The 71,868-nt window shown below is 35.9% G+C and overlaps 4 protein-coding genes and 1 pseudogene across 9 annotated transcripts; all 5 read right to left on the bottom strand.

Moving 5' to 3' along the window:
• Positions 1–25,521: 25,521 nt before the first annotated feature.
• On the bottom strand, positions 25,522–32,914 carry LOC148780763 (factor of DNA methylation 1-like). Of its 2 annotated transcripts, XM_088874806.1 has the most exons (6): positions 32,729–32,914; positions 29,974–30,092; positions 27,950–28,019; positions 27,337–27,831; positions 26,907–27,119; positions 25,522–25,907 (listed from the first exon to the last, which is right to left on the bottom strand). In XM_088874806.1, the coding sequence occupies exons 3-6, from the start codon at positions 28,013–28,015 to the stop codon at positions 25,671–25,673; spliced, it is 1,011 nt and encodes a 336-aa protein (XP_088730932.1). In that variant the 5' UTR covers positions 28,016–28,019; positions 29,974–30,092; positions 32,729–32,914; the 3' UTR covers positions 25,522–25,670. The 2 variants fall into 2 exon arrangements, with proteins under 2 accessions (XP_088730932.1, XP_088730930.1); XM_088874804.1 differs by lacking the exons at positions 29,974–30,092; positions 32,729–32,914 and adding an exon at positions 28,735–29,005.
• A 13,110-nt stretch (positions 32,915–46,024) lies between these two features.
• Positions 46,025–50,009, bottom strand: LOC18436129 (factor of DNA methylation 1). Of its 4 annotated transcripts, none has more exons than XM_088874803.1 (4): positions 49,941–50,009; positions 47,839–47,976; positions 47,409–47,621; positions 46,025–46,410 (listed from the first exon to the last, which is right to left on the bottom strand). In XM_088874803.1, the coding sequence occupies exons 2-4, from the start codon at positions 47,929–47,931 to the stop codon at positions 46,351–46,353; spliced, it is 366 nt and encodes a 121-aa protein (XP_088730929.1). In that variant the 5' UTR covers positions 47,932–47,976; positions 49,941–50,009; the 3' UTR covers positions 46,025–46,350. The 4 variants fall into 4 exon arrangements, with proteins under 4 accessions (XP_088730929.1, XP_006846216.1, XP_088730927.1 ...); XM_006846153.4 differs by having other exon boundaries at positions 47,839–48,096; positions 49,941–49,985; XM_088874801.1 differs by lacking the exon at positions 49,941–50,009 and adding an exon at positions 48,730–49,060 and having other exon boundaries at positions 47,839–48,096.
• A 17,120-nt stretch (positions 50,010–67,129) lies between these two features.
• LOC110007425 (cytochrome c biogenesis CcmF C-terminal-like mitochondrial protein) lies at positions 67,130–68,342 on the bottom strand. The gene is given in 2 exon segments (XM_020668433.2): positions 67,130–67,530; positions 67,533–68,342. Coding segments are annotated over 2 exon segments (606 nt in total). The 5' UTR covers positions 68,017–68,342; the 3' UTR covers positions 67,130–67,408.
• Positions 67,407–68,680, bottom strand: LOC148780762 (uncharacterized; annotated as a pseudogene). The gene has a single exon (XR_016061508.1). The product of XR_016061508.1 is annotated as an uncharacterized LOC148780762 (transcript).
• Positions 68,681–69,121: 441 nt separating this feature from the next.
• Positions 69,122–70,021, bottom strand: LOC148780761 (LOW protein: cytochrome C biogenesis ccmF-like protein). The gene is made up of 3 exons (XM_088873842.1): positions 69,967–70,021; positions 69,416–69,681; positions 69,122–69,219 (listed from the first exon to the last, which is right to left on the bottom strand). Exons 1-3 carry the CDS (start codon positions 70,019–70,021, stop codon positions 69,124–69,126), a joined length of 417 nt encoding a protein of 138 aa, XP_088729968.1. The 3' UTR covers positions 69,122–69,123.
• Between the last annotated feature and the right edge of the window lie 1,847 nt (positions 70,022–71,868).

Here is a 71,868-nt window from a genome sequence, read left to right as displayed (position 1 = left end):
AAAGCAAGACCAATTCAAATGCATACTACTTTACTTGAAATGTGTAGAAAAGAAATTGCTGAACTCCAAACTAAAAAGCTTATCAGACCAAGCACATCACCATGGAGTTGTGCAGCCTTTATGTTAATATATATATATATATATATATATATATATATATATATATATATATATATATATATATATAATGGCCCCGATACCAAAATGTGCCAAGATCTACAGTGAATGCTTTTTGACAGTGAATGCTGATATTAGTTTTAAATAAAGTCATTTTCCTAGCAGATACAACTAATCCAGCATGCTGTACTGCATGAATAAAAGTATTAATATGTTTTATTTGTTCATCTATGGATTCGGAAAAGATCAGGACATCTTCAATATAAACTATCATAAATTGATAATAAGCATTGAAAACATCATTCATTATTTTCTGGAATTCAAATGGAGCATTTTTCAATCCAAATGGCATTACATTCCATTCATATTGACCAAATAGAACATTGAATGCTGTTTTATATTTATCTTCTTCTTTAATTTGAATTTGCTAGTATCCTGACTTCATATCAAATTTAGAGAATAGGCAAGCATTTGTTACTCGATCTAATAAATCTTTTTTATTAGGAATTGGATATCTTATCCACTGTAATACTTTATTTAATGGTTTATAGTTGATAACTAGTCTTGGTACTCCTTGTTCTTTTTCAGCATAAAAGGTTGCACAACTCCATGATGATGAGCTTGGTCTGATAAGCTTTTTAGTTTGGAGTTCAGCAATTTCTTTTATACACATTTCAAGTAGAGTAGTATTCATTTGAATTGGTCTTGCTTTCGTTGGAATTTATTTTTCATCAAATCCTGGTTCATATGGGAGACTGATGTTATGTTTTTTCCTTTCCCAGAATGCATTGGGATGTTCACTGCAGATAGAGGTTTCTATCTGTTGTTGGAGTTGTTGAATCTTTTGTAGTATCAAGGGATTTTATAATTGTTCTTCCACATGTTTATATTTAATTTATTGTTTTAAAATACAGAGAAAATTTTCTTTATTTTGTAATTGGCTTTTGACATTATTTATTTCTTTGAGTTTTGGTTTATGAATGAATTCAAAGTGTATGGGTACATCTTGATATATGGATGTGATTCATGTATGGTCTATTGATAATGGATATAATAGTGTTAGAAATGAGACTCCAAGGATAACTGCTTGGCTAAGTCCTTTTACCATGATAAATGGTGTTTGGATACATTGGTGATTATTGCATACCGAAGCATTAGATAATTTATAGTTTATAAAGAGTCTGCTGCCATAGGCTGTATTTAAGATCTGAGTTGTTTTATCAAAATATTTTGTTGGCACTAGTCCTTCATTGATACAATTTAGATAAGCTCCTTAATCAATTAAAGCTGATGTTTGAAATCTATAATCTTTTGCGACTATTATAGTTACTTGAATAAACCATTTTTGTATGATGATTTTATCCAAAAGATTAACTGAAGGCGACTGTTCAGTTATCAGAAGTGGTTTATTTTTTGAGGTTTCTGGAGTATCTCCAAGTGGATCAGGACTGTATGTAGTTACTAGATGATTAAATTCTACTTCATCTGTGTCGGAATTATGATTGGATAGATTTTGTAATTCTAGAATTGTAATTCTATTTTTGAGCTGATGAACTTCTTTCTTGACTTCATTTATCTCTTGTTTTAAGTCTGAGATAGAAGGTTCTTTTTGCTTAGTGAGGTGTTGTTCACTGACTCTTTTCATAATCGAAGCAAAATTATATTCATCAGGTGTTTTATTAATAGGAGGTGTTTTTGCTTTTGTTTTAGCTAAATTTATAAATTTAGTAATAACAGATCTTTTTTCATCTGCATTTGTAATTTTTTCTATGAGATCTAGAATTAAATTATCTTCTTGTGTTAGAGTATGGAGATTGTGTATAGGGATAGGGCAAACACAATTAGATTCTTCCATTGGATCAGATGATTCTGTACCGGTAGAAGAATTGGAAAAATCAAAGGATTCTGTCCATATGAAATCTTCATCTTGAATATTTCTTATGAACGATTTATCAGAATCTGTATTTGAGGAAGATGTATCATAATTGATAATATTATATAATTTTGATTTTACTGACTCATCTAATTGTAATGCTTCTATTTTCTTTTTAAATTTACATTGATGTTTATAGTGACCAAGTTTTCCACATTTATAACAGACTGGTATTTTATTTTTATTTTTACTATTGGGAGAAAACTTTTTTATGAATTTCTGATGTTTAGATTTCTTATATTTTTTGTGTACTTTATCCTTTTTATATTTTTCCTTATATTTTTTCTTTTTCTTATATAGTTTTTCAGGTTTATTTTTCCTATCTATATGATAACCAAACTGTTCAAAAAAATCACCAAGTTCTTTTCGCTTGGTAATTTGTTGTTTATCCAGTTGCCTTTTAAGCTTAAGATCAGTACATAAAGCTAATCCTTTAGCACATATTTCTTCTGATAATTCTCTAAGTGTATATGCAGAATATATGATAACTCCATTTTGTTTCTTTCTAAGTCTGTCTTTGACTTTTTCTGCAAATAAGTAAGGTAGACCAGCAATAAATTTTTATTTCCAATGGTCTAATTGACAATCTTCGCTTATGAGTAATCTTGAAAAGAATACATCCTTATACCACTTATAATGAGATAAAGTAGGACATCTCAAGTTTGACAGCAAATCTTCCGATCTTGCTGCTAATAGAGTTGTACTTCCTACAAAGTGAAGGGTAATGGTATATATAAGAGTGTTTACTGCATAGCTTTCGGTATATATTATTTCTTGATTTTGTTTATTCCTGGCTGTCCAATGTTTAGTATTGGTAAGGATTCTATTTTTTGTTTCCTCATCAACATAGAAATCCCACCATCCTCTTAACCAGCCAGTAAATCCATTTACTATTGCCTTGGCAACCACTTGATCAGAATTGCCAGCCATTCTATTAGCCGAGGCAAACATAGTTATATGTCTCATGACATCTAATATTTTTAGGTCTGATAAACCATCTATTGTCCAATTGACAATTGATCTGCCTGAATAGGAAACAGCCTATTTTATAGCATCTTCTTCCAGTTGTACATCAACAGGTGTAGGTCTCTTATAGTATGGTAAAGCTGTGATTAGTTTCCATGTTTTACCATAGGCTATTCTATTTAAATCATTAGTTGCAATATCCATAAAAGCAGATTCTCTATTTTGTAAAGTATCATTTATCATTGGTTCTTCTTCTTGAAGCATTAGAGTTTCATGCTCAGGAATTTTCATTTTACTTTTATCAGAAGATTCTGGTACACTAGGTAGTGGTATTGAAATACTAGGTATTGGTGTAGGAATACTTAATTTTGGAGAGGAAATTCCTTTGATATCTAATTGGGCTAATTTGGATATTAATTGATCCATAAGTGTTTTATTATCCTCACTTAAATGGAATTTAGTTTTATTGAGTTCAGGAGGAGGTTTGAATAAAACAGCTTTAGGAATAGGAGGAGTTACTACCTTTGGTTGAGGAGTGACTAACCTTTCTATTCGTTCTGCTTGTTTTCCTAATGACTGCATATATAGGTTTGTATAATTGTTTTGTTCCACAATATGCGGATTAATTCATGTTTCTTTGCCATTTCTTTGGGTACAACCTTATAAGGTGTTGCAATAATATCAGTATGGATATCACCATAGAGGATCACTATACCAGTATAGATCCCGCTAAACTTGCTCCCCTATACCTCATAAACCATTTGAATCCGACCAATGGAGTAAAAGCCCGTGAATACTATGAGGTCATTCTTATAAAAAACAGGGTCCATCTCTGTTGTCCTTTACTACCAATAAAATACAAGAGTGTTTGCATACTCCAAAATGGAAATTAAGAAGTTGGTTTCTTATGAGGAGTGGGGTTGCAATCCCACTCAGGGAAAAAAGTTAAACAATAATAATTTTTCTTACAAATATTATAAATATGCTGAATACATAGAAGCTTGGCATAAAATATTTTATTATCAAAACCCAAATTATGCTCATAGTTGGTATATTCAATTTAGGCTACCAATTTTCGAAAGATTCCCAAGTTGGTTTAAAAATTGGTTTTTAATTTGGGGATCAACTACTGAGATTTACCTCCTGAATTACAAAAGGCACATGAGCAGTTTGTTGTCTTTAACAATATTGATCTTAATATAGACCCTCACCTTTACTTTGTTGCATTATATCAAATCCCATGGATCATGAAGTGGGAATATTCGATCTCTGTGAATAATACAGCCGACCATACTTATATTCCTAGACTTGGCAAAACCATTTCCATCAAGTGGTAGGACATCTTCAATATGGACCCCACAACCATAATTCCGAAACGAATTCCTCCACAAAAACCTATATACAGTCCCAATCCAACATGATATAATACTACCAATACCTCCTTTGATTTTCCCACATACTTGCGAAATATGTTACAAACAAATCCTAATGCTTCCAAAGAAACCCTTGAACAACAAATGAGGGAGATTTTTGCAGAAGCTGGAAGAAAGCCAGTCTCATCAGAAGAGACCGTACAATCATCACCAGCTCGTACCAATCGATACTTCCCACTTGAAGAAACTGATCCCGAAGAAGAAGAGGATGATACAGATGAATGCAGCCAAAGACCCTAATACTATGCTGCATGATACCACCAACAAGACTCATACCTGCCGTACAAATCACTATCCTCACCGACGCATAACACGATAAAAAGCCGACAAGATTTACTGTAGCCACTCCATAAGAAGACAAACTCCTGTAGCCACTGACAGACAAGACAAAGAAGTTACTATTCCCACTGCGATATAAGACAAACAAGCAACTGTAGCCACAAGAAACGACAAAGTGACCGACACGTGACGATAAAAGAAATATTATTCCCAAATACTACTTTGTCTTCACCTCCGACCAAAAGAATATGCCTTTTCTTTTTACTTTTGTCTTTTTCCTCTTTCTTTCTTATCATCCTGCTTTAAGTCTATTCCCTTCTTGCTTTACGTCTCTTTACTTTCGCAACGAAGGCACCTCCCTTCGCTTATAAAAGGCCGTCTCCTACTTCCAAAGAGTAAGGTCGTCCAGGAGCTTCTCTTCTCTCATCTTCTTTAAGCAAACTGCTCTGCTCTACTCTGTTCTACTCTGCTCTGCTCTTACTCTCCCAAACTCTGCTCTGCTACTCTGCCTTCTTTTTTACTGATTATCTTTACGCTCCACCTATATCTTTACGCTCCACCTACTGCAACAGCTATCCTGACCTCATAGCTCATGTTCTCCAGGTCTCATATTTTACTCTAAATCCCAGGTTCTATGTTCCCCTTTCTTCTTATATTTCCAGTATGTGTGATTGCAAATTTTCTTCACTTCCTTCATACTGTCCTCTGCTCTGGAAACTCTTTTCCAGTTACTATATATATATATATATATATATATATATGGAAAAAGCTAACAATAGCTGCCCAGCTATAATGAATAGTACTATAGGTGGATTGAGAACCATCAGATCTTCATCATACGGTTCATAATGCATATCACTGTTTTAATTTTAATTGTTTTTTTATAAATCAGATTGTAATAAAATTTTGGACATGTGTGCTAAAAAATAGGGTGCACAAATAAAAAATATTTCTCAGAATAAAAAATGATTGAAATACCCTTGAAAATTAATGGGGGTATTTTGGTCATTGTAAATTATTGAAAATAAATGTTGTATATCTTTATATGGTGCGCAGTAGTGTTAGATATATATACCTAAAATTTCATATTAATCAGATTTATATAGAAAAACTTAAAATTAAAATAGTAATATACATTCTGAACGCATGATGAATATCTGACGGCTCTCATTCTACCTATATACTATTCATTATAGCTAACCAGTTGTTGTAAGGTTTACTATATATATATATATATATATATATATATATATATAGTAATGATCCTATGAGACCCTCCCACACCCATATGAGTAGGACCCCAAATGATCACTATTAAATTTGATACAGATATCTAGAAAAATCAAATCCCTCACTCAAGTGATAACTTTTCTAGAGATATGTGTCAAATTTAATGGTGATCCTTTGAGGTCCGACTCACATAGACGTGGGAATGTCTCATAGTGTTATTACTCACCTCAAGATTTGCTTTGCTTTGCCAACACCATTTTCTCAGTCCAAGCTCTCCCTCTAGATTTCCTTCACTCTCTATCCCTCTCATGACAAAATAACTCCAACCACCAAAAGAATTTGTGTATGAATTCAGATTTTCACTTTTCTCTTTGTCGTGTTTATTTTCTTTGAGTATGAATATTTGGGTCTTTTGGGTTTATAACTCCAACCACCAAAAGAATTTGGGTATGATTCATATTTTTGTTTTCTCTATACTGTGTTTATTTTCTTTGAGTATGAATATTTGGGCTTTTTTTTTAGGCTCTTGAACATTCTCTTCTTTTGCGTTTATAACCATTGCAAATTGCAGAGCATTTGATGAGTCTGAGCTTTTGTAAGTGCTTTTTAACATGCCATAAATTTACAAAATATTTTTCTTATGCAGTTATGCCCAATTTGGTTTCTTTCTTATGTTAAATCTATTTTTAAAAAATGGTTTTTGGAGTCCACAATTGCTGGTGTTTATTTACTCAATAAAAGAACAAACTCAAAATCAGGTATGTGAAAAACAACGTTTTGGGTTTTTCTTTAGGAGTGGTTTAAATATCGATGTTTGTTTTGGAAGAAAATGAGAAAATATGTACATTTGGTTTCAGTGCTACAAAACACTAAACTGTTATGCAAGTAAGTTGTAAATACTGGGCCTTGGGTGTTATTTTTAGAGCAGGCTTTCTATGTTTTCCCTACAACATAGAACTTATGTACTTCCCCTTATCCAACCGTCCATTCTGAATGGAGGGTTAAGATTGACCCAATCACAATGTCACATCTCTACACTATTTTATTTATTTATTTATTTTTTCTATGAACTATTTTGACACCAAATTTTGTACGTTCAATCCACTATTAAACTCGCACTAGCAAAAAATATAAAACAAATATTTTCAATAAAATAAAATGATCAAAATACTCCTGAAAGTTTCAAGGGGTATTTTGATCATTATATTTTATCAAAAAATTAATTTTAATATTTTTTATAGGTGCACCCTAATGAGAAGATGGCACATGCCAAATTTCATATTCATTCAACTTGTATAAAAAAACTAAAAATAAAATACTTTGAAACGTCGGATCTAAGATTAAACGATGAGTGGCGCTCTTGATCAAAATTGGACAGCTGGATGGTAGGGAAAGCATAGATCTTCTATGCTGTAGGAGAAGTATAGAAACCTTTCCCTTCTTTTTAATTTTTTGGATTTTTCTTAAGTATCCCCCATATGCAAGGGGCTCTTGTTAACATTGTAGAGGGTAGAACACCAAAATTTTCTATGTCTTGATCTAGCCCAACGACGGCATGGGCATTGCAGCCCCAATGGATTATCCATGTGTATGGTATACTTTGTGTTGAATTATCTATGTATAATAAATTTTGGTCCATTATCCATGTGTATGATAAATTTTTTTGTTGTTACTATCATAAAGCACATGTTCATCTTTAAATGTTGTTTTTGGATGATATGTTTAGGATAAAAAAGAATGGAAGATTCTTTAGACGAAGCCACACTTTCTTCATTACTGCAAGCTGAGATGTTAGAAATTATTAACGATCTAATACCATTCACTGGGCAAATTTTTACAACTGATTGTGAGGCATTTGAATTTTATAAAAATTTTGCAAAGAATTTGGGTTTTTCCGTTCGAAGACAACGATCAGATAGAAAAAAAAGGCGATATTGTTAAAGGTCTTATGCATGCCATCGTGCTGGCTTCACGACACCTAAGGGATCAAGTCCGTGTTCGCAAAATCAAATCGGAACGGTTAATTAGACATGGGCATGGAAGCGGTTCGACCTGCCTAATCGATAAATCGGCCGATTCAACGCTCTAACCGGACAAGTCCCGGGCGGTCAAAAAAGTGTTGAAAAAAAAAAAAAAATACAAAAAAGAATCTACTAAAATATGAAAAGCATATAAATAATGATTAAAACAAAACACATTCAAATGAAGTTGAAAAGTAATGAAAAAAATGGATTTTAACCCATTTTATATTTTTCCAATGGCTATTTTTAATTTTTTTTTAAAAAGATGGAAAATGTAAAAGTGAGTATTAATGACCAAAATAATTTTTAATCGGCATTATGTAAAGAATATTTAAAAATACATTACAAATCAAATTCTTTATTTTTGAAAATTTATATATATTTTTTTGAACTTTTTTTTTAAAATACTTGTTGATCACTCTAACCACCCAAAACCGAAATTGGCCACTGGCCGGTTTCGATCTAACCGAACGGTTAACGGTTAGATCGAGCGATTTTGTGGACAATAGACCTAGTGAAAAGAAAGGAAAAAAGAATTTCAAGCCAACGAGATGTGGTTGTGGCACCCACATGACATTTAGAATTTCTCATATTGGAGTGGTGTAAAAGTCGTGAATGAACACAATCATGACTTATTGCAACCTATTAGAGAAATATCAGAAATTGACGAGGGTCGTATCTTAAAGCTTGCAAAAGTTGGTATATCTGTAAAGTAATGATTCTATGATACCCTCTCATACTCATGTATATAAGACTTCAAAAGATCACCATTAAATTTTATATAAATATTTAAAAAAGTTATCATATAGGTGTGAGACTTGATTTTTCTAGAGATCTGTACCAAATTTAATGGTGATCTTTTGATGTCCTACACACATGAGTGTGAGAGGGTCTCCCATGATCATTTCCCTTTTATGTATATGTAAAGACATGAAAGACAATGATAATGATTTCCCCGACCAGTTTTCTATTAATAAAGAGAATGTGTTGGAACACAGTATTGGGTCACATGGTACTTCTACCCGTGCATATGAAGTTTTTGGTAATGTGGTTGTTTTTTTATACAACATACGGCAAGAATATGTATGGTATGCCTATAGGAATTTGGGTTGGTACTAACAATCATGGTGGTACCTGTTTATTTGGTTGTGTATTGCTATGGGATGAAAAAATAGAATAGTTCTCTTGGGTAATGAAGGTATGCACAATATCTTACAATTTTTATTTTTATTATATAGATATTCCTTATAATGATGCGCTTTTGTAAATACGTTTCATTTCACTTGGGGACTATTTTATTGTTGTAGGCGTTGATTTAATGAATGGAAAGCAGCCACAAACAATTCTAACAGACAAAGACAAAGCTCTCAAAGAGGCAATATGCCCTGAATTACCAAACACGAGGCGCACAAATTGCATGTGGCATATGTTATTAAAATTTTCCGGATGGTTTAAAGCACTTCTTGGCTCACGTTATAATGAGTGGAACTGCGAATTACACAAATTATATAATTTGGAAATTGGGTGGTTGAAAAGATTGGGTGGCATTAATTTGGAAGCAGTAGAAGATTTTGAAATTATATAATTTGGCTCCAAACCCCTTTTCTTTTTTCTAAAATCCAATATCTCACTACTAACCCACGAAAACGAAGAAAAGCCCAATGGGTTTCAAACCAGAAAAAAATGGACACAACCTCCCCCACCATTCACGTATCCATTGTCCGGTGAATTTGGGAGTAATAGAGAATGCGAGATGAGAGAGAAGCAGTTTCAAATTTCAAATGAACGACGAGGCCTGATCGAAACCCAATAAAACATTTCAATTTTTTGCCTATAAGTTAAAGTTTGTAAAAAGCAAAAAATACCCATATTTAATAAAAAGATTAAGAATAAATTAGGGGTAGTTAATGTAAATTAGGCTGTCAAACACTATTCTACACATCACCGATGGATTTTTATAGGTGTTAACCATAGAATAACCTATATATATATATAAAAAAATTCAAAAACACATTATAAACTAATCTCTTATTTTTTGAGATTCTTTTCTAAAATACCCATTCAGACCCTCTGGCCAAAACTGAATTGGCCAGTGCTCCATTCCGACTTGACCGGCCAAGTTTGCGTACATTGCTCCCAACGTAGGGAGCTTTACTTTGATGGGGAGCGGAAATGAATATGACTCTTGATACTCTGAATCATTTTCATTAGAGAACATATCATTCTCCACCACAGTACAGCCGAGTTTGCCTTGCACTAATATCATTACAGAATATGAAGCTTTGATTCTGGTATTTGAGAATGCCATAAACGCAGGTATCAACCACCTCCATGTCAATGAAGATTCAATTCTGATTGTAAATCAAGGTGTAGACACCCTATTTTGTTTTGGGTGCGTTTTGTATAGAGCTGAGGCTCTAAACATTTAAAGCGCACCTTCAAATAGTGTCTAGAAATACGGTTTCAATATTGGAAATCATTTTAATAGCCTTAAATTATATTTTCATCTCTAATTATAAAATTTCAAGCTTAAAAAAAAATGTGGATCAAGAAGATTTGCAAAAACTTAAAAATTGACAGTCCAAATGTTAAGATTCGTAAAAACATACATGCATAGACATTGAATGGGGAGAGAAGTAGAGAAAACACAACATTTACATTGAATGGAGAGAGAAGAAGAGATAACACAACAATTACATAGTTCAAGCCGAAACCTACAAATCCAAAGCCCCATCGAGCTACATCTTCATCTTCACTGATTTTAGATGAATGTTTACCTCAATAAGTACATCTACATATAGAGGACAATCACACAATTACAGGAAACAAATATGGTATGATTCTTGGAGATAGAGGTAAATACTAGGAGTCCTTATCACCAAACCAACTTGATGACCAAATAATTTTCACTTTGTCTCTTATTATCTTCAGCACTCCCTTCAAGTTGGTGCAAGAAAATATGAAACACTCTCTTCAAGTTGGTGCAAGGAAATCTGAAACGAAGTGCCCAACTTGTCAAACTGAAACTGGAATTGGAGTCTTGAAACCAAAAAAATTGCCAAAAAACTTGCGCTACTCTCACTAGCGTACTTGAATAGTCTGTCAGCAAGAGTAAAGAGTAATCTGTCTGTAAGAGTGAAGAATAGTCTGTCTGCAAGAGTGAAGAATGTGATCCGAGACAAGTGATCATCAAAACTACCCCTCAAGTTGGTGCATGGAGATCTGAAGCGAACTGTCCAACTTGGAAAACTGAAACTGGAATTGGAGATGTGAAACCAAAAAAATTGCCAAAAAACTTGCATTGCTCTCACTTCTAATCTGCAAGAGCAAAGAGATGTGATCCGGGACACGTGATCACCAAACTTGGTCTAAAGACCACTAAAAGTGAAACAAAGGCACCCACTAAAAGAGATGTGATCCGGGACATGTGATCACCAAACTTGGTCTAAAGACTACTAAAAGTGATACAACGACAACTACTAAAAGTGCTACAAAGGCACAACAAAGACGGCTCTGCGACAAATAAAGTGGCAACGAACACTGAAGATTGGTGAAAACTTCTCCTTGAAAAAAAATCAACTAATCATGAATGTGTTCCCCCTAACGATGTCTATGACGAAGTCCTCTGCTACATGGTGAGGTGCTAGGAGCAAAAAGCACACGAGACAACTGAAAAATGCACGAATACAACTAATGTTCTTGTCCATATAGCAGTTACATTAGAGATGTTGACTTCATCTTTACTCATCTCATCTCCATATCTCTTATACTGTCCCTCTCAAATTGGGTGTGGATACAAAGAAACATCAATGATATAAAAAAAAAAATGCCAATGAAATTCGGCTTCCAGACAATAGGCCACATCTTCAAAGAAGTACAACTCATTTTGCTTTTCTTTTCCACTTTTTTTTTTTTTTTGGGACTCGTTATTGCCAAGGGGCTAAAGAAACTTCTAGAGAGAGAAGGGAGGAAGTCGAATGGATGATTCCTCCCGCATAAATAACTTCAATCTTCTAGCTGTAAATAGAGAGAGACCAAGATTTTACAGAGAAGTAACTGCGAGGAAAACTTTTAGATACATTCTCTCTCTTGAGAATCACTGTAAAATCTTTGAAGCCATGACGTCCTTCAAGTTTCAAGCTCGAAAGAATCGAGATTTCTCTAGTTCGGTACATGGAAGAGGAGGAAGAGGTTCGGAGATTTTCGCCATGGCCAAAAGCTCTTGGAAATAAGGGCTCTCAGTTTTCCTTCTCTTCCCGTAATGTCTTTGAACTCAGCCATAAGTTTATTCCACTTCTCTCTTCGCCATAAGTTTATCCCACTTCTCTCTTCACTCTTAGGAAGAGCTTATCTGATAACTCGCTCCACAGAGCTGCTCTTCTACTGCATCGATCGAACCTAAAAGCCATCTCTGATCTCGCTTTTATGAGCTTCAAAACCTCTGCTCTTTTTCAGTTCTTTGATCGCTTCTTGGCTGCTTTTTTGCCTGAAAAGGTCGTAGGGAAATGATTTTTCAGTGATTTTTGCAGCGGTGTGGCCCTACAAGCCTTAGCAACGAGCTTCTTTGTCACAAGGATCATGGCATTATGGAAAGCCACTCTCTGTGCTCGCTCCTCTGCTCTCCATCTCTCTTGTCACTCCAACATCTGTTTCTTTGTCGCCTTTTCTCTCTTATCCATGGCATCAAAGAGCTCCACAAAGAAACGGTGTTTTCTGCATACTAAGCTCACAAGAAAATCCTTCAAAATCTCTCTCTCTGAACTTTTCTTGTGCTTCACCGGAAAACTCGTTGGGAAATCTACGGGATAACTAGTTTTCTCTTCCTCGCCATTGAATCTCACCGTACTCTTATGGATTATGGCGTCCGCTGCCATTAAAGCTTCCATCTGCGCTTTTAGAGAGAGAATCGAGTCTAGGTTTTGGAAAAAGGGAAGCTCTTCTTTGGCTTTTACGCCATCTCTAACTCTTTATAACCGGTAGTGAGCTTCTCCCACTTGTCTCTGCACTGTTGTTAGTCTCTGCAAAAGCTCTCTCTCCTCGTGTCACTGACAATCTCATCCCATAGTTCCGATCCTATAGCTTTGATACCATGTTAAGATTCGTGAGAGCATATAGCTCTGATTATATAGCTTTGATACCATGTTAAGATTCGTGATAGCATATAGCTGATTATATAGCTTTGATATCATGTCAAGATTCGTGAGAGCATACATGTACAGATATTGAATGGGGAGAAAAGAAGAGATAACACAACATTTACGTGGTTCAGGCCGAAGATTATATAGCTTTGATACCATGTTAAGATTAGTGAGAGCATACATGTACAGATATTGAATGGGGAGAGAAGAAGAGAGAACACAACATTTACGTAGTTCAAGCTGAAGTCTTATGTCCACGGATCCAAAGCCCCAACGGGCTACATCTTCACTCATTTTGGATGAATGTTTATATCAATAAGTACGTCTATGTATAGAGGACAATCACACAATTACAAGAGACAAATATGGTATAATTCGTGGAGATAGAGATAAATAGTATGCGGCTTTATCACCAAACTAACTTGATGACCAAGTAACTTTGACTTGATCTCTTTTTATCTTCAACACCAAAATCTTCAACACCAAAAATGAATTAGAAGATGCACTATTTACAAAACTTTGAAATTTTTTTTTTTCTCATGTCCATGCATCTTGATATCGAGATTACTTTAACATTTATTTTTTTCTTATGTCTATGCATCTTGATATCGAGATGGTCAATTTGAGGATATTTGGGCATCACAAGAACCTCTTCTAGTAAAATTTTTGAGGTGCGCTCTAATTTGATTGTTTAGAGCCCCAACTCTATATAAACTTTTCCCTTTTGTTTCTTACTAAAATTTTCAAGGTTACCTTACCAAAAACCTAAAAACCTAGGCTTCAAGAGACAACATTTCTTTGCCTTGATCACAAAACCCGCTTCTTGCCTAAGAAAATTTCATAATTTCAACTAAAACCCTATTGTGGACCACATTAATTAATAGAGTGCATAGCCCCTCTTAATCCCATTTCTCTCCCTGCACCATTGCCACTTCCTGAGAATACCAAAAAAGCCCCATGATTACAAAACTGCTTTTTAATTAACCTAAAACTTCATAATTAGCCCCACCATTAGAAGAATTGTCCAGGACAAGCCACCTTAAAATCTATTTAATCAAGCTAAACCACCCAGGAAGTTTTCATATTTTGGCTTAAACATTGATTGTGAAGCTTCCCAAACCACGTTTAACCTTTAATTCGCCTTTAATCAATGTTATTAACCTAAATAACCCTCTTAACCTATTTTTCAAACCCTTAATAAAAATGGGAGCGAATGAGCATGAGAGCACTTGGAACCGCCTCCCGACGGCTTAGAACCCCCTCAAGGAGTGCCAACTTGAAGAAACTGACACAAGATGGGCCCACCAATGCAATGCTTGTTGATGTTCAACACGTCTTTGTAAGATTGATGGAGCCCAGATTGAGCTGCCACCACATTTTTTGAATGTCGCATTATGACAACTCCATCAAAACCTCAAATTTTATTCGTTTGTCAAAGTTTTTTTTGAGCCTTGAGTCAATCCTTAACCTTTCGACTTTAGATCATTGTTCGCTAAATCACCCGGTCTAACTGCTAATTTCCGTCAGTTGTCGGTTTCAGTTTTGGTTGGCTAGGGTGATCAACTGGTATTTAAAAAATATATATAAATTCTCAAAAATAAAGAATTTGATTTATAATATATTTTTAAATATTCTTTACATTATGGTAAAGATTAAAAATTGATTTGGTCATTAATACTAATTTTTATATTTTCCCATCTTTTTTAAAAAATTTTAAAAATAGCTTTTGAAAAATATAAAATGGGTTAAAATCCATTTTTTTCATTAATTTTCGACTTCATTTGAATGTATTTTGTTTTAATCATTCTTTATATGCTTTTCATATTTTAGTAGATTTTTTTCTATTCTTTTATTTTGTTTCTACACATTTTTTACCTCCCAGTTAGAGCGATTGAATCGGCCGGTTTACCAGTTAGGTTGGTCAAACCGCTTCCATGCCCATGTCCGGTTAATCATTCTGATTCGATTGTGCGAACAATGCCCTAGACTCTCAAAACCCTAAAGGTCTCACCTAACTCCGCTCATAGACTTTGAAGCTAGGAACTTCACCCCCAAAACCCTAATTCAATCTTCCAAGACCCATCCCAAGACCATTATCGGATCCCCTAACCCATGGTGAACCCTATGTTAAAACATAATGTAAGAAACTATAGTTTTCAAATATCCTTAGTTTCAATTACTTTTTTAATCCATTTCTCCAACCCCAAAACTCAATATCAGGCAATGTCTCCTCAAGTAGGAGATTGCGAATTACATAATTCGCCAGTTTGATCCGGCCCCAACTCTAGGTGTTGAGAGAGCTGATCGATCTTGTTATAGGCATTTATGAGTCCCAAATAGGGGTGGCAATGGACCAGAACCCAACCCAGGACCCGTCGAGTATATCTAACACAGGTCTGGGTATAGGTCCAATATTTGGACCCGAACACTATTCGGGTCTGGGTCCGGGTCCGGGTCCCGGTCTATTTGAACCTGACCCGTACTGTAAATTGTTGGAGATAAAATACTTCAAGCCCTATTCGTTTGATGTGTAAAGGATCATATACAATAAGAACTTGTAATCATCTTTAGCTATTAAACGACAAACCAGTCGGCTTGAAATCTAATGGCACGTAATTGTGACCTTGTTGTCAATAAATGAGTATATGATGGTAAAAAAAGGCAAAAAAAATAGAAGTTCATAGTGAGGGTGGCAATAGACCCGACCAGACCCAAGACCCAACAAGAGAGACCCAAGATCTAATAGGTATGCGTATAGGTCTAACTTTTGAACCCAACAGATTCAATCCGGGTCCAAACCTGGACCCGAATACTATTTGGGTCTTGGTCCGGGTCTAGCAAATCCGACCCATTGCCACCCCTAGTTTCAAATGGACGGATGAAAGAAGATGGCTTTGTCCGCCAAATTGGACATGTTCAAATAGGCCTACATTTATAAATGAATAAACAAAGAGATTGATCTCAAATATGTGTGAAGGAGATACAGAAAAATATAGCAATCACACCGACCAAATATATTTGATATACATGATCTACTTACCATACGTGCAAAGTCCACAACTAAACTAAGCATTTACCAATAGAAATAAATAGAAAAAAAAAACAAATAACAACAAGAGGCACTGTATGCAATTTGATCTTTTCGCAAACCCCATGGTTCAACTTGATGTCCTAACCAAAGTTTTTAAAAACACATTGATGACCCAAATCGGTCGTCTGGATTTTCTATCCAGTTTGGAGGATCAACAATCTGAAAAAAATTTAAAATTAAGTGGAGCAAGTTCTAGCCAAATCAGGGATTAAAAAATAAAATAAAAATAAAATAAAATGTGAAGTTAGTTGGTACCAGTTCTTTGACAGAACCAGCCAATTCGGCAAGAGAACCGGTACAGACTGAATGGAACTGGCACTTTAATAAGGGGAACTGGCTGATTATCGATATTTTTTTGGGATCTACATTAGCCCGACTAATTCCTAATATAAATCACCCGATTCTGATCAGAATCACGAATTTTTCAAACCGTTGCCCTAACTTGTAGGTTGCTTGTTGGTAAGAGCTGTTGGGTTTATGTGTCCTTTAAAGGCCTTATGAGTGTGTAATGAAAAATATTTATTATAGTGGAACAAAAACTCAATGGGAGTGTGGTCCATCGAAGACCATACTAAGCAAATGATATTTGCGAATATCAGACTGTGCTTGACAATCTAAGCCAGTCGGTTGGAAACCCAAGGTACCTGGGCGTAAAAAATAAACCGATAAGGGTTTTTGGGTTAGCCCTTGATGAGGTCAGAGCTTATGCCTAGATGAGTGAGCCGAGGGACTATGTGACCCTTGTGTGTGATGGTTGGCCTACAGAGACGGGAGGCAAAACCTCATCCATGTTCAATCACACGATATGCATGTAGATAGATCGTTCGAAAAAGCTAGATATCCACCTTTAGGTGAAGCATATGCAGGTGCGAGAGATACCCCTATGCCTCATAGAGCTGTGGTTGCATCAGGTCGTGGTGACCCTGACTTGTCTTTAAGGGAGTGGTTCATCGACCAGACTTTGGTGACCTGCTAATGAGCCCCTACTTGGACTGTGGGTCATGGAAAACACTTTGTTGGTTCGATAAAGGAAGTGTGGTTTGTAGTCCACAGTTGAAGGTGGAGTAACCCGTGATCGTTGATTGAATTCCTGAACCATATGGATCCACTTCCCATCATATTAATTTAATTCTGTTCATTTTATTATTAAGTTATTTTAGATTTATTATTTGAATTTTTATAAGTCATTTGATATTTTATTTCTTATTTTTAGACTTATAAAAATGAAGTTATTAATTTACAAAATTATAATATTTTAAAATTTATTTTGTTTAAATTTTAAATATTTATTAAAAAAATACATGGGGGCCCATAGTGCACATGGGCCCACCATGTGGGTATTAGGTGGGTCCCCACATACCATGCATAGGTGTTACGCCCCACCCTTTGATACCTTCTCTTATTGCTTTGTCTTCAAGTTTGTTAAATATGGTAACTATATCTTGTAGCATATGGTCAAACATTGATTAGGAAATTTTGACCATATTTTACCTTTAAGAAATATCTTGACTTGATATTATTGAAATATTCTTATGGAAAATATGAGATGAAATATGCAATTTATGGTATGTACTATATCTTTAATGCCTGCCTGAAAAACTTAAGGCCATTGGTTGTAAGTGGATTTTCAACAAAAAGTTGAACTCTGAAGGGAAAATAGAAAAATACAAAGCTAGATTGCTTGCAAAGGGTTTCACCCAGAAAGAAGGAATAGATTATGAGGAAACCTTTTCCCCTGTTGCCAAATTTTCATCAATCCGAATCCTTATAGCTATAGCAGCCCACTTAACTTCGAGGTTCATCAAATGGATGTCAAAACAGCCTTTTTAAATAGGGATTTAGAAAAAAAAATTTACATGACCGAACCTGAAGGATTTGAGGAAAAAATGAAAGAGAACCTTGTATGAAAACTTAATAAATCCCTTTATGACCTAAAACAAACATCGCGACAATGGTACATAAAATTCTAAAAGACAATTGTTCTTGCAGGGTTCTCTACAAGTAATGAGGATTATTGCATATATCAAAAGGACAGTGGAGTGATGTGGCATTTATATCGTTATATGTGGATGATATGCTAATTGTTATTAGCTCAATTGCCTTAGTAGTAGAGACGAAAAATTTACTTACACAACACTTCGATATGAAGGATCTTGGAGAAGCTTCATATGTGTTGGGCATCAAGATAATAAGAAATTGGAGAGAGAAGACTATCCAACTTTCCTAGGCAACCTACTGTAAGAGGATATTAGAAAAGTTTGATATGAGTATGGGTAAGCCCATGTCAACCCCAATTGACAAAAAGACAAAGCTTAGTAATAAAATGTGTCCTACCGAAGACATGGATATAAGAGCTATGGAGAGAGTATCATACATGAGCGCAGTTGAGTCCCTTATGTACGTCGTGATGGGAACAAGGTCTGATTTGTCCTTCGTCATAAATCTGGTGAGTCGTTTCCAAAGCAATCAAAGAGATGAGCATTGGAAAGTAATAAAAAGAATTCTAAGATATTTAAAGGGGACCATGAACTATATGCTCACATAAAAGAGGGGAACTGAAATAGCAATAGAGGGATATTCAGATGCAAGCTATCTCGCAGATCTAGATGATGCGAAGTGTACATCTGGGTATGTGTTTATACTTGGAGGGGGTGCGGTTTCTTGGAAGTCAAAGAAACAAGATATTGTGGCTTTGTCCACCATGGAATCCGAGTATGCGGCATGCTGTCTAGCAGCCAAGGAAGTTGTGTGGATTAAGAAGTTTCTTAATCAACTTAATTTTCATCCTGTACATTTTGAGGCGGTGCGAATTTTCTGCTACAACACGGCGGCTATTTGTGTCTCTAAGGAGCCTCGGTTTCACAAGAATTCCAAGCATATCACGTTATACTTCTATCACTTGAGAAATGAAGTGAGATTAAAAGAGATCAAGATCAGCTACATATCTACAGATTTGATGGTTGCAGACCCTCTGACTAAGGGAGTTGTCCCTAATGTTTTTGGAAGACATGTGAGGGAGATGGGGATGAGATAAAGTAAGGAAGAGAGAATGTAAGGTCTTCAAAGGCTCAGTGGGAGATGTTGGGTTTATGTAGTCTTTAAAGGGCTTATGAGTGTGTAATGAAAAACATTTATAATAGTGGAACATAAACTCAATGGGAGTGTGGTCCCTCGAAGACCATACTAAGCAAATGATATTACGGATACCGGACTGTGCTTGACGATTTAGGCCAGTCGGTTGGAAAACCCAAGGTACTTGGGCATAAAAACTAAATCGAGAAGGGTTTTTGGGTTAGCCCTTGATGATGTTAGAGCTTATGCCTCGATGAGTGAGCCGAGGGATTGTGACACCCTTGTGTGTGATGGCAGGCCTACAGATATGGGGGCAAAAACCTCATCTATGTTCCATCACACGACATGCATGTAGATAGATCGTTCAAAAAAGCAAGATATCCACCTTTGGGTGAAGCATATGCATGTGCGAGATAACCCTATGCGTCATAAAGCTGTGGTCATATCAGGTCATAGTGACATTGACTTGTCTTAGGGGAAGACCTGTAATTGACAGACTGGGATTGTGACTCCTTGCGTCATCGATCAGACTTTGGTGACTTGCTAATGAGCTTCTACTTGGACTGTGGGTCATGAGAAACACTGGGTCGGTTCGATAAAACAAGTATGGTCTGTAGTCTACAGTTGAAGGTGGAGTACCTCGTGATCGTTGATTGAATTCCTGAACCATATAGATGCACTTCCCATCATATTAATTTAATTGTGTTCATTTTATTATTAAATTATTTTAGATTTATTATTTGAATTTTTATAAGTCATTTGATATCGTATTTCTTATTTTTAGACTTATAAAAATGAAGTTATTAATTTACAAAGTTAAAATGTTTTAAAATTCATTTTGTTTAAATTTTAAATATTTATTAAAAAAATATATGGGGGTCCATAGTACACATGGGCCCCACCATCTGGGTATTAGGTAGGGTCCCACATACCATGTATGGTGGCACGCCCCACCCTTGGATACCTTCTCTTATTGCTTTGTCTTCAAGTTTGTTAAATATGGTAACTATATCTTGTAGCATGTGGTCAAATATTGATTAGGAAATTTTGACCATATCTTATCTTGAAGGAATATCTTGACTTGATATTATTAAAATATTCTTATAGAAAATATGAGATGGAATATGCAATTTATGGTATGCACTATATCTTTAATGGATTTAGTTTATTTAAATATATTGATGGGAAAATGGTTTAAGGAAAAGGGGATAATGGTTCATGTACATTCCATAATGTTGATGGCCCATCTATAGAATAGATGGCTCAGATCTCTCACCCCACTAGTAACCTTGATCAACGGTCCATATTCAATCTCAAGAAAGCGGCAAACTATGGGAAACCCCAAAGAAACTATAAATCTAAATTTCACTATGAATAGGGGTGCTCTCTCCATCTCTACACACCTCTCTTTCTCCCATAAAATCTCTCTTTCTTCCTTAGGGGCCATGCCCCTCTCTCTCTACTCTATGATTTTCTCTCTCTCCTAAAAAGACCCTAGGGGCACACACCAACATAGATATTCTCTCTCTCCCAACATAGAGATTCTCTCTCTCTCCTAAAAAGACCCCAGGGGGCACACACCAATATAGAGATTCTCTCTCTCTCATGATCTAATCTAAGGGATAGAGACTTTCTCTCTCATGATCTAATCTAAGGGTTGGGAAAATTAGAGTTTGAGCCTAATTATTTTGGAATTAGGGTTTTGTATAGATTTAATGGTGGTTACCTAGTTTGGCCAAAATTAGCTTTTTCGGTTCGAAATTGAAGCTAGACCGCTGATCCTGCGCCATTGGATATGGTGACTCGGTCTGGGGTGTAAAATGCCCGGTTGAGGTAATCTCCAACATATTTTCTTTTAATTGTTTGTTCTTTTATTTTATATTATCAAGCTCAATATTAGGTTGTATGAATGGCATCAAGTAGTTGAGATTTATTTTATTGATGTGTTATTTATTTTTTGAATTTCTATTGTTTATAATAATATTATTTGTGAGTGATCTTGTTGCCAAAATTATAAGAAGTGATTATTATTTTTTTTAAAAAAATTGCATTTCCCCGGCAAAAGATAGGCCTTTCTTTCAAGAGCCCCAGCTTGCCAGTCCAAAACTCCAAAGGTCAAAAAAAGAAGTCCTTACTTTACACTTTTTAACATGAGCCACCTTATTGCATTCGAACCATTTCTCGTGCTTCAATTATGTCGGAGCATAGACTTGGGGAGTTCCAAATTCATCAAAACATTAAGAATTGTCATTAATAACACAAAAATTATCTCCAAAGCGTGAGAAAATAAAATAGTTTTCTTAAATATATTAAACACGTTATTGTTCGAAACTTAAACTATTTTAAAAGGGTGCAGTTTGTATATGAGGCCGAGACCCTAAACAATCAAAGTGAAGTGAGGCGCACCTTCAAGTAGTGTCGAAAGATGTCATTTCAATACCATAAATATTTGTAATGGCCCGAAAATTTATTTTCATCTTTAATTATAAAACTTAAAGCTTCAATTCTTTTTTTTGGGTAAGTCTGTGGGGGAGAATGCCCCTTACCCATTTTTTATTTTCATTATTAATAGAAAACGGGTAGGGCCTTCTCCCCCACTGACTTACCCAAAAATAAATAACAAAATAGTGTAGATCGAGCAGATCTATGAATATATAAAAATCTTGAAAATTGACGGTCCGAATATGCTTTATAAGATGCAATATTTCCAAGCAATTTTTTCTCATGTCCATGCATCTTGTGGTCAAGATTATCAATTTGAGGATATTTGGGCATTGAAACAATCTCTTCTAGAGAAATTTTTGAGGTGCGCCTTAATTTTATTGTTTAGGGCCTTGGCCTTATGTAACCTTTTTCTTTTTTAAAATTTCCCTTATCTTCCTTGATATAAAATATTTGAATTTTGGTTTTGAGATAACAAGAACTAAATCAAGAATCTTAATTTAACCAAAAATTTCACCAACAATAATTTCAAGAAAAAAAAAATGTACTCCCCACAAGAACCGCATTCCTAAAAAATATGTTCACTTATGTATTTCAAAAGAAAAAGAAAACATATTCTCTAAAAAAAAATAGTACCATAAGTTGAGTTTGCTTATATAGATTGCTTGGTACAAGTAAACCTTATGTTGCTTTTTTTGTATCCATAAGTTTTATTAGATTTTAAACTTTTTTTTTTTGGGTTTTTCGTTCCTTCATTTATTGCACAACAAAATTATTTAGATAAACTATTGTTTTATTTATATTTTTGGTTTTTTGTTATTGGCAAGCTTTTTTTTTTTTTTTTTTTGTGAGGTGTACGACAATCATACAATCGTACACCTCAAAATTATTGTTGTTGATATTTGATGTAGTTGTGTTTAGGATCATTGTTGTCATTCTATTGCATGCCTCCATTTTCGTGTCATGACAGTAAGAGCAGATCAAATTGTTGTGTTTAACGACAATTTAGACCAAAAAAATGTCAGGCAGCTCTAATTAATACTAAGTCTTGACATAAGGTTATTGTTCAATTGTATCTTTACATAGACTCATTGCATACTCTTATGCATATTGTAATTTTATGTCATGTCATATATGTAATTCCAATTAATTTTTTTTACGTTATTTTTTAACCATCATCATTGTTTTTTTTTAAATTAATTAGCGCCGGTCACACGAATCTTTGTCAAACATTCTACTTTATTAAGAGTCATACTTTCAGTGAAGTCATAAGTCCTCATATCTTTTCTGACTACTTCCAACCATGTTCTTGGCCTTACACCTTGTCAGTTTTTAGCCTTCCACTTGAATTAACTCGTATCTTCTACTTTGTTTTTTTAATCAAGTCCCAATAATTAATGATTTTTAGCTTGCCTCAATTTTGGCATATCATCACAAATCTATTTGTTTCACTTGTTTTTAAGACAAATCCCAAAGGTTTGTAATTTTTAACTTGCTTAATTTTTGACGTGTTATCTATTTAAATCAAAATTTTCACTGTCTTTCTTTGAGCCAAATCACAAAAGTTCATAATTTTTAACTTAAATTTTGATGATCCATATTTTCTCTCCGAATTAATGCATTCAATTCTTTGGATCAAAACACACCTAATGCCAGTTTTTTGGTTTAGTAACATATCATTATTACCCTATCGTTCTCCTCGTTACTAACTATAATGTTGGCTTTGCCAGTAAATTACCATTCCTCAATTTGAGCTCAATTTAAAAAATTTGTAATCATTTAACTTTTAAAAAAAAAAAATCTGACTTTTCCACCCCAATAGACTCCAATTTGTGGGATAAAAACCATTTTATACATGTTTTAAATTTTTTGGGATTGTATATTATGCGATCATTTACTATTGTTACTAGGAGGTCACCAACTTCGAGAAACTTTGTTGAACTTTGAATCTAATTAACGATATACTTACAACTGCCTCATTTAAAGCTTTATAGATGAGCGTGATTATAATCTTTTTGTATTAAAAGTAAATGGGAATGTGGTTTTTATAAGGCTGAGGCCCTAAATAATCGAAGTAACACGCGCCTTCAAATAATATCGAAAGATGTCGTTTTAGCACTAAAAATCTTTACAATGAATCGAAAATTTATTTTCTATCTCTAATTATAAAATTTCTAGCTTCAAAAATAGTGTATATCAAGCAAATCGTACTTGAAAATCTTGAAAAATGAGGGTCTAGATAATGCATTACAAGATGCACTATTTTCAATATCTGAAGTCTTTTTTTTTTATGTGCATGTATCTCAAGGTCAAGATGATCGCATTTGAAGGTTTTTCAGCACCGAAACAACTTCTTCCATTGATTTTTTGAGGTGCGCCTTAATTTGATTGTTTCAGGCCTCCGCCTTATATAAAATCTTTCCCTTTATAAACTTTTTTTTTTTTTTTTTCCTTTTTTTGTTGGGTTTAGTAATCTATTGTTATTCCCTTATAGTTTCCTCATTTACTGTCGATAGTTTTGGCTTGGAGTCTACTATTACTAGGCTGTACAATTTCGTCTCCTAGATAGCAACTTGGAGGATTGCATTTGAAGGTTTTTCAGCACCGAAACAACTTTTTTCATTGAGTTTTTGAGGTGCGCCTGAATCTTAATTTGATTGTTTCGAGCCTCTGCCTTATATAAACTTTTTCCCTTTACATACTTTTTTTTTTTTTTTTTTCCGTTTTTTTTTTTGGGTTTAGTAATCTATTGTTATTCCCCAATGGTTTCCTCATTTACTGTCTCTAGTTTTGGCTTCGAGTCTACTATTACTAAGTAGTACAATTTCGTCTCCTAGATTCAAACTTTTGGCTTTGAGTCTAAACTAAGTAGTACAATTTCGTGTTCTAGATTCCAAGTGGGGGGACTTTGGACAACTTTCATCGTAAATGTCTACCACCCAGGATTGGAACCCTTCACCTTGGAACCCTTCATCGTAAGGTCTTCCACCCCTGAGCAGAACCCTTCACCTTTCCTCGACCACCACTGAGCAGAAGCTGTCTACCACCACTGAGCAGAAGCAAAAGTGCACCAATGTTTACCACCACTGAGCAGAAGCACAAGTGCGCCAATGTTTACCACCACTGAGCAGAAGCACAAGTGCGCCAATATTTACCACCACTGAGCAGAAGCAAAAGTGCACCAATGTCTACCACCACTGAGCAGAAGCAAAAGGCTGGTGTACGTGTGACCTTTCACCAGTACTCTCTATTTCTCCCTCCATTGGTCCCAATAAAAATCCCAAAAATTCCCTTGTTTTTCACAAAATTTGTACCTTTCACCAGTACTTCCTATTTCTCTCTCCATTGGTCCCAAGAAAAATCCCCTTGTTTTTCACAAAATTTGTACATTTTGTGGGTTTCTTGAGTCCATTCTGCCTCCATTTTAATTAATCATTATTCTTTAGATTGTTACAATTATCTGCTCTAATCTTAAGCATTTTGGTTAACCTAGTTTGGGATTTTTTTGATGTTATATGTCCTCTGGATATAAATATATAATTATATAATATCATATTATAATATATATGGGGTCCCATCAGTTTCTAATGCGTTCTGTCACTCTCTTATGGGCTCTCTCTCTCCCTCTCAATTAGTCTATCCTTTGGTTAGTTCGCCAGGGGACTCATGATCATGGATTCTCCCATTAAAACATAGTTCCCCAAACCAGAGTTCCATTTACTGTGTTCATTTCATTTACATGTTAGCAGAGAATGATAGAAACATATGAAACCTTGCAACATCAGCTGTAAAAGTGAAATAAATCATAAACAAACATTATTTTCATTACCACATCAATAAATGTATACTTCAACAAAAATAATGAGCATCTCCAAGGTGTAGGGCCAAAATATAGGCCAATAAATGAAACCTGACATATCTAACAGTCTATACCCTGCACAAACACTACTACCTATACCATGTCTTCCTCTTTTTGTTCTTGATTTGATTCGCCAAATGATGAATTACTTCTTCCAATTTGGCCTGCCTTCCTTCTTTGAAACTCCAGAGAATAGGAACAGGGTATTTTCCACTTGGATTGTATTCATTGAGTTGAAGCATTGCCGTCTCCACAGCCTTGAAAACATCATCTCCATATTCGTCTCTGAGTTCTCTCAAGTTGTCATCATTTTCATCGATGACCTCCTGCACCATCACCAGAAATTTCCATGAAATCAGTAGCATGATAAAAAACAAACTAAAAAGAATTCATTAATGTCTCAATAAGATCAAGAATTTAAGAAGATACACACATATGGGAAGTTACCCCACATCTAATAGGTCAAAATGTTGCAGGCGAAAAGGAATTTATAAAATTGAACACTTCCATTATCCGCTTGCAAGTTTATGCTATGTTCAAATTGATTCTGATGGTCTATCTCCATAAGCGACCATCTTGAGCCAAAAAAAATGGGTTGGCTTTAAAAAATATAGAATCCAGATGAGAGCTATAGAGAAAGTTACACTGCTGGTCTACACTAAAAACATTACATCTTGATCATTATCATATCTAATATGCATTTCTTTCAGTATCTGTCATATTTTGGGCTGGATAAATGCATCTTTACAGCCCCATGTTTTGAGCCCAAAGGCCCAGATCCTTACTTCAACTTAGTTCTGTTTAAAAGCAAAAAATTGAAATGCAAAAATGTTACCTAGATCATGTAGTGAATGCTAAACAAATTAACAGGAAGGTCTTGGAAGATGCATATGGATTTGGTTGTTGATCCTGCAACCTAATAGAAATGAGGTCCTAGGAAGATGCATATGCATTTGCTTGTAGATCCTGCCACCTAATAGAAATGAGATCCTTGTAAATTTTTGGGGTTCGATTGCATTTGCTGACCAGTATACAGAGAGAGGGGGTAGGGGTGAATAAAATGCAAAGACGCCCAACCATTTATGCCTCCATAAATGTATGAATACATGGAAACCATCAAACAAGTTACTTAATGAGGCAGGAAATCATAAATGTCCAAGAAAATCCAATGCATCTAGTGAAATTGAAAGCATATATGGAGATGTGCACATTTTGTGATACCTACAATCACACATATGCAGCTATATGAAGCATATCTATTGTCATGTAGATGCATTTGTCCAGGAATGCCAATGAAAAAATTCACAAAATTCAGAGTTACATACTCTGTCCATGCTTGCAATAGTAACTGTCTTGAAAGGATGCCAAGATGGGTTTCTTGTGCGTTCTTCCCATAAGGAGCATAACTCTGATGCCCTCAAATCCCATTCTTCATTTGGAAGCTTTGCTTTTACAGCACGAGTAAATGGTTGCTCATCAAGGACCCCCATTCTCTTCACGCCTATAGATGAACGATTATTTGATTTCTTCTCAAAATACTGCAAGAATGGATATATGTCAGCTTCAGAAGTTACAACCATCAGAAAATAAAATTTGACAAAAGATGGTTATACATCGAAATAAATCATGAAGAAAAGTGGGTCCTCCAAAATATGCCTGTGTAATTAAAGGTATACCAGTCTATTGTTGTCTTTTAAAACGTATAAATCTTAATTTTGAGGGTTAGATTTTTCCAAAAGAGTTGTAGGACTCTACCTCAACTGCAGCTTTACGAGCTGCTTGCAGCTCATCATTTGCTTCTCTTTCCTTTCTTAAAAGAACATTGTTTAGCTCTTCCAAGCTTTGCAATTCACTTTCTTTCTCCTTTAACTCCTCGACTGGTTCTTTCACTCCCTGGTAAAAATTTTCTTCAATATCTTTCATCATCATCTGGTCGTATTTCATCTTTTTTATTTCTTCTTGACAAGCAAGTAGTTTTTGTGCGCTTTCCTCACGAAATGCTTGTAGCTTTCTCTGTGAGTCAGCTTCTTTACTTGAAAGAGCACTGGCTAACTGTGCTAGGAGTTTCATCTTTTGATCTTTCTCTGTGAGTTCCCTATTAAGTGCCTTAATCTTTCGGTTGGCTTCTATGTTCATCATCAGCAGCTCTTGTGTTCTTCTAGTAGAACCAACTACTCCAGCTGCTGAGGTTCGTGCTTCAAATAATTCCCTTTCTAGTTGCTGAATATTAATATGCTGCTTCCGCTCCATCTGTAACAAAGTCAAAAAAATGCTATCAGTTGCTGCATGAGAAATTGTTCACACATATCATATAGTTTTAATTTGAACGAAAAAAAAGGAAATAAACACGTGATCCCAAGTAATCTACCTCATGATCTTCCACGTCTTTCTTCAAAACCACATCAACCTTCTTTTCTCCTTTGCTTTCTTTCATATCACTGCAGTAAATAGAAAGGAGGATTTTTAGAATTTAAAAGCCATAACCGAAAATGCAAGGGAAAAAAACAGAATTTTTTTTTATTCCGTTTTGAAATTGTTTGAAGGGCTTTAAATTTTAGCATTATAAAACCCTTAAAAGGTAGGAGCTTAAAATGCAAAAAAAAAAAATTAAAAATAAAATAAAATTATATTGTGTTATTCTTTTTGCCATTTTCAATTTTTTTAAGGGCGTTGCTTTTACTATATATAAAATAGAAAAATCAGAGAATGCAAGTATGAGCCCTACCTAAAAAAATCAAAAATATAAAACAAAACTAGATGTTTTCTTCTTTTTTTTTTTTAGTTTGGTATTGAAATTGGTTTAAGGGCTTTTAAATTCTAGGATTTTAAGTTCTTATCTTAATTCTAGCTTTTGAATTGGGCTTCAAAATAGTAAAAGCCCTGAAGAAAAGGTCCAAAAATGCAGAATAAAAATCAATATTTCCTCTTTTAATTTGGTTTTAAAATTGTATCAAGAGCTTTTAAATTCTGGCATTATCAAACCCTTTAAAAGGTAGAGGTTTAAAAATGAAAGAAGAAGAATAATAAATAAAATTATATGGTTTTATTCTTTTTGCATCTTCTGTTTTTTAATGTCGTTTACAAGATGTACAAAATAACAATCAAAGAATTGCAACGAAAGAGAGAGAGAGAGAGAGAGAGAGAATGAATTACCATCTGTTTGCGAAACTTTGAGTATTGACTATTGATTTCTTCATGCAGAAATCACATGAAGAAACAGCTATCTTCCACAGGTTTAAGTTGCAGAGAAGAGAGAGAGAAACACGCCTTCAATTCAAGAGAGAGAGAGAGAATGATACAAAGCAAGACAGAGAGAGAGAGAGAGAATGCTACAAAGCAAGAGAGAGAGACAGAGAGAGAGAGAGAGAGGGGTTTTAGAGAGAGAGATGGGTAAACCAAAGAATGAGAGAGAGTAGTGTCTACCGGAAGCCCAAAGAATTTATGAGAAGCGCGGAATTAAGGGATTGGACAAGACTACCCCTCGACTCTTTTCAAATATTCTCAAAGGCCTCCAGTGAATTTAGTTTTGGAAAATAAATATTTCGGATCTTGAAATCTGAGAGGGGTAATTTAGTCATTTTTAAAATACCGATAAAATGTTATAGTATAGAAGGGATAATAAGAAAAAATTTATGTGAAATTCTTGATAATAGCAAATATTTGTGTAACTAAGTATAGGTGAAATTCTTGAAAGTAGCAAATATTTGTGTAATTAAATTTAGGTGAAATTCTGGAAAATAGTAAATATTTTTGTAATTTTTTCTTAATTTTAAGAAGCCAAAAAACTAAAAATAAATAAAATTATATCGTGTTGTTATTTTTGTAATTTACAATATGTAAAAAGGAAAAATCAGAGAATGCATAAAAGAGCCCTAGGACCCAAAATAGAACAGAAAAATCTATGGTTTCCTTTTTTGAAATTGGTTCAAGGGCCTTTAAATTTTTAGTATTTTAATTTTTTTTTGTAATTATAGCTTTTAAAAAATACAGAATAAAAATTAAAATTTTTATTTTTTTAATGCCATTTTGAAATTATTTTAAGTGCTTTTAATTTATAGCATTATAAGAACCCTTAACAAGATCCGAGGCTATAAACAATATGCAAAAAAAAAAAAAGAGAATGAATTATTATCTGGTTGGGGCACCTTGAGTATTAACCATTGAGTTAGTGATGCTTGATGTGGAATTTTTGATGACTTCCTTTATCTTATTTGAAATTTTACAAGATTTTTATTTTTTGTCTACTTTTACAAATATGTGATTATTTTTTCGATTTTCTTTAATTATATACTTTTATTTTTAACAATTAGGGCAATTGAGGTTAAAGAAAATAAAGAAATGAGGAGCAGGAATGCAGAAATGACATGAAGAAACAGACGATGTATCTCTTACCTTCCCCTCGCTCTCCTATCTTCCACAGACAGGTTAACTAACTTGCACAGAAGAGAGAGAGAACTTGCAGAGAAGAGAGCGAGAACTGAGACTTCAATTCAAGAGAGAGAGAGATGAATCTATATAAAGCAAGAGAGAGAAAGGGAATTATGCCTAAGTATAGAGAATTTGGTAAATCAAATAAATAGTGAGAGAAAGTAAGTTATAAAAAAGAAAAGAAAGAGAGAGAAAGTAGCCTTTATCAGAAGCACTCCGAATTTTATCAAAAGAGCGGATTTGAAGGGGTGATAATTTATGACAAGTGCAGATTTAACTGATTTGACAAGACTGCCTCTCGACTCTTTTTTAAATTCCCTGAAAGCCCTAGTGAAAATCCGGCATATATATATATATATATATATATATATATATTAGTTTTAGTACAATATCATCTAAAATTTTTCACTTATCACATTCAAAATTTTGTATGCTTTAAACTATTATTTTTTTCAAAATTTCCCTGGATCTTTATGTTTCAAAATAAAAATAAAATATGGAAAAAAAATAAAAAATAAATAAAATTATGTATTGTTATTATTTTTGCAATTTCTTGTTGTTTTAAGGGTGTTTACAATATGTAAAAAAGAAAAATAAGATAATGGAAAAAAGAGCCCTACAACCAAAATTACACAAGAAAAATCTATGTTCTTTTGTTTAATTCGATTTTGAAATTGGTTCAAGGGCTTTTAAAATTTTAGTATTTTAATTTCTGTTTTTTATTGTAGCTTTTAAAGTCAGCTTTGAAATAGTAAAAACCCTAAAAAAACACAAAAAAATACAATAAAAATCAATATTTCTTTTTTAATTCAGTTTTGAAATTATTTGAAGTGCTTTTAAATTCCAGCATTATGAGAACCTTTAAGAGGTAGGAGCTTAAATGAAAATAATAATAATAAATAAAATCATAGTGTATTGTTCTTTTAGCATTTTTGGTTTTTCAATATCATTTACATTATGTACAAAGAATGCAAACAAAAAAAAAAAAAAAAGAGCGAAAGATAAAACAAAAATCAAAAGAGAAATAAGGAAAAAGAGTGAGAGAGAGAGAGAATGAATTAGACAAGAGAATTAAGGAAAAAGAGAGGGACAGAGAGAGAATGAATTATTATCTATTTAGGTACTTTTTAGTATTGACTATTTAGTTACTTATACTTAGATGTGGAATTTTTTATGATCTATTTCTTTCTTGTAAAACCTTGTTTAAATTTTTATTTAAATACTTGTTATCTACTTTTCTAAAATTCTAACTATTTCTTGGATTCTTTTTAACTATATATTATTGTTTTTAAAATTAGTTCACCGGTGAGAGCTTATCAAAGCCTTTGACCGAAAAAAAAGAAATCCGTACATTTCCGAACCAAATCTCTACACATATAACAAAGCTAAAGAAACGTGCCATCAAGGTTTTTACAGTGAAGATGCATGAAGCACTACCCTTTTTTTTTTTTTTTTTAAATTCTGTATTTGTCTCTTACCTTGCCAGTTGCCCTCCCTCTGAAACGGGCCTTCACGAGCCCGAGAGAAAAAGAGACAAGAGTAGCGCTTATCACAATTCCGATTAATTTAAGCGTATCGATTCAGGGAGGGCGATGTTGCCGCTAACTTTGATCTCTTAATTTTAGGTGATTAGACAAGACTACCCTTAATTCTTTTTTAAATAGATTATAAGACCCTTAAAAATTTAATTTTAAGGAGCCAAAACAAAACTAAAATTAAATAAGTAAATAAAGGCTAAAGAGTAAAAAATAATAATAATCTCCATGGTATAAAAAAATTAATTTATTTTTTGCATTGCCACTGTTCACTCGAGTAGATAATATCAAATCGGAATAGTTATCCGGACATGGAGTTAGAATCGGTTACTTGGTACTAATCAGTATATTGGTGGTTTTGACCGGCCAAGTATCGGGCAGTCAAACAAATGTTAAAAAATAGTAAAAAACCAAATAAAATGTGAAAAATATATTTAAAGTATGATTAAACAAAACACATCTAAATAAAATTGAAAATTAATTTAAAAATAGATTTACAGAATCCATTTGTGTTAAAGAATATTTTTTATTTTTTAAAAAATAGATAGAAAATTATAAAAAAAAATATTAAAGGCCAAGACAACTTTTCAATCTTCGTCAAAATAATGAAAAACATTAAAAAATGCATTACAAACAAAACTCCTTATTTTTTTATATAATTTTATACAAATAAAATTATATTGTGTTATTCTTTTTTCGATTTTCAATTTTTTTAAGGGCGTTGCGTTTACTATACATGAAATAGAAAAATCAGAGAATGCAAGTATGAGCCCTACCTAAAAAAATCAAAAATGTAATCGATGTTTTCTTTTTTTTTTTAGTTGGGTATTGAAATTGGTTTAAGGGCTTTTAAATTCTAGGATTTTAAGTTCTTATCTTAATTCTTGCTTTTGAATTGGGCTTCAAAATAGTAAAAGCCCTGAAGAAAAGGTCAAAAAAATACAGAATAAAAATCAATTTTTCCTCTTTTAATTTGGTTTTAAATTTGTATTAAGAGCTTTAAAATTCTAGCATTATCAAAGCCTTTAAAAGGTACAATTTTAAAATGAAAAAAGAAGAATAATAAATAAAATTATACGGTTTTATTCTTTTTGCATCTTCTGTTTTTTAATGTCGTTTGCAACATGTACAAAATAACAACAAAAGAATTGCAACAAAAGAGAGAGAGAGAGAGAATGAATTACCATCTGTTTGGGAAACTTTGAGTATTAACTATTGAGTTATTGATGCTTGATCTATCTTCCACAGGTTTAAGTTGCAGAGAAGAGAGAGAGAAACGCGCCTTCAAATTCAAGAGCAAGAGAGAAAGAAAGATACAAAGCAAGAGAGAAAGAGAGAGATGGGTAAACCAAAGAATGCAAGAGAGAGTTGTGTTTTTCGGAACCCCAAAGAATTTATAAGAAAAGCGGATTTAAGGGATTGGACAAGACTACCCCTGATTCTTTTCAAATACTCTGAAAGGTCCCCGGTGAATTTACTTTTGGAAAGTAAATATTTCGGATCTTGAAATCTGAGAGGGGTAATTTAGACATTTTTAGAATATGGATAATAAGAGATAGTGATCGGTAATGAGAGAAATTTTATGTGAAATTCTGGAAAATAACAAATATTTGTGCAATTAAGTTTAGTTGAAATTCTTGAAAATAACAAATATTCGTGTAATTAAGTTTAGGTTAAATTCTGGAAAATAGCAAATATTTGTGTAATTGTTTCTTAATTTTGAGATGCCAAAAAACGAAACATAAATAAAATTATATTGTGTTGTTATTTTTGTAAATTTTGTTTTTTTAATAGCGTTTAAAATATGTAAAAAGGAAAAATCAGAGAATGCTAAAAAAAGGACCAAAATTACAAAAGAAAAATCTATGGTTTTTTTTTTTAATTCGATTTTAAAATTGGTTCAAGGGCCCTTAAAATTTTAACATTTAAATTTTTTTGTAATTCTAGCTTTTAAAAAATACAGAATAAAAATTAATATTTCTTTTTTTTCATTCCTTTTTTAAATTATTTTAAGTGCTTCTAATTTATAGCATTATAAGAACCCGTAAGAAGTGCCGATGCTCTAAACAATATGCACAAAATAAAAATCAAAGAACAGAAAAAGAAAAAAGAGAATGAATTATTATCTGGTTGGGGCACCTTGAGTATTGACCATTGAGTTAGTGATGCTTGATGTGGAATTTTTGATGGGTTCCTTCATCGTATTTGAAATTTTACAAGATTTTTATTTTTTTTGTCTATTTTTACAAAATTGTGATTAGCTTTTGGATTTTCTTTAATTATATACTTTTTATTTTTAACAATTAGGGCAATTGAGGTTAAAGAAAATAAAGAAATGCGGAACAGGAATGCAGAAATGACATTAAGAAACAGAAGATGTATCTCTTACCTTCCCCTCGCTCTCCTATCTTCCACAGACAGGTTAACTAACTTGCACAGAAGAGAGAGAACTGAGACTTCAATTCAAGAGAGAGAGAGAGATGAATCTATATAAAACAAGAGAGAGAAAAAGAATTACGTTTCAGTATAAAGAAATAGGTAAACCAAATAAATAGAGAGAGAAAGTAAGTTATAAAATAAAATAAAATAAAATTGAGATAAAAAGTAGCCTTTATCAAAAGCACTCGGAATTTTATCAGAAAAGCGGATTTCAAGGAGTGATAATTTATGACAAGTGCGGATTTAACTGATTTGACAAGACTGCCCCTCGACTCTTTTTTAAATACCCTGAAAAGCCTAGTGAAAATTAGGCATATATATATACGCTTTTTTAAATACACTGAAAGGCCCAGTAAAAATTAGGCATATATATATATATATATATATATATATATATATATATATATTTTGGGTGCGGTTTCTACAAGGTTGCAATCTTAAACAATCCAAATAAGGTGCACCTCCAAATTTTATGATATGTAATTTTGTTTTAAAAAATTCTTAGGATTATTTTAAAATCTATTTTTATATCTAATTATAAAATTTTAAACTCCAAAAATGATTAAAGTCAAGTAGATCGATAAACACATGAAAATTTTGAAAATAGTAAGTCAAGATAATATGTTGCAAGATGCACTATTTCTAAGAGTAAAAAGTTTTGTTTTTTCTTATTCATACCTCTCGATGTCGTGATGTTCCATTAGAGGGTTTTTCAACATTAAAACAACATTTTTGATGGATTTTTGAGGTGCAGATGTAATTCTACATTTTCAAAGTTGCAACCTTATATAAAAATTTTCATATATATTATATATCTATTACTTTTAGATATATAAACTCTAAATTTAGTATGGTTTAAATTTATTTTATTTAAAATTGGCCTACTTCTGGATCTTTAGGATTCAAAAAAAATTTAGAGTAAATTTTGGATTGTGGATTTTTGGAATTTGGAATTTGAAAATTAAAAAATGAAAAATCACAAAACTGCCCTTCTGGCAAGGATTTTTTCAAGATCCAAAAATCCATAATTTTGGATCTTTAATGTCCATATTTTTTATTTAAATTGTTTTTTCTTAATGTCCATATATGTTTTTATCACAGATAATATTTCACGCGAAATGTCCATATTTTTTTCTTCCGAGCCCCTCTTCAAACCCTTGTGTGAGACAAGAAGATTAAGGCGATTGACAGCAACATGCTGAGAAGGATTCAAAGGTTCGTGTGATCTTCAATAATTTGAATTTTCTAAGTTCAAAAGTATAATTGTTCGATTGCTTTGATGCGTAGCATCAAAAGTTCATTTAAGGTAGCCAAATCTTGTAAAAGCCAGCAAACTACAGTTTGAAAGCAAGAAGCAACCACGTTAACGCGCATTTGTTTTCTTGCAAGAAGCAAGACCGTTAATGTGTATCTGTTTTTTTGCTTGCATTCAGGGACTATCTTGTGAGAGGACATGAGTGCACACTCCTCTATCGACACAACAACAAGAGGACATGAGTGCACACTCCTCTATCGACACAACAACAAGAGGACATGAGTGCACACTCCTCTATCGACACAACAACAAGAGGACATGAGTGTATCAACCAAAGAAAAGAGAGCAACCTCAGCATCTTATTTTTCTTTGCCACTATGAGTGCACACTTCTCTTCTAGAGCCAAAGAATTACAAGCGGTGGAGCTTTATTTGAAGTGGATGGAGCTCAACCATCACAAATGGTATAGCCGTCCAAACACTAATGGAATTACGACCAGTCTCATTTCATCTCTTTTTCAACCACTTCCATCAGCGATTGCAGCGTCGGTGGGATGGATAGCAAAGGAATCACGACTGACTTGTTCGGGAACGGGTGAATTTATGCTTTCATCGGGAAAAGTAGTCCCCGACTTCCCAACCAACCTTTGCAGGCGAGAAGGAAGAGGGGATCGGATTTCTTCTCTTACTACTTATTCCATTCTATAGCCTGGATGGCTGGCTTCAACTCTTGGGGTGGGAAAAAACAAAAATCAAAGAAGAAAGAAAGAGAGAGAGAGAATGAATTGACTATTTGGGACCCTTTTGAGTATTGACTCTTAGTTCCTTAAGACTTATGTGGAATTTTTGATGGTTTAACTCTTTTTTGGAACATCTTATTTAAAAATGGGAAGAGTTTATATGGAGCCGAGACTCCAATCAATCAAATTAGAGCCTATCTCTAAAATTTCACTAGAAGAAGTTGTTTTGATGCCCAAATATCCTCAAATTGATCATCTCGACATCAAGATGTATGAACATGAGAAAAAAATGGATTTCATGTTTTAGAAATAGTGTAGTTTGTAAAGCATTTTTTGACCATCAATTTTCAAGATTTTTAAGTTTTTATAGATCTCTCAATCTACATTATTTTTAAAACTTTAAATTTTATAAATAGATATTAAAATATATTTTAGGGCTATAAAAAAGATTTCAAGTATTGAAACTATATTTCTCAACACTATTTGAAGGTAGGCTCTAATTTGATTGTTTAGAGCCTAGGCTCTATACAAGCAGCACTAATTTTCTTTGTCAATTTGTTCTAAAATTTTACCTATTTTTTGGATTTCTTTAACTATCTATATTTTTGTTTTTAAAATTAGGTCACCCGAGAGAGCTAATCAAAGCCTTCGACATCAAAGAAAAAAAAAGAAATCCATAGAAATGTACATTTCTGAGCAAAATCTCTATACACATCACAAAACCAAAATAATCATACCATCAGGTTTTTATAGTGAAAATACATGAAACACCTTAAAGAAAAAAGAAAGAAAAAAGAAAGAAAGAGCAGCAACAAATATACCGCTTACCTTGCCTCCCTCTGATAGGTTCGTCATATTTAACTTGTAGAGAAACGCGCCTTCGCGACCTGGAGAGAGAGATACGCGAATATGTTTAACGAGAGAGTAAGTTGCGTTTATGAGAAGCCCCTGGAATTTAAGAGAAGGGCGAGTTTTAGCGCGGATTTTGCCTGTCCCTCTCAATTTTAGGTGATTGGATAAGACTACCCTCAACTCTTCTTTTTAATAGGCTGAAAGGCCCTATTGAATTTAATTTTAAAAAAAATTGTACATATGTATGTTATTTTTAGCGTTATTACAATATCATATAAAATTTTCACTTATTACATTCATTTTTCTGTATATTACATGTATACCCGTTCTTAGGAGCCTTGAACTTGTTTTTCAAAATTGCCCTACTTCCGATGAAATAAAAAACGAAATATATGCAGACCTTAAAGATTCGAAATTATGGATTTTTGGGTCTTGAAGTATTGTTGTCAAGTTCGTTTCGCTTTAGCCAAAGATGTCGAAGCCGTTAGATTTTAGGCCTAGACCAAAGCGAAGTGAGGCCCGATGCTGTCGCTTCCCCCAAATTCAGGCCACTTCATATCTGCTTCGGGCAAATTCGGCCAAAGCTTCATCCTTATCAAAGAAGTATCAATATAGAAGTATTTCCTTGAAATTTTATTTTTCATTATTTTTATATAATTACATATATAAATATCTAATTTATTTATATTAAAATTTTTAAAAAAGCCTGAAGTCTTCCCCCTGAACCAGCCGAAGCATCGAATTGCTTCATTTTCTCACCAAACCGAAAAAGACTCTGAAATAAAACTAACAACATTGCTAGAAAGGTCGTCAGGGCTTTTTTTTGTTAGATTTTTTCCTAAAAAATTTTGGATTTTCAATATCCAAATATATAATTTTTGGATTTTGCATATCTAAAAAATGTAAATTTAAAGTAATTTTCGGATTTTTAAAATCAAAAAATGTTGAACACTAAAATTAGAACGTTTGGATTTTAAATATCCAAAAGCTACAACAGTTGTATAGTAATATGATGCAACAACCTTCAAAATGGCCATGTGTTTGATCCAAATTTTGAAATATACACACTTTTCATTCTAATGAACAATCACAAAAAAGAAAAAGTTGGAAAACACAACCTAGAAAGTTTTTTTTTTTTTGCCCAATTAAGATAGGCCGTTCATTTTTGCGATATGCTTAGATCTAGGCTTTAGAAGGATTTTTTCATTTCCAAAGTTTTTGGATGGCATTATTATCATTAGATGAACAATATTAAAAAGAAAAAGTTTATATCGAGCCGAAGCTCTAAACAATCAAATTTGAGCTTATCTCAAAAATTTCACTAGAAGAGGTTGTTTTGATGCCCAATTATCCTCAAATTGATCATCTCGACATCAAGCTACATGGATATGAGAAAAAACTGGATATCAAGTTTTGGAAATAGTGTATTTTGTAACACAATTTTTGACAGTAAATTTTCAAGATTTTCAAGTTTTCATAGACCTTTTGATCAACACTATTTTTGGAACTTTAAACTTTATAAATAAAAATAAAAATATATTTTAAGGCTATCATAAATATTTTCGGTATTAAAACCACATTTTTTGATACTATTTTAAACCGCACCCATGTTAAAAAAGAACAAAATGATTTCGAGTTTATAAAGGCTAAAATATTGAAATTCACTAAATGAATGGTCTAGATTCGTTTTTGGAGGAGACCCATTTTAGCCATATCAAGGTTCAAATTGAACTTTGTTTTTTTTGGGTTGATTAGTGAGATGAAGAGAGTGTGTGTAAATTTTGGGTCGTACAAATACCACAAATATAGTTTTCTAGAAGTATCGTCGCATCATATTATGATACAACTGGTACACGAAATCACCCCATATATATATATATATATATATATATATATATATATATATATATATATATATATATATATATATATATATATATATATATATATATATATATATATATATAGGATGATGTCATTTTAAAACCGTTTTAGATATTGTTATAATATATGGGTTGGCATTGGTTGTATATGCTTAAAAGGTGCACATGTATCTTTTAATGATTGAGATTGTACTAGCCTTGTCAAAGGGTAATTTTATTTTATCTTTTTATTTAAAAATAAACTAATATGAAATTCGGAATTGAGTTTCATTTTTATAAATATAATTAAATAAAATAATAAAAACATTTTGAATAAAAAATATCTATAAAAAAAATTCAAAAGGATTCATAAAATATTTTTTTAGTTAATTTTAGAGAAATAAACCTACACAAAAAAATTTAGATAAAGATTTTATTTAAATAAAAAATAAAATTAATTTTTAGCCATTGGATATAGCATTGTGAAATCCCAATGGTTAGAAAGTTGCTTGTACACCCCTCGAATTGTCCACATGATGTGGACACGATACGTTTCCTTATTTTATTCGATCACCTTCTTCCCTTTGCGGTTCAACTGAACCAATATAAGCAAAATCAGGCACTTAAAATCCTAATAGTTCAGTTAGATCGGAACTGGTTACTAGAAAAAAGTAGTTTTAATGTTGAAAAACCCTTTGATTTATCATCTCGATATCGAGATATATGACCATGAAAAATAAAAAGATTTTAAGTTTCAGAAGTGTATTTTACAACATGTTATCTACACCATCTATTTTTAAGATTTTCATATGTTTATAGATCTACTTGATTTTAACCATTTTTGAAATTTAAAATTTTATAATTAGATATAAAAATAGATTTTGGGATAATCCTAAGAACATTTTACATCAAAATTATATACCATGATAAAATTTGAAGGTGCACCTCCAATTGCACCCTTTTAATAAAAACTCAAAAGAAATTATATAAAATCTTAAAAAAAATAAGGAGTTTTGTTTGTAATGCATTTTTTAATGTTTTTCATTATTTTGACAAAGATTGAAAAGTTCTCTTGGCCTTTAATACTTTTTTTTATATTTTTTCATCTTTTTTTAAAAAAATAAAAAATACCCCTTAACACAAATAGATTCTTTAAACTCTATTTTTAAATTAATTTTCAGCTTTATTTGGATGTGCTTTGTTTAATTATGCTTTAAATATATTTTTCACATTTTATTTGATTTTTTATTATTATTTAACACTTTTTTTACTACCCGAAACTTGTCTAGCTAGGCCGGTCGAAACGACCAATATACTGGTTAGTACCAAGTAACCGATTTTAACCCCATGTCCGGATAACTATTCCTATTTGATTTTTTCTACTCGAGTGAACAGTGGCAATGCAAAAAATAAATTAATTTTTTTATACCAAGGAGATTATTATTATTTTTTACTCTTTAGCTTTTATTTACTAATTTAATTTTAGTTTTGTTTTGGCTTCGTAAAATTAAATTTATAAGGGTCTTTTAATCTATTTAAAAAAGAATTAAGGGTAGTATTGTCTAATCACCTAAAATTAGGAGATCAAGGTTAGCGGCAACATCGCGCTCCCTGAAATCGGTACGCTTAAATTAATCGCAATTGTGATAAGCGCTACTCTCTCTCTTTTTCTCTCTGGCTCGTGAAGCCCCGTTTCTCTGCAAGTTAAACCTGACGAAGATATCAGAGGGAGGGCAACTGCCAAGGTAAGGGACACATCTGCTTTGTTTTTTTTTTTTTTTTTCCCGGTAATTCCGTTTCCTATGTTTTTATTTTTATTTTTAGTAGATTGGGGACTTACCGTTTAAAAGTGTTAATTAGGGGTGTCACAATGTAGTAATTGAATATCGAGATGCTACCTTTAAGACCTCAACCCTTTCTCAAAAAAAAATAAAATAAATAAATAAATAAATAATAGTGCTTCATGCATCTTCACTATAAAAACCTGATGGCACGTTTCTTTAGCTTTGTGATATGTGTAGAGATTTGGTTCGGATACGGATTTTTTAATTTTCGGTCAAGGGCTTTGGTTAGCTCTCACCGATGAACTAATTTTAAAAACAAAAATATATAGTTAAAGAAAATCCAAGAAATAGCTAGAATCTTAGAAAAATAGACAAAAAAAATTTAAATAAAATTTTAAACAAGATTTTACAAGCAAGAAATAAATCATAAAAAATTCCACATCTAAGTAAAGTAACTAAATACTCAATACTCAAAAGTACCTAAACAGATAATAATTCATTCTCTCTCTCTCTCTCTCTCTCTCTCTCTCTCTCTCTCTCTCTTTTCCTTATTTCTCTTTTGATTTTTGTTTTATCTTTTTTTTTTTTTTTTTTTTTCATTATTTGTACATAATGTAAATGCTATTGAAAAAACAAAAATACAAAAAGAGCAATAGACTATAATTTATTATTATTATTATTATTATTTGCATTTAAGCTCCTACCTCTTAAAGGTTCTTATAATGCTGGAATTTGAAAGCACTTAAAATAATTTCAAAACTGAATTAAAAAAGAAATATTGATTTTTATTGTATTTTTTTGTGTTTTTTTACGGTTTTTACTATTTCAAAGCTGACTTTAAAAGCTACAATAAAAAAAAAAATTTAAAATACTAATATTTTAAAAGCCCTTGAACCAATTTCAAAATCGAATTAAACAAAAAAACATAGATTTTTCTTGTGTATTTTTGGTTGTAGGGCTCTTTTTTGCATTATCTTATTTTTCTTTTTTACATATTGTAAACACCCTTAAAAAAACAAGAAATTGCAAAAATAATAACAATACATAATTTTAATTTATTTTTAGTTTTTTTGTCCATATTTTATTTTTATTCTGAAAAATAAAGAACCAGGGCAATTTTGAAAAAAATAATAATTTAAAGCATGCAAAATTTTGAATGTGATAAGTGAAAAATTTTAGATGATATTGTACTAAAACTAATATATATCTGCCGAATTTTCACTAGGCCTTTCAGGGTATTTAAAAAAGAGTCGAGGGGCAGTCTTGTCCATTTAGTTAAATCCGCACTTGGCATAAATTATCACCCCTTGAAATCCGCTCTTCGGATAAAATTCCGAGTGCTTCTGATAAAGGCTACTTTCTCTCTCTATTTTTTTTTTTTTTTTTATAACTTACTTTCTCTCTCTATTTTTTTGGTTTACCTAATTCGCTATACTTACACATAATTCCCTTGCTCTCTCTTGCTTTATATAGATTCATCTCTCTCTCTCTCTCTGTTGAATTGAAGTCTCAGTTCTCTCTCTCTTCTGTGCAAGTTAGTTAACCTGTCTGTGGAAGATAGGAGAGCGAGGGGAAGGTAAGAGATACATCTTCTGTTTCTTCATGTCATTTCTGCATTCCTGCTCCTCATTTCTTTATTTTCTTTAACCTCAATTGCCCTAATTGTTAAAAATAAAAGTATATAATTAAAGAAAATCGAAAAAATAATCACATATTTGTAAAAGTAGACAAAAAAATAAAAATCTAGTAAAATTTCAAATAAGATAAAGGAAGTCATCAAAAATTCCACATCAAGCATCACTAACTCAATGGTCAATACTAAAGGTGCCCCAACCAGATAATAATTCATTCTCTTTTTTTTTTTTTGCATATTGTTTATAGCCTCGGATCTTGTTAAGGGTTCTTATAATGCTATAAATTAAAAGCACTTAAAATAATTTCAAAATGGCATTAAAAAAATAAAAATTTTAATTTTTATTCTGTATTTTTTAAAAGCTATAATTACAAAAAAAAATTAAAATACTAAAAATTTAAAGGCCCTTGAACCAATTTCAAAAAAGGAAACCATAGATTTTTCTGTTCTATTTTGGGTCCTAGGGATCTTTTATGCATTCTCTGATTTTTCCTTTTTACAAATTGTAAATTACAAAAATAACAACACGATATAATTTTATTTATTTTTAGTTTTTTGGCTTCTTAAAATTAAGAAAAAATTACAAAAATATTTACTATTTTCCAGAATTTCACCTAAATTTAATTACACAAATATTTGCTATTTTCAAGAATTTCACCTAAACTTAATTACACAAATATTTGCTATTATCAAGAATTTCACATAAATTTTCTCTTATTATCCCTTCAATACTATAACATTTTATCGGTATTTTAAAAATGACTAAATTACCCCTCTCAGATTTCAAGATCCGAAATATTTATTTTCCAAAACTAAATTCACTGGAAGCTTTTCAGAAATTCACAGTGAGGGTGGCAATAGACCAGAACAAACCCGAGACCCGAAGGGAAAGACCCTGGACCTGATGGGTATGGGTATGGGTCCTACTTTTGAACCCGACATATTGAGTCCGATCCAAACTTAGACTCGAATACTATATGGGTTTGGGTCCAGCAAACTCCACCCATTGCCCCTAGTCCCAAATGGGCGGAGGAACGAAGATGGCTTTGTCCGCCAAATTGTACCAGTCAAACGGGCCTATATTTATGACTGAATAAACAAACAAACAAATAAAGAGACTGTGCTCAAATATGTGTGAAGGAGACACAGAAAAATATAGCAATCACGCCTACCAATATATTTGCTATACATGATCTACTTACTATACGTGCAAAGTCCACAACTAACCTAAGTATTTACCAATAAAAATAAATTGAAAAAAAAAATAGACAGGCACTGCATGCAATTTGTTTTTTTCGAAAACCCATGGTTCAACTTGATGAAAAAAAATAAATGACCCAAATAGGTCTTCAGGATTTTTGTTGTGGTTTGAAGGATCAACAATCCGAAAAAAATTAAAAATTAGTAGGGGCCGGTTCTGGCCAATTCAGTGACTAAAAAATATAATGTGAAGTTGGTTGGTACCAGTTTTTTGAAAGAAGCAGCCACTTTTGCAAGAGAACCGGTACGAACCTGAACGGAATTGGCACATTAATAAGAGGAACTGGCTGGTTCCCGATATTTTTTGGGATCTAAATAAGTCCGACTAATTCTTAATATGAATCGGCTTATTTTGATCCGGATCACCGAATTTTCAAACCTTTGCCGTGTTATTGTTAAGAGCCCGCCCCAGCTTGCCTGTCCAAATAGTTTAGAAAGGAAGTTCTTATTTTACACTTTTTAACATGAGCCACCTTATTGCATTCAAACCATTTTTTGTGCTTCAAATATGTCAATCGGATAATAGACTTGCGGAGTTCCAATTCATCAAAGCATTAGGAATTTCATTAATAACACAAAAATTATCTCAAAAGCGTGAGAAAATAAAATAGTTTTCTTAAATAATATTAAACACGTTAGTTTTTGAAACTTAAACTATTTTAAAAGGGTGCGGTTTGTATAAGGCCGAGGCCCTAAACAATCAAAATATAGGACACCTTCAAATAGTATTGAAAGATATTGTTTCAATATCAAAAATATTTGTGATGGCCTGAAAATTCATTTTCATCTCTAATTATAAAACTTAAAGCTTCAATTTTATGTATTTTTGGGTAAGTCTAATTTTATTTATTTTTGTGTAACTCTGTGGGGCTGAAGGCCCCCCCTACCCATTTTTTTTATTTTTAGTATTAATAAAAAACAGGTAGGGGCCTTCTCCCCCACTGACTTACCCAAAAATAAATAAATACAATAGTATAGATTGAGCAGATCTATGAATACTTAAAAATCTTGAAAATTAACGGTCTGAATATGCTTTATAAGATGCAATATTTCTAAGAATTGAAATCCATTTTTTCTCATGTCCATGCATCTTGTGGTCCAAATGATCAATTTGAGGATTTTTGGGCATCGAAACAACCACTTCTAGGAAATTTTTGAGGTGCGTCTTAATTTGATTATTTAGGGCCTTGCCCTTATATAAACTTTTCCCTGTTTAAAATTTCCCTTATCTTGATTGATCTAAAATATTTGAATTTTGGTTTTGAGATAACCAGAGACTAAATCAAGAATCTTAATTTAACCAATAATAATTCCAAATAAAAAAAAAATATACTCCCCACAAGAACCGCTTTCCTAGAGAACATGTTCACTTATGTAAACACATTCTCTTAAAAAAGAGTACTCCTCGAAGAAAATAGGAATGTGGTTAGGAATGGGGTTGAGGTTCAAATACATGTGTTTGCTTACATAGATTGCTTGGTACAAGTGAGCCTTATGTTGTTCTTTCTGTGTCCATAAGTTTTATTAGGTTTCAAACTTTTTTCAGTCGTTTCTTCATTTATTACACAACAAAATAATTTAGATAAACTATTGTTTCATTTTTTTGGGTTTTTTTGTTATTTGCAAGCCTATAATTTATTTTATTTTATTATTATTATTATTTTTTGAGGTGCATGACAATCCTCCACCTCAAAATTATTGTTCTTGATATTTGATGTAGTCGTGTTTAGGATCATTGTTGTCATTCCATTGTATGCCTCCATTTTCGTGTCATGACAGTCGGAGCAGATCAAATTGTTGTGTTTAATGACAATTTAGACCAAAAAATTGTCAGGTTGCTCTAATTGTTACTAAGTCTTGAAATAAGGTTATTGTTCAATGGTTTTATTGTATTTCTACCTAGACTCATTGCATGCTCTTATGCAGATTGTAGTTTTATTTCACGTCATATATGAAATTTTATTTTTTTTTCACTTTAATTTTTAATCATCATTGCTTTTTTTTAATTAATTAGGATCGGCCATACGAATCTTGATCTGCTATTCTACTTTATTAAGAGTCAGATCTTCAGTGAGACCAAAAGTTCTCATATCTTTTCTCATTACTTTCAACCATGTTCTTTTGACCCTATCCCTTGTGTATTTTGAGTCTTCCACTTGAATTAAATCACACCTCCTATTTTGTTTTTTTAATCAAATCTCGATAATTAATAATTTTTAACATGCCTCAATTTTGACATGTCATCACATATCTATTTGTTTCAATTGTTTTTAAGACAAATCCCAAAAGTTTGCAATTTTTAAATTGCTTAATTTTTGACATGTCATCTATTCAAATCTAATTTTTCAGAGTCTTCTTTGAGCCAAATCACAAAAGTTCATAATTTTTAACGTAATTTTTGGTGATCCATACTTTCTCTCCAAATTAATGCCTTCAATTATTTGGATCAAAACACACCTAATGCCAGTTTTTTGGTTTAGTAACATTTCATTATTACCCTATTATTCTCCTCATTACTAACGATAATGTTGGCTTTGGCAATAAATTACCATTCCCCAATAACCAGAGTTCCATTTACTGTGTTCATTTCATTTACATGTTAGCAGAGAATGATAGAAACATATGAAACCTTGCAACATCAGCTGTAAAAGTGAAATAAATGATAAACAAACATTATTTTCATTACCACCTCAATAAATGTATAGTTCAACAAAAATAATGAGCATCTCCAAGGTGTAGGGCCAAAATCTAGGCCAATAAATAAAACCTGACATATCTAACTGTCCGTACCCTGCACAAACACTACTACCTATGCCATGTCTTACTCTTTTTGTTCTTGATTTGATTCACCAAATGATGAATTACTTCTTCCAATTTGGCCTGCCTTCCTTCTTTGAAACTCCAGAGAATAGGAACAGGGTATTTTCCACTTGGATTGTATTCATTGAGTTGAAGCATTGCCGTCTCCACAGCCTTGAAAACTTAATCCCCATATTCGTCTCTGAGTTCTCTCAACTTGTCATCATTTTCATCGATGACCTCCTGCACCATCACCAGAATTTTCCATGAAATCAGAAGCATGACAAAAAACCAACTAAAAAGAATTCAATAATGACTCAATAAGATCAAGAATTTAAGAAGATACACACATATGGGAAGTTACCGCACATCTAATAGGTCAATATGTTGCAGGCGAAAAGGAATTTATAAAATTGAACACTTTCATTATCCGCCTGCGAGTTTATGCTATGTTCGATGCAACTTGATTATGATGGTCTATCTCCCAAAGTGACTATCTTGAGCCAAAAAAAATGCGTTGGCTTTAAAAAATATAGAGATGAGAGCTATAGAGAAAGTTACACTGCTGGTCTACAGTAAAAACATTACATCTTGATCATATGATATTTAATATGCATTTCTTTCAGTATCTGTCATATTTTGGGCTAGATAAATGTATCTTTACAGCCCCATGTTTTGAGCCCAAAGGCCCAGATCCTTACTTCAACTTATTTCTGTTTAAAAGCAAAAAATTGAAATGCAAAAATGTTAACTAGATCATGTAGTGAATGCTAAACAAATTAACAGGAAGGTCTTGGAAGATGCATATGGATTTGGTTGTTGATCCTGAAACCTAATAGAAATGAGGTCCTAGGAAGATGCATATGCATTTGCTTGTAGATCCCGCCATCTAATAGAAATGAGATCCTTCTAAATTTTTGGGGTTCGATTGCATTTGCTGACCAGTATACAGAGAGAGGGGGTAGGGGTGAATAAAATGCAAAGACGCATATCCATTTATGCCTCCATAAATGTATGAATACATGGAAACCATCAAACAAGTTTCTTAATGAGGCAGGAAATAATAAATGTCCAAGAAAATCCAATGCATCTAGAGAAGTTGAAAGCATATATGGAGATGTGCACATTTTGTGATACCTTCAATCACACATATGCAGCTATATGAAGCATATCTATCGTCATGTAGATGCATTTGTCCAGGAATGCCAATGAAAAAATTCACAAAATTCAGAGTTACATACTCTGTCCATGCTTGCAATAGTAACTGTCTTGAAAGGATGCCAAGATGGGTTTCTTGTGCGTTCTTCCCATAAGGAGCATAACTCTGATGCCCTCAAATCCCATTCTTCATTTGGAAGCTTTGCTTTTACAGCACGAGTAAATGGTTGCTCATCAAGGACCCCCATTCTCTTCACGCCTATAGATGAACGATTATTTGATTTCTTCTCAAAATACTGCACGAATGGATATATGTCAGCTTCAGAAGTTACAACCATCAGAAAATAAAATTTGACAAAAGATGGTTATACATCGAAAGAAATCATGAAGAAAAGTGGGTCCTCCAAAATATGCCTGTGTAATTAAAGGTATACCAGTCTATTGTTGTCTTTTAAAACATATAAATCTTAATTTTGAGGGTTAGATTTTTCCAAAAGAGTTGTAGGACTCTACCTCAACTGCAGCTTTACGAGCTGCTTGCAGCTCATCAATTGCTTCTCTTTCCTTTCTTAAAAGAACATTGTTTAGCTCTTCCAAGCTTTGCATTTCACTTTCTTTCTCCTTTAACTCCTCGACTGGTTCTTTCACTCCCTGGTAAAAATTTTCTTCAATATCTTTCATCATCATCTGGTCGTATTTCATCTTTTTTATTTCTTCTTGACAAGCAAGTAGTTTTTGTGCGCTTTCCTCACGAAATGCTTGTAGCTTTCTCTGTGAGTTAGCATTATAAAACCCTTAAAAGGTAGGAGCTTAAAATGCAAAAAAAAAAAAAAAAGGAATAAAATAAAATAATATTGTGTTATTCTTTTTGCGATTTTCAATTTTTTTAAGGGCGTTGCTTTTACTATATATAAAATAGAAAAATCAGAGAATGCAAGTATGAGTCCTACCTAAAAAAATAAAAAATATAAAACAAAAATAGATGTTTTCTTTTTTTTTATTAGTTGGGTATTGAAATTGGTTTAAGGGCTTTTAAATTCTAGGATTTTAAGTTCTTATCTTAATTCTAGCTTTTGAATTGGGCTTCAAAATAGTAAAAGCCCTGAAGAAAAGGTCAAAAAAATACAGAATAAAAATCAATATTTCCTCTTTTAATTTGGTTTTAAAATTGTATTAAGAGCTTTAAAATTCTAGCATTATCAAAGCCTTTAAAAGGTAGAAAGTTTAAAAATGAAAAAAGAAGAATAATAAATAAAATTATATGGTTTTATTCTTTTTGCATCTTCTGTTTTTTAATGTCGTTTACAACATGTACAAAATAACAATCAAAGAATTGCAAGAGAGAGAGAGAGAGAGAGAGAGAGAGAGAGAGAGAGAGAGAGAGAGAGAGAGAGAATGAATTACCATCTGTTTGGGAAACTTTGAGTATTGACTATTGAGTTATTGATGCTTGATCTATCTTCCACAGGTTTAAGTTGCAGAGAAGAGAGAGAGAAACGCGCCTTCAAATTCAAGAGCAAGAGAGAAAGAAAGATACAAAGCAAGAGAGAAAGAGAGAGAGAGATGGGTAAACCAAAGAATGAAAGAGAGAGTTGTGCTTTTCGAAAGCCCAAAGAATTTATGAGAAGCGCGGATGTAAGGGATTGGACAAGACTACTCCTCGACTCTTTTCAAATATTCTGAAAGGCCCCCGGTGAATTTACTTTTTGAGAGTAAATATTTCGGATCTTGAAATCTGAGAGGGGTAATTTAGTCATTTTTAGAATACGGATAAATAGAGATAGTAATCGGTAATAACAGAAATTTTATGTGAAATTCTTGAAAATAGCAAATATTTGTGTAATTAAGTTTAGTTGAAATTCTTGAAAATAACAAATATTTGTATAATTAAGTTTAGGTGAAATTCTGGAAAACAGCAAATATTTGTGTAATTGTTTCTTTATTTTAAGAAGCCAAAAACGAAACATAAATAAAATTATATTGTGTTGTTATTTTTGTAAATTTTGTTTTTTAATAGCGTTTAAAATATGTAAAAAGGAAAACTCAAAGAATGCTAAAAAAAGGACCAAAAATACAAAAGAAAAATCTATGGTTTTTTTTTTTAATTCGATTTTGAAATTGGTTCAGGGGCCCTTAAAATTTTAGCATTTAATTTTTTTTGTAATTCTAGCTTTTAAAAAATACAGAATAAAAATTAATATTTCTTTTTTTTAATTCCTTTTTTAAATTATATTAAGTGCTTTTAATTTAGAGCATTATAAGAACCCCTAAGAAATGCCGAGGCTCTGAACAATATCTACAAAATAAAAATCAAAGAACAAAACAAAGAAAAAAAGAGAATGAATTATTATCATGTTGGGGCACCTTGAGTATTGACCATTGAGTTAGTGATGCTTGATGTGAAATTTTTGATGGGTTCTTTCATCTTATTTGAAATTTTACAAGATTTTTATTTATTTTTATCTATTTTTATAAAATTGTGATTAGTTTTTGGATTTTCTTTAATTATATACTTTTTATTTTTAACAATTAGGGCAATTGAGGATAAAGAAAATAAAGAAATGAGGAGCAGGAATGCAGAAATGACATTAAGAAACAGAAGATGTATCTCTTACCTTCCCCTCGCTCTCCTATCTTCCACAGACAGGTTAACTAACTTGCAGAGAAGAGAGAGAGAACTGAGACTTCAATTCAAGAGAGAGAGAGAGATGAATCTATATAAAGCAAGAGAGAGAAAGGGAATTATGTCTAAATATAGAGAATTTGGTAAACCAAATAAATAAAGAGAGAAAGTAAGTTATAAAAAAGAAAAGAAAAGAAAGAGAGAGAGAAAGTAAGTTATAAAAAAGAAAAGAAAGAGAGAAAGTAGCCTTTATCAGAAGCACTCGGAATTTTATCAAAAGAGCGGATTTGAAGGCGTGATAATTTATGACAAGTGCGGATAATTTATGAAAGTAGCCTTTATCAAAAGCACTTGGAATTATTATTGGTTAAATTAAGATTCTTGATTTAGTCTCTTGTTATCTCAAAACCAAAATTAAAATATTTTAGATCAATCAAGATAAAGGAAATTTTAAAAAGAAAAAAGTTTATATACGGGCAAGGCCCTAAATAATCAAATTAAGAAGCACGTCAAAAATTTCACTAGAAATGGTTGTTTCGATGCCCAAAAATCCTCAACTTGATCATCTGGACCACAAGATGCATGGACATGAGACAAAATGGATTTCAATTCTTGGAAATATTGCATCTTATAAAGCATATTCGGACTGTTAATTTTCAAGATTTTTAAGTATTCATAGATCTGCTCAATCTATACTATTTTATTTATTTATTTTTGGGTAAGTCAGTGGGGGAGAAGGCCCCTACCCGTTTTTATTAATAATAAAAATAAAAAGAATGGGTAGGGGGGCCTTCACCCCCACAGAGTTACACAAAAATAAATAAAATTAGACTTACCCAAAAATACATAAAATTGAGGCTTTAAGTTTTATAATTAGAGAAAATGAATTTTCAGGCCATCACAAATATTTCTAATATTGAAACAACATCATTCGACATTATTTGAGGGTGTGATTGTTTAGGGCCTCAGCCTTATACAAACCGCACCCTTTTAAAATAGTTTAAGTTTCAAAAAATAACGTGTTTAATATTATTTAAGAAAACTATTTTATTTTCTCACGCTTTGGAGATAATTTTGGCGTTCTTAATGAAATTCCTAATGTTTTGATGAATTTGGAACTCCGCAAGTCTATTCTCCGATTGACATATTTGAAGCACGAGAAATGGTTTGAATGCAATAAGGTGGCTCATGTTAAAAAGTGTAAAATAAGAACTTCCTTTTTAACCTATTTGGACAGGCCAGCTGGGGCCCTTAACAATAACACGGCAAAGGTTTGAAAATTCGGTGATCCGGATCAGAATAAGCCGATTCATATTAAGAATTAGTCGGGCTTATTTAGATCCCAAAAAAATATCTGGAACCGGCAAGTTCCCCTTATGAATATGCCGGTTCCATTTAGTTCGTACCGGTTCTCTTGCAGAAGTGGCTGCTTCTGTCAAAGAACTGGTACCAACCAGCTTCACATTTTATTTTTTAATCACTGAATTGGCCAAAACCGGCCCCTACTAATTTTAAATTTTTTTTGAATTGTTGATCCTTCAAACTACAACAAAAATCCTGAAGACATATTTGGGTCATCTATTTTTTTACATCAAGTTCAACCATGGGTTTTCGAAAAAAACAAATTGCATACAGTGCCTGTCTATTTTTTTTTTCAATTTATTTTTATTGGTAAATACTTAGATTAGTTGTGGACTTTGCACGTATAGTAAGTAGATCATCTATAGCAAATATATTTGGTAGGCGTGATTGCTATATTTTTCTGTATCTCCTTCACACAGATTTGAGAACAGTCTCTTTATTTGTTTGTTTGTTTATTCATTCATAAATATATGCTATTTGAACTGGTACAATTTGATGGACAAAGCCATCTTCTTTCCTCCGCCCATTTGGAACTAGGGGCAATGGGTTGAGTTTGCTGGACCCAGACCCGTATAGTATTCTGGTCCAAGTTTGGATCGGACTCAATATGTCGGGTTCAAAAGTTGGACCCATACCTGTACCCATCGGGTCCCGAGTCTTTCCCTTCGGGTCTCGGGTTTGGTCTGGTCTATTGCCACCCTCACTGTAAACTTCTCTTTTTTTTTGTCCATTTTTACTATCATATACTCATTTATTGGCAACAAGATCACAATCACATGTCATTAGATTTCAAGCCATTTGATTTGTCGTTTAATAGCTAAAGATAACTACGAGATCTTATTGTATACGATCCTTAATACATCAAAAGAATAGGGCTTAAAGTATTTTTTCTCCAACAGTTTACAGGTACATGTCGGGTTCAACTAGACTGGGACCCGAACCCGAATAGTATTTGGATCCAAATATTAAACCCATACTCAGACTCGTGTTATGTATACTCGATGGTCCCAGGTCAACGTCAGGTCCATTCCCACTCGTATTTGGGACTAATAAATGGCTGTAACAAGATTGATCATAATGAGAAATAATTTACTCAAGTAAGTTGTCATGCTTAGCAGCCAAAGTTGAAGCCGGATCAAACTGACGAACTATGTAATTCGCATTCTCCTACTTGAAAAGACATTGCTTGATATTGAGATTTGGGGTTGGAGAATGGATTAAAAACGTATTTGAAGCTAAGTATTCTCTTTATGGCAGAATATCACCTACCAACCACTCTACATTGTTCAATTCTATACCTTGGATTGTTATGGGGTATTTCAATGCAGTTAGAGACCCTAGTGAGATTGATAGGGGCAAGAATCAGTGGTGCAAAGCTATATGGTTGTGTGATGAGTGTGTGATGAGTGTCTGATTGAAGCTGAGTTGGAAGACTTGAGCAGAATATAGAGTTGATCACCATCTTACTTGGTAGAATAAAGAAGGGGATGGTCATCTCATATATAGAAAGCTTGACAGAGTATTGGTGAATGAATGTTGGAGTACAACTGGGCTGTGGCTGAATTCTATGCCCCTGCTATCTCTGACCACTGCCCTGGTATTGTAAGAGCAGGGATTGAGCTGAGTAAGACTCACAAGCCATTCAATTTCTTCCACTTTTGTTTTGGGCTGAGTCTGATGAGAAAGCTCTTCTTTAAGCTTGAAGTCATGTTACGAAGGCTTGGCAAACTGCCGTGAAGGGCCCCAGCCCCTACATTATGGGGCAGGGGGAACCTCTACCAAGTTTTTCAAAAGCTCAAAGCAATGAAGCAAGCCTTGAAGGCATTCAACTCCAAGAATTGTAAGAATATCTCTGAGAAAGTATCTGAAGCTAGAAACGATCCAAAGTCAGAACCTTCTATACCAAGATATGGGAAATGAGACTAGCATAAGGCAGGAGAAAGAATGCCTTATCAACCTTGCCGCAATGATGAAGTTGGAACTCAACACTGAAGTTGAAGTTCGACCGTTCGTCCTTATGATCCTTCATTCTTTAACCAACCAAGGGAATGTTCTGGCACCTAGCCCATTCGCGGGGAATGAGCACACCTGCAGTGAATGTCCGTGAGAACAACCCACTAGCTGGAGTTGGCACATCAGTTGTTAGTTTAAACGCTGGAGCGATCATTGCTACCAACACGGCCATCCCGGTTGGGCCTGCAACCCGGCGTGCAAAAGGACTGTGCAATTTGAAATACACTTGTAAATGAGATCACAGCAAGCATGAGAGCCCGTGGGCATATTCATCTTTCGGAGATTCTTGCTTAAAAAGAGAATACTTATCTAAGAGAGAAAACTGTAATGTTCTTATTGTTGGGAATCAATTCAAGATCCAATTTGATAGATTCGCCTTCGGGCACTGATATTCTGACTCTCTCAATTCCTAAGAAGACTGGGGGGATTCCTAAAGCATAATTCTTCTGTGACCGTGGAACATGCGAGACATTTACTTTCAGAAATTGACTTAGTGCATGCCTTGATGAAGTAAGGCTCGGGAGAGCAGAAGCAAGTTGTTATTTTCAAGCTAGAAGGACGCAAAAGAAAGAGGTTTGGCAACTTTAGAATGCAACACAATAAGAGGAAAGCAAAGCCTAGTTAAGCGGGTGGGCGGAACTGTTTTCATTTGAAAAAGAATCAAAGTGTCAGCTTAGACTTCTGAGAGGGAGGTTCCATGGGCGGAGTCACAAGTCTCAAGGGGGAGTGTCGGTAGAAGACAAGAGACTTTCTGAGGGGAAGCATCAACTCAGGTTTTGCGCCTTCCTGTTGTGTTGGAAATCTGTTTTGTAACATATTTCGAATGTCATTAGAATGGCTAGTTGGGCCCTTGCTTCTCGCTGCGAGTGACGCCTCGGCGGAGATGATGAAGAAGTCAAAATAGAAAAGTCAAATGCATAAGGCTGGACGAAGCCTATAAGATATTTGATTGGCACGAAACATACTCGCTCAATTTGCCAGACCGTTGGATGAAGCAAACAAGCTTCAAGAGTAAAAGAGGAAAGCCTCCAAAGCAGTCATTAAGATCATGATCGCTTGGTTCCTTCGAAAGGCGGGCCCGGCACGCTTCTGCTTGGGGCGCTAATGAGGACAACGAAAAGGCCGTCCCATAAAAAGGTTATAATCCACCTCGCCGTTTATTTTAGGAGAATCGAATTTCATTGCTGGCAACTCTCTTTGGCCCTCCTTCATGTAAAGAAAGAGTGTTGCACTTCTTTTTTTCAAAAAAGAATCTTTCATCTCCTCCAAGAAGTTAACCGAGGAAAAGGCTTTGGGCTCGTGGGCTTACCATCAGTCCTCAACTCGCTTCTGTAATAGTCCATTATCTCAGATGGAGGACCAGTCCTTCAGTCTCATCCTCCTGAACTCTCGAGCCCTTAATTAGATCAGATTAGCTTAGATCAGCTCAGAACAGATTGGTCTATAGTGGTGGACGGCGGAAGGCGAAGGCGGTACTACTTACTAATATATGAGTAGGGCTCCTTGCCCATAACTTACATTCTCCGCTGGATGATCCTCTTTTGTATAATGATTGACTACTCCTTGATCACTTATTATAGTGACCCAACTGGAACCTTCAAAGCTTCAGGTTGGTCTCTGAACTTCATTGAAATGAAAGGGATGATCTCCTGACTTATCTGAAAGGGAAATAAGAACCGGTCTTACCATCACAAATAATTCAATGAGGATTAGGTTCATCTGACACGTACACGACTTATATTATACAATTTCATTTGCATTTCAAGGGCTTCTCTTGTCTAGCTCGTTCTTGAGCTACCTCTTTGTCTTATAGCTACTACCAATATGCTATGCAAGTGGTACAAGTGGTGCTACTAATTCAGTGCTAAGCACTCAGCTTGCTCAGGGCTTGGAAGACCCTTCGCTAGCGAGGCAGCTATTACAGAGGAAGAATAATAAGGAGGAGGTACCTAGGAGAAAGACTTATATGTAATGTTTAGCCACTGGTTGTAGCACGTACTCTTCCTTTCCCGAAATAAGATATAGGTCTCGCTCCTCGTCCCCTTGGTCGGGTAAGTTCACTTCACTTCTTAGAAAACGACTCTTTAAGTCAGGGTCAGGCACAAAGCGGCAAGGAAAGACGGATTAGATTAAGTCAAATGGCATTCCCCCCTAGCCCCTTTCACAACCGCTTCCGCCGGGAGGGCTTCTTTACTAAACTAAGAATGAATAACTTGCTTGAAAAGGGATATCTTAATAGAATGGAAATGCCCTCAAGTAGAATTCTTGGTCTTGGTAGCAGGTTCAACGAGGGAGGCTATTGATTGAAGCACTTTAAAGCTAACTAGGATATATATATATATATATATATATATATATATATATATATATATATATATATATATATATATATATATATATATAAAATAGCCTGGTTGTGGTAATAGGAGAAGTAGATCGATAGTAAGAATAAGTCAATGGAGTCTCGAAGTGGCTATCGACTGTCTCAATCAAGGATTGAAACTTATTACCGAAAGTCTGAGCCAAGCATCTATATCCATTGGCAGTGAGATCAATAGTAAGGTTGCCCTTCGGGCCCTCTATCTTTCTGCCTCTCTCATAGAGAGGATAAATGGGGGATAAAAGATAGCATGGATTGGAGTTAGCAGCTCAGATCGAGCCCATCCAGCATCTGTTAAAGCAATCTAAGGTTATGGCACTAATTAGAGAGTCTTGATTCCTTTTGCCCTTGAATTGTCTCAATCAATAGGTGAGCCTGTGATCCTGCCAATCCGGCTAAGAAGCTTAGGGCCAGAGATGATAGATGATGTTGTGTAAGGGAGTAGTCTTGCACTTGGTGATCACTTGATCCCTATCTGAGGACTATCTTTCCTTTGGCATGAACAAGCAAGAGGCTCCAGTAAGCGAGACAGACTTTGGTCGAGGAAAGAGGTCTTATGCCAAGCCTTTCTACAAGATGTTAGAGCATTTCTTAACAAGGGAGGGTATGAAAAAGCGTTATAGGCAGTTAGATTGGACAAGGGAAGGGCAAAGGGAATGAAGCAAGAAAAGAGGAGAGAGGTGGACTGTAGAGAGCCTAGTTCTCAAAGAGAGTGAGTTGATGTCGGGCCTCTTAGTCCTATTTTAGCAAAATATTCCGCCTTGGTTCAGAGAAAAGGAAGAAGACAGCCAGAGAGAGGGATGGGCTCATTCGAGCCCCCTTGAATGGGGGAGCCTAAGGAGAATGCCATCCTATGAAGTTGTAGATTGAGTTCTTTTCCTTTGATTTAAGCTTTGTTAATAAATCTGGTAAGTGGCTTAAGGCTATCGGTCTAGCCTAGTTGATAGCATCCTGCTTATCTTATTATCTTGGGGACCATAAACATCTTTTCTGGAAAATGTACGAAAGGTGGTTCAGTTTTTTTGGGGGCTCTTTCTTGACTTAAGACCTCTATTTGAACCCTCCTTTCTCTCCCTTTTCATACCAGTCCAAAATCGGAGTTTGATTGCACCTTTCTCTTGAATACTCTAATACAGGTGAGTAAGGAAGTGTTGTAAAGCTCCTACCTCGAGGATGGCAGTGTTGGAGTTACAGACCGGATACTCGCTTTTGTCTTTTAGTAACTAGCTCTGCGGTTTTTTAGTAGCTCTCCTTCTCATTCTCGAGATTCCTCAGCCTGAAAGAAATGTCTTGCAGTCGTTACGAGGGGCTGTTCCGCTTTGGCTTGCGGTCATGTTCCTTATCCATGAAAATCTTGCTTAGGCACATGAAGGCTTAGTCCTTTCATTAATGGGAGAGGGGTAGAAGCTTCCTCTTCTATTCAGCAATGGAAGTCATTTACTCTGCCAAGGCAAGAATCTAATGCCAAATTCAATTCGACTTTCTTCCTTATTAGAGCACTTATTACATAACCAGCTCTCCTTCTCTTAAAAGCCAAAACCAACTCTCTTGGGTTAGCTGATGGAGACCTGAAGCAGCAGCCTCCTTCTACCCCTAATTCTGTCTTTTAACAAAGAAGTCGAAAGTGGCTAGTCCGGTAAAGGAAGAGAAGTAGCATACACACCTATCCCAGATTGATTGGGTTAACTGTGGTAGGGCCCGAAGGGCAACCTGTTCTATCTCCTATTTCTCGTCAATGTCAAACCGTAGCAACAAATCGGTATTTATGGATTCTGTGTATTGATTCTTTTCCATCATCCCTTGCAAAAGTAGGAATCAATCTATCTTCTGCGATAAATATAAGCTTAAAGAAGTATAAGCATAAAGAAGTATAAGCTTAAAGTAATTCTCTTTTCGAATATGTTTGACCAGATGCGATCGGGAATGGGCAAACCAGACTCGCCTTTACCTTTACCTCGCTTAACTCCTTGGCCATTGTTCTATACAAAAGGGGCTTTTGCCTTTCATTTGTTGGTAAGGTGACCACGGTGTATCTGTCATTAAAGTTATGAATCGACCTCTAATGTGACAAATACACGTCTATAGTGACGAATGCATCGGTTCGCTAAAAAGCCGGTTTTCACTTGTATGATAGCCCGACCTATTACTTCCCCTTTCAATCTTCGTTGGAGTTCAGGCCACCTTTGGAGGTCTATTCCAGGAAAATCTAATTATTTTCCCGGTTGATGGTCCATCTCTATATTCTCCATATGCTTATTCCCACATTTGAGGTGAAACCCACTCCTTAGTCAAAGAGGTACTCCCCCATATCTATGTCTACGCCCGAAACGTTAGGCTATATAGAAAGCCTTCCAAATGACTAGTAGGTTCAAACTCACTTCTCACATTCCCAAGTTCTCTGTCATACTTATTAGCGGTAGGGTATTCTCGGTAGACAGTGCTTTCACTGAAAAGGAATCCCTCTACCAAACCCCTCTGGCAGGTCGCAACTTCAATCAGGTTGAGGTACCCATTAACTTTTTCTAGTAGGGCTTAGAAAGAAGAAAGCTAGAGGTGTTCTTAAACTGCAAGTCTTTGCTTCTATTCCTATCGACGGGATTGGTTCAGTCTTCTTGTTACTAAAGTGCCCCTATTCAGATCCACTAGCTCGAACTCCAATGAAATGGAAAGTAGTCGGGCTCTGTGAAAGTCTTGTGATGAAAGTGAAGGGCAAGAAAGTACTAACATTCTTCTTTCTGAAGGAATCCCCCTGCCCTGGGCGTATTCATTCCTTCTGGCGCTTATTTGGATGTCTAATTCAAGTAAATGCCTTTGAACCTTCTTTCTGTGGCAGACGAGGATTTGACTTTCCTCTTTCCTGGTTGACCAGGCATGGGGAAGGGAGAACCCTGTCTATCTATACTACCTACGCAATTAGGAGATTGGAATCCTAGAACGGTGGGACAAGCAAGTCATCTTTTTTTATCACTGAAAAGCAAAGCAGGTATGCGAGCCTGTCCCGAGGTTGTCTATGCAAATGCCTCCTGCCCCAAGTTGATCGAGGAGCCTAAGCATATAGGTGGGTTGGAATGAAAGAGGAGGGTGAAGCGGGGCAGGGAACAACTCTCTATGGAAATGGCCGCCTTTAACAACCTGGAAGCTTTGAACTAGGAACCACGTCTCAACAACCAGAAGTTTCAGTTGGTCGCCTTCTGATTGAATTGATCTACGTTGTTTAAGCTAAAGGCTTTCTTTAATTACTTACTACTTGGATTGGCCCTTCAACAACTTGTAACAATGAACAAAGGTTTGTTACGGCTAGTAAGAATAGAAAGCTTCTTGCTCTTCTTCAAGTGATCTATCCGAGAAACAAAGGACCGAACCAACCTTTAAGAATACAATTTCAAGTAGCTTATCAAGTCAACTGTCGCTTTCCCGGTTGCTGGGTTGAATGAGGTTTTACCCTTTCAAAAAAGTTGCATTACTAGTAGAAAGTACCCGATCTATTAGATACGTATTAGCAACTGCCCGGTTTACCAGTTGAAGCTTTTGTTCGAGCCCAGTCTCTGGTGGAAGGAGAAGTGGGGCAAAAGGCAAATAGAAGAAGTTAGTTACCTTGGCCATTCATTCTTAAAGGCTTTATTGAATGTTGGAGCCTGCCTAGCCATCAATTAAAGTCAGATTGGAAAGCTCTCCATCAAGTAAGCGGAAGATTTGTATTAATTTCTTCTATTCGACCATCCATGAAATGGGATATTCCTCTTATAGCCGGGTTTGCTAGATCAATTCCTTTTCTTCGGGCTAGTATCCCAGTTGGGAAAATCCTTTATACCAATGAAGGTTGGTCAGGAAAGCAGCTGAAACATCCGATTTGGCCCAGAAGCTTTATGACAATGGAGCTCCAACTTCTTCTTCAACTGAAAGCTTATATTCTTCTCTCGGAACTGGGAATGAAAGGTTTGGGGAAGCTGGTTTGGAACCTAGAATCTCAAGTTGGATTAACCTCAACTTTCTATTCGAATAAGAGCTTTCTTGGTGGATGGGCTTCCTGCCTTTGATCTTCCTCCTCAAAGTCACGCCATTGGCTGCTTCAAGGGTGTTTTGGAGTTCAAAGAACTTCTTTTGTGCAGTTGTCGATAGCAGCAGAACCAGCTCTTGTTTCCATTTACCGTCTGCAGTTAGTACCTCAGCCTTGCTGAGGTCCTTCTTTCGATTGTAACCAATTCTCTTTTAGATTCCATCGCTCGAATTTGTTTCTGTCTCAAACTAGAATTATCTAGCAGGTCAATGCTCCTTCCATTCCCGATGCTTCATTCTATCGATTTTTGTGGAGTCCTTATCCTCTGTTCCTTAGGTATGTGTTTCACTCCGAGCAAGCGTCTATCTACTCCACCGTGGCCTGAGCAAGCCTCTACGGCGGTATAGATGGGAGCATCAGTTGATACATTCTTCTGCGTGGGTTCAACATCCCACATCTCTATGGAGTGCACACCCGAACTCAACGGATTCCATAGCGGGGAAATGTTTTTTTGGGATGTGCACTGAGTTTGATAGGTCCACCCAGATGCATGATTATGTTGTACATCAAACTAAAGGATTTCCACCCCTACTAACTCTTTCCTATTTCCACTTGCATTTGGAGCTCTCTCGCACTAGCTAGATCTGTTCCATCCCCCATGCTTGCTTGGAATTCAAATATGTACTGTTCTTGAACGAATGACCTTGGGATTCAGAGATGGATTAGTTAGCTCAGTGTTTCAGCCTTGCGATGGATTAGCGATGGAAGAATGAGTTGACTAGTAGCTAAACATGGAAGTACCAGTTGAAGTACCCTAAACAAGCTCGTGCTCTGAGCCCTGTGGGAGAAGGGTCAACCGTTTCTTGAACGAAATGAAAGGACGGTAGCTTGCTCCCGATGAGAAGGCACAACACAAGCCTTTCCTTCGTTCATATAGATCTAGCTGGGTCTTCGGCAAGAGAGAATGCCGATAAACATATCCATATGACGAGAATTGGAAAGCAGCGCAATAAGTTATTACTTAGGCTGCCGTAGGCAGTCAAAGGTCATGTACAACAAGGTGTGCATATTACCAACAGTGCTCTCACGATCGGATTGGCAAGAAGAGATGCATCGGGAATTGATTGAAAGGCACTATCTGCTACCACACCGAGCACATCTCGTCTCTAATATGGACCCCTGAAGTACTTGATATCCCGGCCTACTCTGTCCGGGAGATTGGCTAAGTGGTCTCCACTCTCATCAAATGATATAAGAATTATTTGTTGTGAAGGGCCAAGCTTTAGCAGATTTCCTGGCAGCACATCCTATCCCAGATGAATCTCCGCTTTTTGAAGACCTCCCCAATGAGGAAGTCCTCATGACAGAGACCCCTCGTCCATAGGAGATGTATTTCGATGGGGCATGTCGAGAATCTGGTGCTGGTGTCGTCTTGCCCTAATATGTTGCCAACAACAAACATAAGCTACCATGCTTTTCGTCGATAGGCAAAGGATCGTATTCACAAGTAGCTTTGCTGGGATAAAAAAAGCATGACTTGGACGGGAGGAACCTTCGATCTAAAAAGGCAAGAGTTAGCTTAGCCTGCCTGAGTGCTGGGGAAACCGGGACAAGAATCGGCGATCCATAATTACAGGTCGGGTCTATTCCTTCCATAGGGTAGGGTGGGTCAGCTAGTCTTTATCCTTGAGGGGATGGGTCGATCTACTCCTCATCGGTCTGCAGGGAAGGTCAGCTCGTAATTCTCACTATTTGGATTCATTCGTCGGAGGTGGAATATCCGGGTCCAACAACTACTCCATTTCATTTCCCTTAGACCACGGGGAGCACTCTATTCCAGCGAGCAAGCAAAGCATACAGCACTGAAATCTCGGACTACAAGCAAAGCGAAAGCCTCTCTTCAATAAGGAAAGGAAGGAAAGCTACGGAAGTTGGCCAGACTATCGGATAGCAAACATGGAGCTCCCTTTAAAAAGAAAAACATAGGCGCACAACCTTATATGTAGGCGCTGTTAAGCCCTTATTGTAGGAGAGGAAAACAAGAATTACAAGTTGGGCCTATGAGTCGCCAGCTTAAGCTTTAACCCGTGAGGGACTGAACTCGGTGTTAGTGACCATGAAAATCGTTTTTCTCAGTTCAGGAAGTACTCAATATGGGACCATAAAGGTTTATTCAATCGTCAAAGGGAATAGTTTCAAGCAGTTTTTCAATAGCATCTTGCGAGTGAGATCTGATTTTCTTCATTTTCCACCAATATGAGTAGCAAGTGCAACGATCCATTAATCCCTTCTCGAGGACTTTCTTTCCTTTTTAACTCACTGGGCTCGCGAATTCCCCTTGAAGGTTACTATGCTTGTGTAGCTCTTTCTGTGGCGGGTGGCAGGGATGGGTGCTGATGGAGTACAACGCTTGCTCTTGTGCCAGGCAGCTCGAGAAGGTCTTGCTTGCTAACTAGAGGGGAGTTACAGCAAATATGCGCGACGATAGCTATATACATACGAGTGCTAGTAGTAGACTCTTCGACGACCTACTCCAGCTCCTGTTGCTACAACCAGTAGACCAATAAGCCTAGTCCTGCTTGTGCGCTTGTTGCTGGGCATCATACCTACTAGGAAGCATAGCGGGAGAAGGACGAGAGACGAAAGCAGATGTCAGTGAAGCTGGTCATAATACTCCCTACGTCCGTCTTGACTATAGGGAGAGTGAGAAAAGACCAGTTGTTGTTCCGATTACTGTGCCTATGGTGCTTTCTGTAGCGATTACTTGTGGCGAGCGGGAAGGTAAGTACGGCTCTCGATAGCTAATACGAGTTGGACCAATAACACTCCTTGCTGCTTTAGCCACCTAAGAAAATGGAGTTGAAGGAAAGCGGTTGGACAACGAAAGCGGTTTGACAGCTGCTTAACCAAAAGGGGGGGTCTTGCGCTTGTTGGTCTTCTGGGAAAATTTCTATTGGCTCTGATAGTGGAATTCATTTCTCTGTAGAGGTTTTTAGGTCTTCCTCCTTCGCGAAGAGTCAAACTCCAACAAGGAAAGAAAGTAGGTTGCCCTTCGAGCCCATTAGTCGGAAGAGTAAAGCGAAGTTCTATTCCACTAAAGTAGCTCGACCAAAGAAGATTCGGAAAGTGTTAGGACAGTTGGAAGAAAGGGGGAAAAATCTAATTCAATTCAAGTAAAGGGCTTTTCTTTTTAGTAGTGGGTTAGGCGCCCATCCCTTGAATCAGGTGCAAGCAGTTAAATTGGTCCGCTAATCTAAAGGAAGCAAACCAGACTCCGCCCTATCTATTCCTATTCTATGCCTGCAATCAAAGGAACCGTAAACTGGATCTCCTTCGTCCCCTCCACCGAAACAGTTTTCAATCGGGAAAGGAAGCCACCCGGCCCGCCTGCCATCAGTAATAGGAAAGCTTTCAATCAATATAAATTGTATTCGATTAATCTTTGTTTGAATCCCATGGTATGGACTTTTTTCAGTAGCAGGAATCACCATTTGAACTCTTTTTAGCAGCTTCCGCGGAGAACGGAATAGGTATCCATTAGCTCTATCCCTTCGCACGACATCTATGGAAGAGGGAGGACCACCCGATCGCTAGGAAGAAGCAAGCCTATTCCCCTTGAAGGTCATTGCTCACTAGCTCCTTTCGTCCCTTCCAACGCACCATCAACAAAAAGAAAGAGGAATAAGGAATTCTGAATAAGATGGACTACTAGAGCGACGGTAGTGAGCCATAAGCGAGCCTTGTCATAGTATTAAGAGCGATGGAGCTTGCCCAGTGAAAGGAATACGTAGCGAGTCACGGGAATAATAGAAAAGCACTCTTCGGGGCGAACTAAATGATTAGTCTCACCTCTCTCTGGTCTACTCTCCCTCCGAGATGGTCACTCAACCTATTGAAGAGCCTGGCTTAGATCAAAAGGGCTTCCCAACAGAAGCAACTTCGCCCTTCCCTTTTCTCTTGAATGAAGAGTACAAAGGCATATTCATTGTGGATTGACTAAAGAAGTCATTTCAATGGTGATTTTAGCCCTTTCCCGAGGCCTGTTTTATAGAAATACGTTTTATAGAAATACCTTTTTTGACATTACCTTGACAGGCTAAACTTCTTTCAGACCCGTATGATGTGCCTCTGTCGATTGCTTTCTAGCTTTACCAAATATTAAAACCTCTTCTATTTCCGCTTTCAGACAAGTAGCTAAGTCGTGTTAATCCTCTTCTGCCTTTCGCCGCTCTAGTTGGCTCTAAAGCTCTAAGTTGGTATAATATAAGGTAAGGGCTTGCTAGGTGTGCTTGTCTTGCTTGAGCAAAGGTATTCGCTTTCGGCTTCCTTAGTAGCTCGAGTTGGCTAGTAGCTTCTGCCTTGCTTTTGCTTGCCCTATCTAGTAAAGCGCCTTCGTATACCTTAATCCTTGCCTTTGCCTTCCATCGCCTTCGGACTTGTAGCTAAATTGTAACGTCTTCCCTTGGCTTTCTGACAAGACTAGTTGCCTTGCATTAGCCGTTTAAAAATAGATATAAGTAGGACTGACGGGCATTAGCAGCTTTGTTGGGAGTATCTTTAATTGGCAGGTCGGGGGGCCGCTGGAGGTTGGGCAGACTTGGAAGGCTTGATCCTCAATCGCCTGCGGCATTCGCCTTGGGCTTGAAGACAAGACTCTACGGGTTGTCCAAATCTCCCTTTTGCAGCCGATCTCGCACCTTCAATTAGTGGTAGCTCGGCGCGTAGCTGTTATTCCTACTGCTGGGATTCCTGCAGTTAAAGCTGCTGGCTTTGGGAGTGGAACGTGCAAGCTACGGCTTGACTTTTCAGCTACTTCCTCAAACACTCGTGAAAGGGGCCAAGCAGCAATAGAAGCGCATGGGACCGTCTATATTTCAGAAGAGAAGAGGGAAAGATAGGACTAGCTAAGGAAGCAAAAGCCCAATCGACCTGCAAGAAAACGGATGCGCTAACGAGCGAGTTCAGTATACTACACGAGGCATTAGAGCAACGGCTTTCTAAGTTGTGCTCACTTCGTTGCTTGTTGATCCTAACCCTCGGAAGCGAAGCCCTATAGAATCAAGTTGGAGAGAAAGATACTGAAAGTGACTCCATTCATCTTATCTTAAACGAAGGTATTCGTGCTTATGGATACGACTACTAATTAAAGAATTGATTTAGTGGAGTGGCCTTTAAGAGGTAGGGGCGAAATGGGTAAGACTAGTTGCTCCAGTTGCCTTCCTAGTTCTAGCAGCTAAGGCAGCTCGGCTTGCTGCTCTTCCTTTTTGGGATAATTAAGCTCGGCATTAACAACCCGAGTTCAACGTCTGACGGTGGTGGGGTGCTTGCTTTAGGTTGGGGGGCATGCCTTCCTTGCCTGACCGACTAGTAGTGATACCTTTAGCCTCCTTAAAAGAAGTAAGAAAGGGCTTGCTATTGAACTTACTAGCAATAGCCGGATGAAGCTGCAACCTTACTAATAAAGGGGTGCAAGAGTAGGCTGAAAAGCAGCATGCGAAGAAGAAAAACTTGATCTACGACCAACCTCGACTGCAGGAAACTTTGCCCTAGTCGGCTATGTGTACGCTATGGATATGCGTGGGATCAATTCTCTTTCCCAGCAAGAAAGCCGCAACGGCTCTCGCGTGCCGCACGCTCTCTCGAGCTAGAAAGCCGCTTAGGCTTTCGTGCGCCGCACGCTCCAGCAAGAAAGCCACAAAGGCTTTCGAGCTAGCGCGCTCTCTCTTTGTTGCTTACCGAGCAAGAAAGCAGCTTAGGCTTTCGCGCTAGCGTGCTCTCCCTAAGCTGCTTATGCTGCTTACCCAAGCTGCTTATGCTTATGCTGCTTATGCTTCTTGCAAGAAAACGGATGCACGTTAGCGGCTAGCCCAGCAAGAAAGTCGCTTAGGCTTTCGCGCTAGCGTGCTCTCCCATATGCTGCTTATGCTTCTTGCTTTCGAGCCAGCGAAGAGAACGACTTTCGAGCTGCCATTACGCTTGCTGCCTTTGAAAAGACTTGGCTTGCCTAATAGCGTCTTTTTTAGCTAGCTTAAAGCCACAGGTTCGCTTGCAGTTCGAAGTTGGTTAGGAAATCCTTTTGTTCTCCGTCCGCAAGTAGTTGGTCTGTGAAAATCAAGCCCGGCCGGCTGTTAACCCGACCTTGTTGTAGGTGGGCAGTGAGGCCCCCCATAAGGTGCGTGATTTGTTGGTTGTTGAAAACCCGACAACAATGCAATGCCGCAAAGGGGAAAGGTGTGATGACTCAGATTCTCGATTGTCGTGCAGCCCGTTTTGCTTTGCTCAGCCTAAACTAAAGAAGAATCTCTATGTTGTGGTGTGGTGGGAGCGTCCTTACTTAAGAAAGTGGTAGCAGACCTCTCGTTGTGATAGAGCAACCAACCTGTGCTGTGCTGCAAGGATGGGAGGATGGAGTGGAAGTTCAGTGGGAGGAAGGGAAGATAAGGTCGGCCCCCTGTGCTTGTTCCAACTGCGAGATACGGCTAGGTCACCAGAACATCAACCGTCTACCCCCATCATATCAGTCGAGTCAATCCGATTCGTTCTTATCTATAGAGAACGCTAGAGATCACTTATGACCTCGTGGATGGAGAGGGATTCGAACCCCCGATATTCCTATCAATACTTCGATTTTCAAGACCGACTCTTTCAACCGCTCAGACATCCATCCCTTCACGCTGCGCCCTATCTATTGGAAGCGCGCCGCACGCTAGCAGGTAGGGGCTGCTACTTATCTATGTGATTCGCTACGCTTGCTTACGCATATCGGCTTACTCAATTGCCTACCTCTATTGGTTAGCGAGACTTTTCCTAGGTAGTACGAATTGTTACGCTTCGTTTGTTTCTATATGATAATATGAACCTTGGTCGCTGCGCTTCCTATGGGTAATAGAAAGAGAGTGAAGAACGAACGATCCGAACACTTGCCCCGGATTGACTTCCATATAATAATTACTCTAGTGAATAACTAAGAATAACTAAGGAAAATAGATAGATGGGAGATAGGAAAGAAAAGACAAAACCATACTATCTCTCTTTGGTTCACTAATTACTTGACTCTAGACTAAGGCGTAGTCGGATAGCCATAGTCTAAGGTAGCACTACCCGGTCTACTTTCAATAAGGAACCTTCGGATTCTTTAAAGGAGGAATTAGGTACTGCCGTAAGGTAACCAGTACGGAATTACCTTGTCTAAGGTCCCTGGTTAGAACCTCGAATTGGTGAAACTAAAGGACAGCCGATACCTATAGCTTGCTATCTTAAAAAGAAGAACTTCGTTTTTTTCTTTTGAAAAATCAAAGTGATAGCGGCTATTAGCACTTTGATCTTTAACCTACATGCTGATGCTCACGATTTTGATAGCCATACCAATTCATTGGAGGAGTCGGAAAGTGTTTAGTGCTCGGTTTTGGCTTAGTTCAATCTTCTTCAGTGCAATTGACGTGGTGGAAAGAAAAGAGGGCCCGGTCCATAACAAAAAGTGGCTCCTGCTACTTACTCAGCCCAGAGCCTTGAGCATTGTACAAGTGTTTGAGGCTCCTTCGAGCCTACCTCATTGCCACAACTCATATCTTTATAAGGCAAGGCTTGGAAGCCGTAAGGCTCCCAGCGCCTATCGGCGAGAACTAGGCTTGGCTTGGTTAATAGTGCCCGCCCATTCTGTCTCTTTCGACGGACGGGGACCAAGAAGTGCCTTGACGCTCCGCAGCCACTACTTATTTAATGCAATTATGAACTCAACGGGACTTTCTCGATTCCAATGCAAGTTTTCCTTTTGGAGCTGACATAACAAACTATGCGAGCCTCCCAACGAAGCCAACAGAAATCCTATCCAAATGAAAAAAGAAAAGGCAGTTTCCTTATGGTGGTATACTAGCCGCCTCTTCCGAAACTTCCAGTTACGATCGGAGCATATGGATCCATAAATGGATTTGTATGTATAGCCACTTCAGTCGTGCTCGTCGTTTCTCGAGAGTATCTTTTTTCTGGGAACATGGTCAACTAGAGATTCTTATGTTCGTGATTCTTCATCCACCGATGCAGAAAATGATCAAGTTTTCCATTCTCATATGAGGTCGGAAAGTGGATTGGCAACAGGTCGGCACGAAGTGATTCATCATGCTCAAACATGAGCCAATCGTTCGTTAGGGACGGTTTATAGATCATCAAATTCCCACAAATGGAATGAGAAGTGGGTCCATGTAAATGATCGAGACCTCGCAAACAACAACGCTCCTTCCCCATACGGAGTTCGGAACCCAAAGGCAATCATTGAGTGAACTGTATCTTCTTCATGTTAGTTGACCTAAGCCGCACCATTACTGTTAGGGTGGGGCTCGGCCTCCGAACCGTACGTGGGACGAGTTTTTGCCTTATACAGCTCGGGCCAAAGACCGGGGGAAGTAAAGGAGAGATGGGGAGACCCCCGGTAGGGATGGCGGGCTTGAAAAAAAAAAACCGACCGCGTTCTTTCTATTCCATCCCCCCGGTATAAGCGGCTAATACTAATATAAGAAGTTCAGTAGTCGTCGTCTGACCCTAGCTCGTGCCCGCCCATTCTGTCTCGCCTTAAATGGAATGGCTCTTTTAGTTACGCTGCGCCCCGACCCGAGTCCCCACGTCCGCTTTTCTCCGCTAGCAACCAAAGAAGTTGGCAAAGCCAACATGCCGGGCCATCCCCTTCATTCTTTGCTACTCGGGCTGGCTTGGCTTTTTGGGAAGTCCATTCCCACTGCGCTCATGGCCCGGCTGGCCTGCCAGCCGTAGTGGGAATTCTCCCGTTCCCTGGTCAAAGGGTTGGTTGGATGTGGGATTTACTCCATGAGGAGCGGTACAGACGTAGATGATCACGACCTCTCTTTTCGTACTGCTAGGGATGCTTAACGCCACTTTGCCAACTGGCGTTACCTACGCTTTCGTGTCTCTCAGTGTGGTCAGCACTGGGTGTTTTCGAGCAGCGAGGCCTACACCCATTCGCATTAGTTCATCCAAAGTTCCTTACCCTTATGCACGAATTTGGGAAGAAGCCATCTTCCTATCAAGGTTAAGGAGTCAACTGAGCATCTCAGTGGCGGGATTGAATACCAGGATCAAATCAGAGTTCACGCCGCCCGCCCGCACATGAGTCGCCGGGTCGCACGACAGAACAGCACCCATAATAAAGATGCACACTCCTCCATGTGAAATATTCATCTTCATTAGAGCTTTTTGGTAGTAGTCGTGACCAACAGCCATCAACAGTCAGCTCGCTGGTAAGGCGAGAGCTTCAAGCTCGATTTCTGGTGGCACACCCCCCCCCCCCCCCCCCCCCCCACACACACAAGCACCCACACACACACAAGCACCACCCAACGAAGGGGGGACGGGGAACGCTACAGGCCCAAAACCTTCGCCCCTTCTTTCTAAATGGGGGGGGGCCGGGGCACCTCATCTTGTCATTTCGTCGTTGCTCATTCCCGTTAGGCCGAAGTCTTTGGCCTTTCCTTCTCCGCCCCCGCTCACGCTTCGCTGACCTATCGTGTGGTAAAAAGAAGAGGGGGGTACGAAAGAATAGTAAACGGAGCACACCGCGGAAAGATTCTTAATTAGACAAGTCCCCCATGGATTCGAGAAGAAGGAAATTCAGAACGGGAACGAAATGAAATGAGATGAAGCATTTCTAGCGGATGAGCTTTCTCTTTATTATGTCTGGTAATAGAATAGGGCGGCTTGCTCTAACCAACACTCCACTTTTTGCTCCGTCCATGGAGCGTATGAATCTCTTGGAACGTATATAGGCCAAAAAAGGGAATGAAGGGATAGGAATAAGAATTATAGTACCATTGGAAGAAGGGGCATCTGTGGGAACATCTCTAATGACGAACTCCAATAGTACGGGTGCTGCCGTGCCACGAGGCACAACCATGGAAGTAATGAAAGAGAAGAAGTTCTTTAGTTGGACCATCTGCTCTATTCGATTTTCGCTTCTCCAGAGAAGATGAGACGCTCAAAATGAAAGTGTTCGCAACGCATACCGAAAGCATACCAATTAGCCGACCATTAATGACTAGTTCGAACACTAGTAGCGGTCTGATCAAATAAGGGCTCTTATAAACATGAAACAAAACCAAACCGAAAGAGTCCGGAGCCCCTTTGTTGGCTCCAACTACTTCTTCATAAGTGAGGTGGTTTCGAGGGGCTTTTTTTTGTTGAAGTAGCCGGTCGTAGTCAGTTCAAACACATAAACCCTTGCTGCCTTGTAGAAAAAATGACTAAGTTTCATTCCTTGACCAGTCACTCGCCCCTCGTATTCATTGATCATCTCACCCTTTGGTCGAAATTCCATTCCCCTTAGTCGTAGGTGCTCGTTCTATTTTTATTTGAATGGGCTGGGTCTCCCGAGAACGGTAAATATGGCTGCCCCCTCGGGTGTCTCGGTGATACAAACAAAGAAAAGACGAATTCCAATCACCGACCAATCCTTACCAAAGGAAGGAATAGACTCGAATAATAGACTGTCCCCCCCCCAAACCGCAAATCAAGCAGCACTAGCCACTAGTGGTGAAGGAAGTGCGTAAGCAAGCGCGCCTTGGCCCCTTAGCAGGACGTTCGCTGTCCCCCTCCTTTCCGGTCCGGCCGCGGTACGGCCAAAGCTTCCCCGGATTCAGACAATGAAGGAGATAGTTGCTCACCGGCCCCGGCACCTGAACCCTAAAGATTAGATCCGATTGGATATGATCCGTTCAGATTCTACAGATCCAGCCAATTTGGTCTGATCCTATCTGACCCAACCCCGGAACTTAGAATGGCCAGACAGTTTTGGATGGTGGAACGGGGATATTTTGGAGAGGTCGGACCCATCCCATTCTCTCTCCAGGCACGAGCAGGAACATCAAAATCTCAGACCGAATACATCGGCATATCATAGAAGACTTATAAGATTAAGATTTTATAGGCTGCCTGCAGAAATAGTTGACCGATCGCACAACAATTCTTTCTTATGTTTAGCGCGTGGCGCCATGTCTCCCAATGAAAAAATCGGATAAAAAATATATATCGGCAAAAATACTTCATGTAAAGATATCACCAATATATCGGACTAAGCTCAAAAAATCGGATAAATACATATAAAAAGAATACACCATATCAAACCTACATAAATACATATAAAAAAAATACACCACATAAATTTTCTCATTAAATATTTTGGCAAATATCACACCCACTTATGTATATACCAAAAACATAGACAACACGATTTTTTTTATCATCAAATTCTTTAACAATGATATAACAACTTCACAACTATAGTTAGTGATTAGGGTTTATACTTTATATACATACTTGCATTTGAGTTTGGGTCCTCTGTTTCTACTTTCTAGAGAGAGAAGGCATAGAGGAGAGAATGAACGAATGGGGGAACTAGTATAAAATTCTTCGACATTACCATATTTCCAGTAGAAACCAGGCATTGAACTTCACGGAATATGATGATTGAGATTTGAGAGGGAAGAAAGTGATCTCTAATTCTTTTTTCTAGCAAAAATGGCAGCCCGTGGAGAGAAAGACAGTGATTTTTATGCAATTTTAAGGTTGAAGAATGAGTGCTCTGCTTCAGATCTCAAAAATGCGTACAAAAGGCTCGCACTTGTTAGAATAACACCATTTATTTATTTGCTTTTTCTATTCACTTAATCCTTTTCCTATCAGTATTGTTGTTTCTTGATTCGAAATGTTACGGGGTAAAAATTTTCTACGTTTTAGCTTTTTGAAACTTTGGCATTATTTTTTTCGATTGTTTTCGAAATTCCGCATTGTGTGGCTTTCATCTCTTTTATATAAAACTTTTGCTACTCTTATTTTTGAGGATTTTCAGTAATTCGTATCAAGAGTTTTTTAATTCTGTTACGATAAGACCATTTTTTTACAGGGGTTCTAGAGAGAGAAACACAGCCCTTTTCATTTTTTAACAGACGTTTTTTTTGTCTCATTTTATTTGTTTTTCAAAATATCGCGTTTTAAACAGTATTATGAAAAATACATGTTTGTTTGACAAACTTTTCAAAAAAAAATGGCTTTTAAAACGTTTTCTAAAAATTCACCAATTTTTTTAAAAATTGCCGATTAGTCGCCGAATTGCTAACTATGGTCTAGGGTGGTAGAAAGGTTAAGAACAAGGATTAAAAGGGAAAT

This window comes from Amborella trichopoda, chromosome 8, assembly GCF_054954075.1.
Source record: "Amborella trichopoda isolate Santa Cruz 75 chromosome 8, AtrichopodaSantaCruz75HAP2 v2.0, whole genome shotgun sequence".
Classification (NCBI taxonomy): domain Eukaryota; kingdom Viridiplantae; phylum Streptophyta; class Magnoliopsida; order Amborellales; family Amborellaceae; genus Amborella; species Amborella trichopoda.
Note: the sequence above shows the minus strand (reverse complement) of the source record. Positions and strands in the feature narration are given on the sequence as shown.

Bases quoted from the DNA above. Each gene is read 5' to 3' on its own strand.
- LOC148780761 (XM_088873842.1), bottom strand. From the start codon at position 70,021: ATGGAATTTCGACCAAAGGGTGAGATGATCAATGAATACGAGGGGCGA. The intron at 69,682-69,966 runs GTCAAGGAATGA...TTTCATTTTGAG, and splicing joins ATACGAGGGGCGAGTGACTG to CGTCTCATCTTCTCTGGAGA. The intron at 69,220-69,415 runs GTTAGAGCAAGC...TCTTCTTTTTAC, and splicing joins GAGCAAAAAGTGGAGTGTTG to CACACGATAGGTCAGCGAAG.
- LOC148780763 (XM_088874804.1), bottom strand. From the start codon at position 28,778: ATGAAGAAATCAATAGTCAATACTCAAAGTTTCGCAAACAGATG. The intron at 28,020-28,734 runs GTAATTCATTCT...TATTTACTGCAG, and splicing joins CAAAGTTTCGCAAACAGATG to TGATATGAAAGAAAGCAAAG. The intron at 25,908-26,906 runs GTATGTAACTCT...GTGATGGTGCAG, and splicing joins CTATTGCAAGCATGGACAGA to GAGGTCATCGATGAAAATGA.
- LOC18436129 (XM_088874801.1), bottom strand. The intron at 47,622-47,838 runs GTAGAGTCCTAC...CCATTCGTGCAG, and splicing joins CTCGTAAAGCTGCAGTTGAG to TATTTTGAGAAGAAATCAAA. The intron at 46,411-47,408 runs GTATGTAACTCT...GTGATGGTGCAG, and splicing joins CTATTGCAAGCATGGACAGA to GAGGTCATCGATGAAAATGA.